The sequence below is a fragment of the Anas platyrhynchos genome, chromosome 14 (genome assembly GCF_047663525.1).
Source record: "Anas platyrhynchos isolate ZD024472 breed Pekin duck chromosome 14, IASCAAS_PekinDuck_T2T, whole genome shotgun sequence".
Taxonomy (NCBI): domain Eukaryota; kingdom Metazoa; phylum Chordata; class Aves; order Anseriformes; family Anatidae; genus Anas; species Anas platyrhynchos.
Genome location: NC_092600.1, coordinates 22448956 through 22512260, shown reverse-complemented (window position 1 = coordinate 22512260; position 63305 = coordinate 22448956). Strand labels below are relative to the sequence as shown.

The 63305-nt window shown below is 42.2% G+C and overlaps 1 long non-coding RNA gene and 1 pseudogene across 1 annotated transcript; one reads left to right on the top strand and one right to left on the bottom strand.

Moving 5' to 3' along the window:
* Nucleotides 1-5562: 5562 nt before the first annotated feature.
* Nucleotides 5563-10907, bottom strand: LOC139998646 (uncharacterized). The gene is made up of 2 exons (XR_011803329.1): nt 10795-10907; nt 5563-8052 (listed from the first exon to the last, which is right to left on the bottom strand). It is a non-coding gene; the product is annotated as an uncharacterized lncRNA (long non-coding RNA).
* A 645-nt stretch (nt 10908-11552) lies between these two features.
* Nucleotides 11553-52209, top strand: LOC139998695 (kinesin-like protein KIF27; annotated as a pseudogene).
* The last annotated feature ends 11096 nt before the right edge of the window (nt 52210-63305 follow it).

Below are 63305 nucleotides of genomic sequence, written 5' to 3'. Positions count from 1 at the left end.
CCCCCCCATATCAGACTTGACTATGGATGCACTTTTTAAACCTGGCCAAAACACTTTATTCTCTCTTTCTCTCTCATTTTACAAACTATCCCTTGTGAAATGTTCTGAAGTACCTTTCAGTAGATGGCACATAATAAACTGGCCTGATGCATCCCTTGAAACAGAGTTCAATGCAACTCACATCACGGAAATAAGAGTATTTAAATTTGAATTTATGATTTGAGTGGGGCTATGCATGGAACAAAGTGCTATTTAATTAGTAATTTCTTAGAAAATACATCCACAGATTTCATACAATGGAAAAAACCCTCTTCAACAGATCAAATGAAACAATAGTTAAATTCCATTGTTCTCAGTTTTCTTCACAGGTGAATGAGATCTCTTGATGTCATGCCCCCAAATCTGGTCCTACATAAACAATTTGATTGTAAAATTAGTATTTTGCTGGGTGTCATTTCAGTCTGAATCACCTAGTCAATCATTTAACATGCAAACAATGCTGGAACAATGTTAGATTTTTAGAAGGGAGTTTTATTTATTTATTTATTTAACATTCACTTCTAATCGTAATCGCCCGTGTGACCTGAGGCACACTGCAGAGACATTTATTTAATCTCCACTTCATTCTTTTGTCAACAGCTCTGTTAGAGTTAATAAAATCAGTCTCATACAGTCAACTGTTGCCTTCTAAACTTGCTGTAAAAGGAATAAAGACTTAAAGACATGGCTAGTGATGGACCTAGGGGAAAAACCCATGTACATCTGCATTAAACAACTCCACTTGCCAGATTCTTATGCTCATAGCCACACTGAAAAGTCAGAGGCTGACCCAGTAGTTCCCTGGGACTAAGTTGGATTTACTCTTGTAGAAGGATGTTACTCTTGTGTGAATGTAGCATAAGGATCTGTCCCAGAGCTTAGGAGTCTGACATCTGTTTCTCAGGCCACCCTGCAGGAGGTTTGTATGCTGCTGGGTAGGTTTGTATTACTGTTGCAGTCTTGGGACCTCGTGGAGCAGTCTGTGAATGTACACACATCACAGGAACAAAGAATTTGATCGGGGTGCAGTGTGGGGGGTGGGCTCGAGGAGAGGGGCATTCCCTTTCATAAGTTTCCACTGGTAACCAGTTCCTGCAGGTCTACTGACAAGGCTTTTATTGAAAGTGTATGTACAAGCTGCTTGGACAATGCATTTGTGACCACCCACAGATCTAAGGGAGGGAGAGATGATTAAATAGAAACAAAAGTGCGAGTGGATTCGAGTAGTTTTGTTTTTTTTTTTCTACTTTAGATTTTCTGAGGTATGAAAAGAATTTTGAAGGCATTCTAATATAAATTTAACCTATACAGGCTTGAAGTTGCTGTGAGTGTGTGCCACTAATTCTGACTGGTGACAGACATTCATAGTGCTTTGTCTGATGAGTCAGATGAGAATTTACATGCATTCTTTTTATCTTCAGCAAAAAGTCATCTTTAGATCTAGGTGGTGTCCATCTCTGACTTTTAATCAGATTTAAATACAGCAAGCAAGTATTAGACTAGAAAGAACATAGTGTCTCATGTTTCCCCATGGGACCACGTCCACATCTCTTACAAACGCATTACTTTCAGACCTTATTGGAAAGAACAAAGTAAGAATGAAGTCCATTCAGGATCTACTTTGTTGCAGCAGCATCTACCCTTTTCACAATGTGGTGTGACTCAGTATGTCAACAGGACTGAGTTTTGCTAGAGCAAGATGTCAGAGCAAGTCTGCTCATCACTGCTCAGCACCACATACACTTTTTGTTCCCATTCCAACCTAGAGGTCTTGGCTTGCACTGTCCCAACACTTTGTTCTGTTGGGAATGTCTCACAGAGGGCTTTCTTCAACAGCAGCAGGGAGAGACAAGATGTTCAAAAGTCCCTGCCCTCCTGGGTGCAGCTTGCAGGAGCAAATACAGTGAGTGGTGCTGTGCCTGCTGCAGCAGTGCTCCTTCTGGGCTAGCATCTGCCCAGCAGAGGCAGAGATGATGGGATTTGGGAAAGATGCAAGATCATGGCTGGGTGCCCTGGCAACAAGACAGCAGGGATAATTTGTTTCTCACAAGTTCCTCCCTGCCATGAGAATGCTTTATCCTTATAGTGGTAAACAATCTTTGGCAGAGAGCAGGGGTCTGAGCAAGGCCCCGTGGTGCAGGCCTGTCACCAGCCCACTGATGGGGGACGGGGAACAGTGGGCTGCAGAGGGGCTGGCAGCTCCAGCAAGAATGGGACAGGCAAAGACATGGAGGAGGAAGGCAAGAAGAAGGAGCCCAGTGCTCAACCCATGCTACTGCAGGAGTTGTGTTTGCTTTTTGGTGTGTGTGTTTCCCTGAACTGTGCGCTGTATGTAGCTTCCATCCCAGATAACATGATAAAAAGATAATGCTTTCTACCATGCAGACCTAATTAACCCCAGCACTGGTCTAATCCATATGCTGACCTTATTACGACTTCGTTTTCATATAAAAAAATATTATGGTATCAGGTAGGAGTTACGATAAAGCTTGGAAAAAAGCTAAGTACTTCCAGAAAGCCTTTTTAAGCCCTGACTTGAATTCATGGTTCCTAGATGGATTGCTACTTGGTTGGTTTGTGAACATTTAGCAAAGTGATTTTACATCAGCTGAACAGCACTGTGTCTCCATTTCTTTTTACTGGTAGCAACAAATCGCACATTTTCCTTTGCACGTTTTGCCAGCAAAGATTTCAGGTCAGCAATAGATGGACAGGTTAGACTGTAGAGTTTTTAATAAGAAAGTATGTTAACTTATGGGGATCTGCCCATAATTTTTGGTAGAATCAGCCCAGCTCACTTTTCTTCATTTAACATTGAAATAGATTTGTCAGTGGGTACCATACTAGCTCTCTGATACAAGCTTTTAAATTGAAGTGCACTATAGCCAGAGTAAGTCAGTTGCCTTGGAGAAATATTACAAGATTAAAAGTTTTATCAAACAAACAGTCTTTTCCTTTCTAGATTAATGTTATTATTACTATACTATTCCTATGCGAATCAGTTATACTTCTGGTTATCACAGGAGATTGACCAATTTATAATTCTTTATTGCTATATTCAGATGCTGAAATTATACCAAGGTTCTTATCATTTTCCCATGTAATGCTACATAAGAATGTAGACCAAGCCAAGCTGTTCGGCAATGATTAACAGTTGTCTTCAGACTATCAGCTTAAAAACACCTGACTTTAGTATGTCTACTCATTCTGTTCCAAGTGATAACCTGCTTACTCAATTCATAACACTGCAGGGATTGACTTTTTGCCTCAGTCCAACGGTGGTGTCAGTGAAACCCTCCCAGTCTCTACCCTTCCTTTCCCTAGCTGCATCTAAATCTGCTGTGACTACAAACATACCAATGGTTCACAAAGCCTACACCATTCTCTGAGCTGCTTGCCTCCAACATCTTCTTCTTTCTTCCTTTACTTGGTAACATGTTCAGAATGGCTCTTGAGGAGGCCATCCAGTTCATTTATTTAATTTTATTTTGTTCTTTTTCCAAATCCTTGAAGTCTAGGAACTGTCAGTCAGTGCTGGATTTAAGGTAGCCATTGCCAATTAAAGATGTTGCTTCTCACAAGTGGAATCTCACCCCACAATCAGATCTTCTTTTCCTGAAACAACATCTTGCTACTTTTTGTGCTTTTTAAGGGTTTTAGACAGAATCACCTAGTAGTCCACTGCTACATCAGCTCACTCATATAGCATCCAAATCCATCATGGAGAAGGAAAAATGCCCCTGAAGTCCTCTCAGCATATTGTTGGTGTCCCAGTACATGATACTTGATAATGTTTTTATATATATTTAACAATATACCTAATTTCATTAGGTTTAGTAAGGATATGGGGCTTTTTATTTTTGTACATATACATGGAGAACAGAATAGTATAGCATATGGACCAGAATATCCTAACAAAATCACTGCTAACATGCTAATACATAACATAATATATATGATAAATGCATAGTAAGATCATGGGAAAATTAATTGATATTGCCTACTCGCATTTGTACCTTTTTTTTCCTAAAGCTATTATTTATATGTTTAAAAATATGCAAAATAAATCAAAAGAGAAGCAATAAAACCTTCCCTCAAAACAGCTGGATCCCACTCCAGTTGCTGCCTTTTTTTTTTTTTTTTTTTTCTAGAGATTTAAACAGTATCTCTTTGCTAGCCTGAGCCCAATTTAACAGCTTCCCTAAGATGTATGCATTAAGTTACAAGCCTTAATAGGCTGCAGCTGGGGAAGGGTGCACTTGTAACTTATGAACTTTGTTTAAACGATATAGTTTTACTGATTATGTGCCATGGCTTGATTTAAGACATGTAAGGGAACTTTACTAGCCTCTCACTGAAGAATCTTCTTTAATAGATTTCATATTACATATTTCTTTCATTCAAAAAGCTTGTATTTTTCTTCTGCATTCACGTATTAAATTAAATCCACGAAGGCAGTTAAAAGGACTTTTAGAAACAGCTGTTTTAAGTTTTAAAATGACAAAGTAGGTGGTTATCTTGTGTGTGTGTTCTTTATACTCCACTCTCTCGGCAGTGAGACGTTGTCAAGTATATGACTCCATTCCACTTCAGTGGCAGAGTCACTTGGCTCCCACTCCGATTTGCCCTTCCAGTCTTGGCCAAAACACCCCCCTCCCAGTTGGCCAGCCTCCTGTTTATGGCATTGTTTGTTTGCCTTGGTTGAGGTGAATGCCTAGCCAGTATTTTTAGCAGTAATTCACAGAAACCTGGAGCTATTTTTTTTCTGGCATCAATGCAGTGCAAACTTACTGACATAATCCAAGTTGGAGAGTTCTGTTTCCCACTTAGAATGATATTTAATTTGACTCACAGACTTCCTTGAGCAGAGGCAAGACAGTTGCTACTGAAAGGTGAGAAATTGTCTGGAAAACAATGTTGTGTTATAATAAATGTGTTATCATTTAATCCTCTTTCAAACACAGTTCACATCAAACTGTATTTCTGAACTCTCAAAAGAGCTCAGGGTTCATTTAGGGTAAATGCAGCTGTATAACCCACATATTTGTTGTTCCACAGAACTCGCAGCCTGTCCTAAATTCAAATATATATATATATAAATAAATAAATAAATAATAAAAAGTCCTTAGAGTCTAGGAAAACTTCAAGAACTCTACCAGGATTTGCACTTGGGGACAGCTTCATTTGGTACAATGCTCAGCCCCTGGGCAAGAGGCTTTTCCAGCTGAGTAAAAAGCAAAGTAGAGAAGAAAAATCATCTTCTCACCTCGTAACTAGGCATTACAGCCAGCTTCAAATAGACTATTGTGGAACCATTAATATTCACAGATGGGAGAGTACTAAAGGAGGGTATATGGAATTCTTGCTCTTGAACTTGGTGATGCACGTACTACTATGAAACTCTAACTGAGAAAGATCTGAGGTATAAAGTGGATAAAATATTGTCTGAATGGGGTCTTGGCATTGCCTACAACAAAATCAATACTGTTAACTAATTCAGCAACTGACAGTGTACAAAATAAATTGTTTTAAAGCATGGATGATTTAATCCTGAAGAAAATTGTTTGTCATTGCATACAAATACTATAAGCATTATCTTAAAAACTCAACCACATCATAGGCATCTTTCAAAATACGAAAGTCAATTACAATGAGAATGTCCTTTCAAAATGAGACGTAAATTACAGTATTTTGCTGCATTAAACCATGAATCTTGTTGTTTCATTTATGTACTTCTGAAAATTCTCATTGTTTTCCATACTGCATTTTTAGACTTAAGCCAGTTGGATTCCAAATACTGATATACAGCATAGAGACTGAACAACATTCTGCCTGGAATGTTTAGAAATGAAGGCAAACAATGCATGTGATTGCAGGAAAAATGAATATTGAGAGATCTTAATACAACATTAGTAATCATCATATTAGTAATCATTAGTTACTATCTTAGAATAGTAACTTAGTATATTTGATTGTGCATCTGATCATATGTATACATTTTTCACATCTTCCTAAACTACTACAAATCCATGTGATACATAATGAAGGAAAAAAAAATAATAGTGGCTGTAGTGGCTGTTAGGCATAAATAAAATCTTTTTTTTTTTTTTTTAGTAGAGAACTGTTTTCACACACACCGAATTTTTACAAGTTTAGCTGAAATTGTTTTAATTATATATTTGAAATTGATATGCTGTTTTAATTTAATGATGATAAACATACTGATTCAAGCTAAACAGTTGAGTAAAATAAAATTAATTAAATCAAAACATAAAGAATTCTTGGGGAAAAAAAAGTTTGAGGCTTTGATATCATGGCTGCATTCTGTAGTTTAACCTGATGCATCTTCATGTTCATCACTGTTTTGAGGTGCTAGTTTTGGCTAGGATTGAAAAAATCACAGCAAAAACTGCAGTGATAATTTGATGCTGCCACTACATATATACCACCAAGTATTTCCTGCTACCATCCTCACAGCTAAGCCAGGTTTTATGTTTATCCAATTCAGTACAAACCCAGGCACTTTTAATTACTTAATTACAGAGATATCCAGCTGCACTGTGGGATAGGCACATAGCTTTCATTTGACAGAAATTCTAAACAGAATAAAAATGATGCTGCTCAGCTACTGTTTCTGTGTTAGTCATACACGTATTAGTTTAATCTGTAGCAGCTACTCACTGCTTACTAGTCCTCTGGTAAAATATTGCTTTATCTGTAAAATTTGAGACAGCTTAAAGCATGTTTCAGGATTTCAGGAAAAGAAGGGAAATATATTTCTGTTGGTGTATTGCAGTGAAAGTAGATACCTCTCTATAGCTCTAAAAAGTCTTTTGAATATTAGTTTTCAGAGTGGAAACTTTCAGCCAAGTGAGAGGCTGTCTAAATGCTGAATTACCATCGAAAGGACTCATGAACAAGAATGGAAATTAAAACAGAAATTTTACACTCTGAACTCTTAATTTCTGTAAAACTAACAACAGAAGAGAAGCAAGGATCAGACACACAGCAATTTAGGTCACTTATTGCTATCATTGGTACTAAACAGTTTAAATACCTGTTTCTTTTATAGACCACTATACCAGTATAATTTCCTCTTGGTAAGCAAAAGCACGCATGATATTTATGGGTAGTTTCCCCTCCATCAATGAGGGGCTTAGGATACTAAAATCTAGGGACTTGGACTGGACAAAAAATGATCATGCTTGGGATTTCCCTGTGCAGCTTTGCCAATTGCATTGTACATCTTCTTAGAAGACTCAGCAGTTTATTACCTACAGAATAATCGATCTCATCATGATGTGGGAGAAATCAAGCTTTATTAAAATTTATTTATTTATTGTTTTACCAAAAGTTGTATCATACAGGCTGAATGATGAGACCAGAAAGAGTACTGTGGGTTACCTACACCACCAAATTCATTATTCCTGTGGACTTTGCATTATTGTTTTTAAGGACTGCACTCTTGGACAACAGTTGTTTCAAAAACCAAAGCACTTTATGGAAACATCCTAAATCAGTGATATTCTTAAAGCTGATACTTTCTGTTGCTATCTATTTCAATACCAGTAAAGGACTGAATGTCACCAATACCATTCTCACACTGAAGCAACAGCTCCTACTGAATTGTCATGTTTAAACTTGGAAATTTTACATTCATGAATTTTATGTTCAAATATCAGTTTTCACTTAATGGGTTTAAAATTAGATTGTTACCCAATGTGTGCATGCTCTGTGGAGCAGAAGGTCTCATAAAAAAGAAAAAAAAAAGAAGAAAAAAAAACCACTCAGATGTTTACATCAGTGAGGTATTCAGCCAGAGACCAATTTCTGAAGGTGGATTACCATTTGGAGTCCGTACCGGTAGCAGTTTCCCTGGCTAGTAGACCAGTTTTTCTCCCACATTCATCATCATTTAGAAAAGCAGAAGTCAGTTTCTGTGGTTAAGAGTTCCTCAATATTTCAGTTTTTTCTCACAGCTGCACTGAGACAGTGGTTATCCCAACGTGTTTCCTGTTACAAATACAAAATTTATTCAGATAGCTTTCTTCTTTACGGTGAAGCAATATTCCAATGCCATGAGAGTTCTGCAGCTTTAAATGCCCAAAATGCCAGAACTGGTAGGAGCCAACACTGCTGCTGCATCCGTGACACCATCCAGTGGCAGACAGCAGTGTGCTCCAAACACCCTGCCTCGCCTCCCCAGAGCTCAGACCACGCCACCCACACTTCCTCATGGCTTGAGCACAGCAAAAAGGGAACTGGTGATGACCACACTCTGTGTGTCTGCCCTTGTCATGGCTAAATGCCAAGAAAAGCTGTTGTCTGTGAGAGCAGTGCAGCTGCCAGAAGTCAGGAAACAGGCGGTGACAATATTGGAGCTCACATTGCTCACCCTGCAGCAAACAGAGCAATGCCCTGTCCATAGATTGCATGTGAGCTACCACCAGGGTGACACTGTCTCAAAATGGATCACTTCTACATTATTCCACTACTAACAAGGTCAGACGAGATGAAGAAAGAGGAAAATTATACATGTATGAGGAAAATTATCTCTGCCACTGATTCCTGTATGCACTAATACTTGATACTGAACCAGTATCAGTACTCTGAAGGACCCATACTGCTGCCTAGGGCTTCCATATTTCCACTGGAAGGTCCAAATTAAGAAACATACTTCTTACCTTCTGAATTTAAATTTTCAAGTGAGAAATGATGAACATCATACACAGCTGTTTTTTTTTTTGTTTGTTTGTTCATTTGTTTGTTTTTGCATAGTGTTGTGGTTTAACCTATTAGGCAGCTAAGCACCACGCAGCCATTTGCTTACCCTCCTCCCTCCCTCTGTGGGATGGGGGAGAGAATCAGGAAAAAGAAAAAGAAAAAAAAAAAAAAAGGAAAGAAAGCCTGTAGGTTGAGATAAAGACAGTTTATTTGGAGAGAGGAAAAAAAAAAAAAAAAGAAGAAGAAAAAAAAGGAAAATAATAATAATGATGATAAGAGTATTAATACCACTAATGTGTACAAAACAAGTGATGCACAATGCAATTGCTCACCACCTGCTGAACGATGCCCAGAAAGAAAGAAAATTATCTCTAAGCTACACATGGCTCTGTAAAAGGAGTCTAGATAAACTATACTAAAATTCTTTTCGAGTCCAAGCCAAAAAGTGTTGAGAAAACCCCAACACAGAACGTAAAACTTTGGAGTACTGGCTCAATAGTCATGATGTCAATTGGATTTCTGGTTTTCACATTTCTATTTTCACATTAGCCTGCAACTATTATCATCATAATATACAACACCTTTTTTTCCAGCTACTTCATAAAGTTTTGCATTAAAAGTCAGCTGCTTTCCTTGCATGACCATGTGTTTTTGTTTTTGTTTTTGTTTTTGTTTTTGTTTTTGTTTTTTGAGAATGGAAAAGAGGAATCTGAGTATAACATTTTCTCATGTTTGAAAGTGAGCAGCTTAATGGCTGCTGTGATATCAAAGTTCCAACACATTGACTTAATAGTACAATATTGCTGACCTGCAATTTATGTACTACAGTAGCCTGCAATCCCAGAAAGTCCAAAATTGCCACAAAATCATATTTTTCACACCAGCAGAAATAATCACAGACATTTTATTATCAATAATAAATGTATCAAGCTCATATGTCTGCATTTCTTGTGTAACACAGAAAACACTAAGATCAAGGACATGTATGCATCCTACATTCAGCATTTTTATGTCTTTGACAGTGAATGTCGTAGCAATATTGCAGGAGTTCTGGGAAAGCAAACAGAAGCAGAAGGCCGTATTCCCAAGCGAAGGCATCATTGTGTATGAATCGCTGAGCTCCCTGGGCCCACCATTTGTGAGCTATGTTACCTTGCCGGGAGGAAGTTGCTTTGGTAACTTTCAGGTAAGTGTCAGCTTCCAATCTTTGCCAGGGGAATTTTATCTATTTATTTATATATTTATTCAGGAAAATTCTTTTGCCATAGAAGATACAGGACAACTACTTCTGTAACAATGAATACTACACTTGACTTTTCCAATCTCATTCTGTCCCAGCCCTCACCGACTTGAGAGACAAGGTACCTGAAGGAAAACAACACAGAGTTCTAGGAATGATTTTACCAGTCTTGTCTCTGGTTTCCAGTCATATCTACAATGAAGTGAAACATTATGAGTAACTCAAGTCAGGCCAGATATGTCCCTTCTACGTCAATAACCAAACCTGTCAAGTTAAGAACATGGAATTAATGAAAAGGAAATCCTTCTATTTTGATCTGAGTTCACTTTTTTTTTTTTTTTTTTTTTCTAGACCAAGAAGAACCAGCAAAAGTCGGGTGAAAAATGAAATGAAAAATGTTAAGGCCAGGCAGCTTGCTCACTGCAAGTGCTAATCTGAAAGCAGATGGAGTGCATCTTCATACACTCCATCCTGAGATACTCCACTCAACAGGCCAGACCAGCTGATGAAGTGCATTGCTGTCCTGAAGTTTCATGTGATGGGCTACTTTTAAGTCTCTTGTTTATGCTGTAGTACTTGAGGTCTATGGCAGGACCACAGCACACTCTTATTTGTCTACCCTTCTTTCTTGATCGTGTGTGGGAAAGAGAGAACGTGCAGAGGCCCTCAGCCACATGCTGCACCTGTCACTCTGTGCAGCTACATCCCTGAGCCAAAGTACCAAACTTCATGCTTGTGAAAGGACTTTACACAAATTACAGAAATCGAAAATGAAGCATCCAAACACTTACAGGAGGGTGGGCCCTCTCGATGCACCTCAACGTGGGATCCACAAGTCCTCACGTGGTTTCATCCAGCACACTTCTCTGTCCCTCCTCGCTAAACTTGCTCAGAGGCAGCTGTTACCAAGGTGTCACAGTGACATCATTCAATTCTGTTTCTGAAGTCATCACCGTAGGCCCCTGGCAGCGGCAACACAACACTCTCTCTTGCTAATGCGAATGTCTCAGAAACAAGTAGAGAAGTCCCACTCTCCCCAAGCTGACTTTAATTGGAGTAGTTCCAAAATTATTCTCTGCCCCCCTACATCTGGGGAAGGTGTGTGAGAAATCTTTTCCTTAAGAAAGGATTACAAGCCAAAAAAAGCTTGCTTCTGATACGTTCCCCTTCCTTTTAGAGCTGTTCACCTTTGATTTCCAAGGAAGAAAAAAGAAGGTGAAATCAACAATTCTCCTCCTCCGAGTTGGGAATATGAAATAAGCCCAATTATTTAGGAAGCCTGAAAAAGGAAACTATAAATTTCCTTGTTAAACACCTTGTTGCTTCTGAAAACTTTTCCAGTACTTTGCAGCTGCAGTGCTTTTCGGTGGGTGGGCAGCCGAGCTCCATCACGGCCACTCTCTCCCTCCCCCTCCTCAAAGAGAAAGGGAGAGAAAATACGAGGCAAAGGGCTCAAGGGTTGAGACAAGGACAGGGAGATCGCTCAACAAGGATCGTGATGGGCAAAGCAGACGCAGCATAGGGAGACAGTAAGATTTCCTGCCTAACTACTACTACTACCAGGCTAGACAAGTGAGAACCAAAGGAAAGAAACCAAAAACACCTTCCTTCCCCCCATCTGAGCTCTTCCAGCTCCTCCCCCCGTGCAGCGCAGGGGAACAGGGGGACTGGACTGGGGGTTGTGGTCAGTCTGTAGCACTTCATCTCCACCACTCCTTCTCGGTCCCTCTCTGACCCTGCTCCACGTGGGCTCCTGTCCACGGGCTGCAGCTCCGGCCCGGGGCCTGCTCCTGCAGGGGCTCTCCATGGGCCGCAGCCTCCTCCAGGCCACATCCACCTGCTCCACCGGGGGCTCCTCCACCCATGGGGGGGCTGCAGCGTGGAGATCTGCTCCATGGGGGACCCATGGGCTGCAGGGGGACAGCCTGCTCCACCAGGGGCCTCTCCCTGCACAGCCCGCAGGGGAACTGCTGCTGCCTGCCTGCAGCACCTCCTGCCCTCCTGCGGCGCTCACCTGGGAGCTGCAGGGCTGCTTCTCTCACGCTTTCACAATCCTCTCTCCCAGCTGCTGTTGCACAGCAGTATTTTCCCCCCTTCCTTAAATCTGCTCTCCCGAAGCCCACCCAGCAGCACTCCCTGCCTCGGCTCTGGCCAGCAGCAGCTCCTTTTTGGAGCCATCTGGAGCTGGCTCTGCTCTGATGCTGACAAGATGGGGCTGCATTCATTTCCAAACTGGCTGTCATAAAGGCCTTCACCTTTGCATTACATTGAGGCAGCGGTGATCTCAGCCTTATTGTATTGCTCTGCGTAATGTAGCTCCCAAAAGAGATCCCAAGGTCCAGAAAAGACATGGAAATAACTGGGGGGTTGTAAGGAAAACAATTGCATTCCATCTACATGCTTGGGTGTTATTAACAGAGCTTTGTATACTGAGCTGGTGCTTGGTAGGAGAAAAACCATAAATCTTCCCTAGGAAAGTAGGACCCCCTCAGCTACATACTGCTGTGAGGAAACTCAGATGTAAGAACACACTTAAATAACACATCAGCAGAGCGGTTGTGCTCCTGACCACCAAAGGCACCTTTTTCCAACACCGTCGTACTGGAAGTTGATGCAGCTGGTTCCATCCTTAACGTGGGACTGTACAGTGCTTTAAAAGAAATATTTTTTCACAGCTTTGGAGAAAGTGAAGCAGAGAAAACCCCACCTAACCACTGATACCTGGACCCCAAACTGCCACAGACTGACAGCGATGCCCACTGGATATCTCCTGCTGCCTTGTGACTGCTCCAGCAGAAGTCCCGTTTGAATTAGCCAGCAGGTCCCTCTGAGTGGCTTTGCTGAAACTCCTGCCGTAGGAAGTATCCTACGGGAGCCAAGTTGCTAAACTGATGTGTGGTTTTCCCTTAACCCCCTCAGCCCTGACTTTGCAGCTCCTGACGACACTGCCAACGTGTGCAGTGTCACCGTGTGCCAACTAGGTGCCAGCTGCCATGTTTTATAGATTGTAAAATGAGTGATTTGGGACTCGTGAGCACTGAGAACAGGTTAGCAATTGCTTAAGAGCTTTACTTGTGTCGCTCTGGGGCAGGGAGATGGGTGAAACATCTTAGGCTTGAAAGTGATTCCCTGCAGAGGGACGTGCTCAGATCTGTACAACAGATCTGTCGTTTTGGTCACCTTATCAGATCCCTGCTTGAGAGGTTGCTTGCAAGAATCGATTCCTCTTCACCTTGATGTGTCAAGCTAAAGACAAATCTGTGCCAAAGCACTGTCTGATCAGACGAGTGCCTCAGTTCAGGATTGTTCTTGGACAGCTCCAGAAACACCAGGACGATCAGCGCCTTCAGGAACAGATTAATTGGATCTCGAGGCTGTCATAAAACAGGTCCCTGAAGTTTGAAGACTCTTCCAATAGTTTGGGCCAGCAAGGAGCAGCTGTACCTGGCGGCTGCGGTAACTCGGGGCTCAGAGTCTCAGAGAGCGTGCTGAAAGGTGACCCCCAGCTGGCTGCTGGAGGAAGCTGAGGCAGCGTTCAGCTCTAACCTTTGCCTTCTTGGCTGTCATCTTTGCACTCCTGCTGTCAGTGGGTGTTGAGTGTCCTTCCCCCCAGCCTCAGCACGTGCCCTCAGATGTAGGCAGCGTTTAGCAGCTAGAATTCACTCCAATATAAAGAGTACAAATCATGCGTTTTCTGCTTTTGCTTTGGAACTCTTAGCTTGAGGTTTTCCTGCAGGCCATGAGGTTTCTTGCAGCAGCAGGGATGAGTTCTGTTAGCAAGAGGCTGTTCTGTGCTTCGAATGTGGGAAGATGAATGGTTACCTGTGCACCGTTAAATAGAACTTGACACCTAGCACACCGCACTTGCAGCCTGTGGGGTGCTTTAACAAGCAGGTAAATCAGCAGAGGCTGTTTTGCAGCCGGGGTGATGCTGGGTGATTAAAAAGCAGGGGCAGAACAAGGAGTTTCTAGTGTTTGTTCTTGCTTGTCATCCGACTCTCCACTTCCACTGTTCGTTAGAAAAAAAACAAAAACAAAAACAAAAAACAAAAAACAAGGGGTAAGCATCTTAATATCTTTATTATAAATGGAAGGCACAAAACAGACCAGCTACAGAGACTGTCCAAGAGAAATACTTGGTGCTTTATAAACAAACAAGGAAGTACCCTTAGGTGGGTGTGATAATCCTCCTCTAATGCGTTTTTGGAGTGCAAAAATAGATTTGTTCCTTTCTTGCTCTTCTCTCCAGGACAAAGGCAGAATAGGCAACTGCAAAGTTAGACCAGGGAGGTCAGTTTGTTCCATACTGAGAAAGACAAGCCTGTAAAACAAACTAGACAGATTTTCTTGGTACTATTTATCTTCCTTCAGCAAAGGCAAAGCTTATGACACTTGTTGGTGTGTATTTCCAGACCCCCAGCTACTGGCACTGTAGCGCATCTCTAATTCTTTGGTACAAAAGGTTCAAAATCTCTTAATGCAAACATTTTACCAGCACCCTGGAGCAAAAAAAAGAAATCTAAAAATCTTACCAACTTCTATTACAGACCTGCTGAGTGCACCAGAGTTACTCATTTTTATTCAGGCTTTCAGGGGCAACTTCAGTTGGTTTAGCGCCCGGATTGCCATGTTAGCAGGTGTCAGTTTAAAAAAAAAAAAGCTTTTGAGGTCCTTTTTAAAATGAGACTGCTTTTTTGGAATTTAGGGCTGCGAGGTATGCTTGGTTTTGCTTTCTTCCCATTCCTTAGACCAGATCCATTCAGATTCTGAACAGCGTTCCCGGTCTGTTCAGGAAACTGGAAGGCAACAAGCAAAATGATGAGCTCCTTGGGCAGTCAAAAGAGCTAAATCTGGAGAGTGTTTTGAGTCAAACTTCCATGCTAAGGAGCACCAGTAATTGTTAGAAGTAGATGCAGAGGAACCTGCATGGCACTGGGTGTGTTTCTGAAGGTGCTAAAGGTCCGAAGTGACGATTCCTATCCATAGTAAAGAAGAGAAGGAAAGCTTGCACTTAACTACTGTTTTTATTCCCTTTGCCCAGCAGTCAAAAGCAGTAACTAGTATGAGAAGCCAACTTTTCCTCTCTTTATTTTAGATTTGAAAAAATTCCCTGCCAAAAAAATATTTCCTGGAAAATTCACTAGTGTTTGTGTGAGTAAAAGGTTCCAACCTTTGATTATTAATTTGTAAGAACTATTTCATCCACTTTTGTCCAGAAGAGTCAGAAATAATTTGCACAGAAATGTGCAGCGTTTTAATGAAAGGTTTCAGAATCACTCTAATTTGAACTTTATCTGGTCTGGTTGCAGGTTTTGTGTTTAGTGTCTTTAAAAAAAATAATAATTAAAATTTCTGACTTCATCTCAGAAAAAAGAAAAAAAAAATGCTTGTGGCTAAATAAAATCTGTTGCAGCTCTGCTCATCGAAAAATCATTGGCTGTTAAATTGGACCTAAGTCGTCTTCTCTAACCTTTCATGATCCTGCAGCAATGGATGAGGATGGATATATGGATTAGGGAACAGCACGTGGTGGCAAACCTGTGGTATTTGCTACAGCGCAGAAAGAAAAACCCAATTGCTTCCAAAAAATCCAACTAATTCAAAATCCTTGGCATCATGCAGTCATGCCACTGGCAAAGTGAGCATTCCCCTGCCTCTCAAAGCTTGCTGTACCCTTGATCTGCTGTCTTCCTGCTGTTAATTGATTGCAACTCTACGTGTCTGATCAGGGCTACGAGTTGTTCTCGCTATGGAGATCATACAACATATACTGTGCACGCTTGTGTGTATAGATCTGTTTATCCTGTATGCATGTACATACGTCTGCATATTTGTGTGCTGGCCCCCAGATCACTCATCTTACAAAGCATCGGCCTCGAAGGCATACTCATCAAAATCTTTTGTAGAGCCTCCATTTTTTTCTAGTTCCCTCAAAATGAGAGAATTTTTACGCGCTCTCTGTGTCAAAAAGGCAAAAATTCTGATTTTCACTGTCGCTCTCGCTAACTTTCTCTCACTCCCTCCTCGTGTGTGTATAAACACAGATGTGTGTATGCGTATGCACATCTGTGGATTTATATGCACTGGTATGTTTTTTGCTGTACAGGTAATAAAGACGGGGAAAGGTTTTTGTGTTTTCTTAATAGGTGAAGAAATCTTGAAGACCAGAGATTGGAACATACTGAATTTTAAATTAAAAAAAAAAAAAAAAAGTTAAATTGTCTGGCTGTGGAAGATGGAGCCTCATTTTTGCAGCCACTTTGAATCACGAGTTCATCTCTAAATGCGCTGGGTTTTTTGTTTTTGTTTTGTTTTGTTTTTTGGTTTTTATTTTTTTGAAGAGCTAACTATCCCTGGCTGTCTCCAGTCTGAGAGAGCATTCAAATGGACTTGCTTCCTCTATTAGTTATAAGCCGTTTAAAAGCACATCCTATGTTTGAATTGTGGATGAGAGGTTCCCTTGGCAAAGTGAGGAGGAAAATTCTTCCTACCCCTTTATTTTTAATTCACGGATTCAGTCTTGGTTTGGCCTACAGGAGAAGTTAACTGGAAGTCTTTGAAGATCGATAACTTTGCTGAGGTTGTCCAGGTAGGTGAAATGGAAGACCCACAGTGCCTGGAACGTGCTGTTTAATGCGTCCTAACTGTGTTCTAGAGAAGTTATTTGTAGCCAGAGTTGATTATTGACTTGCATGTATGATCAGGTGGTTTTTTAAGGAGTGACTCCGTTTTCAGGCTTCCAGATGTGCTCCAAGTCATCTTATTGAGGATGTGGAAGAGAACGCTTGCTGACAAAGCTCCTGGCAGCTTTACGGAACTTTCATATTTAGTTAGTTCATGTAACAGCTGATTTCAAGGCTTTGCTCTCTTCGAGAGACTGATAACTTGATTTGATGAACTGAAGAAAGCTGGAAAAATGTTGGTTCCTCATTATTTTTCACTTGTTACTTTCTTTAGGGTTACTTTTCAAAAGAAGATTTCCCTGCTCACAAGCCAGTAGAAGACTTTCAGCCCAAGCAAGGGTGAAGACAGCTCTCTCCAAGAGCAGAGGAAGGCCCTGTGGAGAGAAGCCGAGCTTGTTAGCAGAACTCGTCGGCATGTCTAAACAAGGAGACGATTGCTACTTCTATTTCTATTCTACCTGTACCAAGGTATGGCTGGCTTTCCTTTGCTTTGCTTTTTTTTTCCCATTTTTTTTCAGGAAGGAGTAGATTAGGAGGAGGAAGCACGCTGGTCTTTGGTTAACTTGAGAACCAGATAGATTCTGAATTCAGTTGTAGCAACATTAGGCAGCAGCATGGCCATTTTTGAGGCTGTACTCTATTTTCCTCGTTGGTTTCCTTTTGGTTCCAGGGAGACAAATGTGCCTACCACCACTGCGAAGCTGCTCTGGGCAATGAGACGGTCTGCAAGCTGTGGCAGGAGGGTCGTTGTTTCAGGAACGTCTGCCGATTCAGACACATGGAAATTGACGTGAGTGCCTAACGATGTGTTCTCAAAATCAATCAACAAAAGCATTTTTCAGTGCCGTAGGTGTACTGATTGTGCTTTTGCAGGATAGATTTGTTTGCTTCAAAATCATACTTGTTTCTGTTACCAAGAGAGGGGGTGGGAGGAAGCAGAGGAAAATAAAATCAATGCCTTAGGTATGTCTTAGCAAGATATATATATATTTTTATTAGATGCTGACAGTTTTCTCAACAGATGCAGAATAGCTGTTAAATAGACTGCTAAAACCTGCTGGAGCAGGGGGGTAATAAACAGGCTGTTCTATCGTCATGGGAGCAGGCTTGATAATGAACTCTCAGGTCTCTTCTGACCCACAGTCCTTCCGATAACGCTGTTCTAGCTGCCTGGGGTAGGAAGTGGGGAAAGTTAAAGGTGCAGAAGAACTAAGTCTCCAAGAAGTAATTCTAGACAGGGTTAACCTAGGCAATTTCAGATGTTCTTTTTCCCTCTGAATAATGCTAGTATAATCCTAGGTGTATTAGTTTAACCCACCCTCATCTGGTGTCTGAGAGTGCCTGTCTTCTCAAACTGAATGATGACAAATCTAAATGTGCATAGTGGTTCCAGCTTATGCAAACTTTGTGAATATGCCCAGAAATACTCCACTGAACTGAGAAACTGACCTTTGGAATGATGTTTCAGCACTGTGTTGTGACAGCTGTCATGATCTGGAGCTGCGCATTTCTTTGCAAGCCTCAGGTGCATGTTATCACGAGCTTTTCTTTCTTTCTGTCTTCAGAAAAAGTGCAGTGAGATTCCTTGCTACTGGGAGAAGCAGCCGGGAGGCTGTCAGAAAGCCAACTGTGCTTTTCATCATGCAAAGGGACGTTACATCGATGGACAATTCTTCCCACCAAGCAAGAGTGAGTTTAGGTCCTTTTTCTTGAAGTGCTGAAGACTTAATTTGGAGTATTACTTAGTGGGTGCCAATCCTGTAGGGGGCATCAGGTAACTGTTCATTTGTGAGTACAGGAAAAGGTCTGCAGTCATAGGTGTACTGCACCGAGTGTACTGCTGGTGTTTGTTTTCTGCTTTCGTGCTCAGCTTCTCTTGGCTTTGTGTGATGTTTGCCTTGCAGTTTGCTTCCTGTTGTTTCATCTTTTGCTGGGTGGTAGGGAGATGTGTTGTTGTTCGAAGGGAAGTCTTTGTTGACGGTGTAAACAGTGATGGGATGGGCAAAAGGAGATGATGAATTCATTGTCTGTGCGGGTTATCTGCCTTTCCTACCACCTCTTTGCTAAATTGTGGTCAAAGTTTTAAACTGCCATATTACCGATGATCATCCTCTTCCTCTAGCTACACTGCCAAGTCCGCCTGAGTCCGCGGACGATGATTTGAAAGTGGCTCAGATGTCACTGCAGCAAAACAAACTTTCTGTCCAGTCAAATCCCTCTCCACAGCTAAGGGGGTGATGAAAGTGGAAAACTCTGAAAATGTCCCAAGCCCTACACACCCTTCAGTTGTAATCAAGGCTGCAGATGATGATGAAGATGATGATGGTGAGCATGTTTTGGTTCTTGGAAGGAATTTGTGCTGTAAATGATTGTGTAAATCTTTGGTTCTTGAAGGAATCTGTGCTGTAAAGGAATGTAGAAATCACAGATGACCTGAGGTCTGACTAGCGATAGGGCAGGCAGTGTGGCCAGGTCACTGGTGGCTTTGTCCGGCAGTCAGTGGACAGAACCTGAAATGTTGGAGGAAAGCTTAGAACCACTCCTGGCTTTAGCTGGTCTGTTGTGTAAAGTTCTATGTGAAACTAGGAAGGAAATTTCTTTTTTCTGTCTGAAGAGCAATGTGTTGTGTAGAAGTTAAAGCTGCAGAGAGAATCTAGAGTCCTAGATGTTTTGTCCTAGTGTATTCTACTTAGGAGTTCATCAGGTCAATGTAGCTCTTTAAAAAACAAAACAAAACAAAAGAGCAACAAAGTTTTTTATATGAAGCATGGGCTGAAGTGTCACTGCATGAGCTACGTAATCATGAACAATCTGGTCTATGCATAACTGAATAGATTTTTCCCCTTCAGACCAACTTTCTGAGGAAGAAGAAACTAAAACTCCTGTCCAGCAACCAGCTGTGGAAGGCAAAAATGGATTACGGGTGATTTCCACTCGCAAAGGCAGTTCTACTGCTACTAAACAAGGTATTCCAGCACCTTAGTAGGATAAATCAGAAGAACTTGACAGTTAACTCAAAAGCAGTGTGGTGTAAAAACACAACAAAATGTAGGGATGCTGAATGGACTCGGTTATTTCCATGATCTCATTTCTGCCATGAATACCATCATGTGCCAATTGGGTCAGAAAGGTGAACTCCTTTTCTTTATTTTTGGAGAACAAAACAGGGCCACAGCATGGAGTTGAAATGGCTGCACGTGCAGCCTTGCAACCACTGTTGATAAGCCATATCTAACGATAGAGGGATCTAATATCGTGTAAATGGATTAAAATTAAAACTACATTTTTAAGCCTGAAGGATGAAAGGAGGGGCAAAATGCCCTTGGTTCTCTGGCTCTTTCACTTGTGAGGAGTGTTGACAGGCTTTATTCTAAATACTTCAGAAAGTTGCTGAGCGCTAAGAAGCCTGAGGAGCTGTGGTCCTCAGTGAGTGCCTCTAAGCCAGTCTCATGAACTGTTTCCTATTTTCAGAGGGCAATCTGAATTTTGGAATAAAAACACTTGAGGAAATCAAATCTCAGAAGATGAAGGAAAAAAATAAGAGACACAGTGGTGAGTTAGTACAGTCAGTACTTTAGGTGTTAGCTGAGCACGTGTTTCGATGATAGATGGTGGCAAATAAGCATGTTAGTAATAGACACAAGGAGACAGCGTGTGGGAAGATGCTCTTTTCAAAGTTCTTGGAAATCTGTGGCTTTATTAGTTTAGTTGAAGATGGAAGTGGTTCAAGAGGAACTGAGTTGTGTTTTTGGGCTATTCAGCGTATTTTCCTTGAAACAGTAGATCACCGTATTTAAAGCTATGTGGTTATTCCACAAATGCTTGAAAGTCTGCTCCTAACGTCAGCCTAGAGTCCTAAATTGTGATGTGCTGCTCATTTCTTTGTGGTGTTTGAACATTTGCCAGTTAACTGTAAATTCATGCATGTATACAAAGCTGTACGCAGACCAGGAAGCTGCTGATGCTCCAACTGAGTTTCTGGGTGTGCATTACGCTCCTCTTAACATGTGTGTTGGGGGCTTACAGCAGTGCTTACAGTAGAGCTATTTGACCTGCAGTGTGGGTTAAGGTGGGTAACATAGAAAAGGGATTCGGTGTTACTGAAACACTGGATATGTTACTTTTATCATAGTTAGCTTTGTTACATCATGTCTAAAACTAGACTGAAGCTCTTCAGGGCATTGTCCTGTCTTCTGTTTCTGAGAAGTACTTAAATGCTTTAGGGAACTGAAGCTAGAAATACACCCTTTTGTTTCAGTCATTTCACAGTTTAGCTTTCTAAATGTCTCTTTGTTTATCAAGTCTTTAGGGTGGAGTAAGCTCTGTGTACTTACAAATTGCTGCATCAGACATGCTAAAGCAGTGTTCCATGTCATTAGTAGGACCGACTTGGTATTATCTGTTGTTTTAATATAAAAATCTGAAATAATCCATTCACGTATGCTGACATGGTTTGTAGAAAAGCATGACCTACAAATGAGTAAAGCACTAAATAAATAAATAAATAAATAAATAAATTACTACTTGCTAGAAATAACCATTGCTATAATGTTGCCTTAAAATTATATGGTACATGTATATAATGCTCATCTTCTGTTGGTGATGCATGAATCTGAGTAACAGGTACTTTTGGCTGCAGGAGCTGTGTTCACAACTCTTACTGCTTGGAGCAGACTGCACAGAGAGTTGCACTAACAGCCTGCTAGTGATATGCAGATCAGAACGTTTGGGAACTGGGTCATTTATGGGAGATGTCAATCCATGCCATGATGGTGTTGCAAGTTGGATTATTGAGGGCTCTTTTTGTAACGGGGTTACTTACTTCCTTGACACATTAGTGAAAGCCTTCTCTCAAGACTATGGCTCTTGCTAATACATAACACAAATGGAAACAATTTCAAATACTTGCCAGCAGGCTTTGCTTCCTTTTACCTTCATGCGGATTTTTCCTGTAGCCTATGTAGTAGGGAATATTGTGTTCAGATAAATAGGGTTTGGGCAACAGGCTGTTATTTACTTCCAATATTTTACCGCACTTCAAAACTCTTACTTGAAAACTACTGTAGAAGTTGAAATGATGCTTCAGGTCATAGTTTGATCTGTGGAATTATGAAACTCCTTGTGGTATTTGATTAAGGAGGCATTGGGGAGGCATTGGGGAGGCAAGGACAATCCCCAGACAAGGACTGTATATCTCGAAACAAGACGCTGCAACTCATGATAAGGAAGCGGTAGACAGACAGAGAAACAAATGGAAGGACTATAAATCTCAAAACTGGACATTGGAATTCATTATAAAGATACAACAAATGGAAGAATTAGCAACAACCAGCGCTTGCAATTAAGAAACATGCCAACTCGGCAGATTCCTGACCAAAGGTGAAAAGTACACTGTGAGGAAGACTCGGGGTCTTCCTCCCAAAGACCCCTGCCCACATCCCAAAGACCCCTGCCCACAATTCTTGGGAGGCTCTACGCAGGCGCAAGGTGCCAAAAGGCTAATTAGCATGAGAAGCGAGGGAAGGCGGGGATAGGTAAGGAATATGTATAGGCGCTTGTAGAATATTGATAGATTGATTGTATAAATTCAAGACTGCTTTCCGCCTTGGGTATGCACGATAGGTGGAGAGATCCCCTGTGCATCATCCAGCGCTGCAATAAAGACTATACCACTTCAAGGAATTTCGGCTTCGATCTTTGAATCATATTTGAACACTTTCTTTCTGTGATCAAAAAGCTTCCTTAAACACAGCCTCAAGCTCAATTACACCAGTGTGTTTTTAATTTTCTACGGCTGGTTATTTCTATAGCAATACAGAATAACACTGCTCATAATTCCTGAGGTGGGGGGAACTATACCAGCCTCTGAAAGGGTGCTAGCAAGCACTTCTAATTAGCTGAAAGCTTTTGAGGTATCAGCCCATTGTTTTTTTCAGGGAAGGGGGAATGGGAGCCATACTTTGAAACTGAAGTGCTAGGTGCTTAATAAAATGGGTCTGCCAGAATTGTAGGTGTGGTGCTAAAATATGAAGCCTGGCATGGTGGTAGGCCTTGGTGAATCACTGGATCCATCTTTAGGTGTTGCAGAAGTGGGATAATTTGATCCTGCTGTAATATGAATAGTATTGAAATGTCCTACCAACTGAATTAGCAATGTTAACAACTATCTGCGACTCAACTAGAAAATAACCTGCAATCTCATGTATTTGCAATTCACTTTATAAACTCATTGCCATCCATTATGATGATGATGATGTAGAAACACCGAATTCAGGAATAAGGTTTTGTAAATTGATATCATGTTGTCACTATAGTATTTCAGTGAATTGGAACAGCAGAATTCCATGGGTAGTACTTGTTAAATGTACTTGTCAGCTGGGCTCTTAATTGCATGCCAACTACGATAAGACAGCAAAGGTATACTTATTGGTGTGTTTATATTGGTGTATTTATAGACGAAAGAAGGGAGTTTGCAGCCACTTTATGTACCTGTGTAGAGGTTCAGCTATGTGTAATTATTTTCAGATTGTATGTGCAAAAAGAAGGATTTGGCAGCATTAGCCACTGCTGCCACTGTACAAGTAAAGACTGTTGTGCCGTTGTACTGTTTACATTAACTATAAATACACCACAGTAGAGAGAGACTAGAAATTCCAAGCTTTTACTGAAGAGTCATACTATAGTTCTTTTTTTTTTCTTAAGCCAAGCACAGCAGGGAGTCTGCAGACAAAACTTTGAGTGTTGTCTGCTTTAGAGCAACATCCAGCATCATAAGGTCTTGTGGAACATGACTGAGCACTTTTATCTGGTGCTTTTTCTTGCTGTAAAGATGCACCTGTAATCTTTTCTCTGAGCTTCAAGTTTCAACATATTTCGTGTCCAGCTAGTAAGAGCATGAAGTCTCTCAACTTTAACTAATTTCCTCAGCTGGTTAACTATATAGTTATTTAGCATTAAAATATTTGTCAATGTATGCACACGTGTGCATATGTGCACAGTCTTGTCTGCACAAAAATCCAAATGTATCCTGTTCTGTCATTTAAAGAGTGACAAATATGAATTACTTATGATGTAGATATGATTGACCTGTATTTTCTAGATACATAGTTGTGGTCTGATCAGCTAATCTGAATATCAGCATCAAGTAGATTCACAGCTCAATGGCCGTTTTCTCCTAAGATGACCAGCTTCATTTTCTCTTCTTTTGAGAGAAATGGAGTTGAGTAACTTTGTGTGATGAGAATGCTCTTTTCTGTAACCTTTTTGTCTCCTGTAAACTTAAGAGTAGAGCATGGTTCTTTCATCTCTGAAAAGTGAAATGACATATTCCTTTTAAATCATTATTTTGGGGAATGGTCTCTGCCATGCTATTGTTGCATGTTGACATACCTGAGTATATATGGAGCACCTATACAATTTTGGACTGGAGAAATTCTGGAGTTAAGTGGTAAAGAGAGCCTGTGGAAACTTCTGCAGAGTCTCATGTTCTTTTGTAATAGTACTTAATAAGGAACAGATTTGTAGGTTATCTAAGCAGATAACTCAAGAACTTGTTTCAAAATCTAAAGATCCCTTTTGAACAGTAATTTCAAGAAGTATGTATTATCTCACTACACCGCTGTCATAATATGTCAGCATATCTAGATGTCTGTTTTCTATGAAATTTGTAATCAGAGATGGATATCATCACTTTCAATACTCTGCTAATTGACCAAACTCTGCATGGAAAAATTGCAGTTGGACAAACATAGATATACCCAGGATCTATCTTTAATGCTAGGTAAATGATTTGATCTTTAGAATGGTGTCCCAGGGATGTACATGTTGCTTTTAGCTACAGGCAACAACAGAAGGCATAAGTGTTACTTAGTTCTGTCTCCTCCCAACGTATCCTCTGTGTCTTGCTCTAAGAACAGGTGAACTTGATGTTTGTGGACGGTACCAGCTGAAATGCTGGGTTCACCTCCCTGTGGAGAAAACTGCTTGCTGAATCTCCAGTGCATTGCAAACAAAATTAAACTTCTTGTAAAAGAAGAGATAAGGCTGCTTACCCCAAACTGGAGCTTGCGTATGTGTATTATCTACTTCATTTTTAAATTGTGTTTGTCAGGCTCTGGGGATGGCATCTGAAATAGTTTTTAAGCACTAAATTATTCTATTCTATTCTATTCTATTCTATTCTATTCTATTCTATTCTATTCTATTCTATTCTATTCTATTCTATTCTATTCTAATTGTGTCTATTTCCACCCAGAACATGAAGACCAGCTTCTTGTAGAGCCACCTTTTTTCCACGAAATCTCTCAAGAGCGAATGTATTAGCCTAAAATGTGTTTGGTAGATTGTTGTTTTTTTTTTTTTTTTTATGTAATTCTTCTTTAGTTACCTAAGGTAATACAGTGTAGTCGGTTAAAATATAAATAAATTATACTGTATCTTTTTGATTTCTCCCTCATTCCCCCAATTCCAGCCCTGTCTTATGCTTTCTGAGCCAAAAAAACCCACTTCTGTGGTTTAATGATATGAATTATTGCTTGTTTGATCAAACAATGTTTTCATTCTACCTTCTGTGCTACTTTCCCAGGAAACTGATAATTAAAAGAAGCCAGCTCCCTAGAATTTCAGACATGGCAATGGAATCTGCTCTAATCAGTTCAGTCCCTACCATTGCGTCTCGTTTTGCCTTACTACAACTGGAAAGTGATACTGATTCAGAGCCTGGAAAAGGCAGAAGTGGCCGACGTGCTGGTAAATCTCTAGCTTCAGGGTGTAGATCTATAAATGTGAAGAAAAGAGAGAAAAGAAGAAAAAGGAGAGAACAGCAGCAGAGTGAGGCCAATGATGTAAAGGGATTGTATTTTCAACAGTGAGTAAGGTTGTTGTCTCATCAAGAGTTTTTGCTGTCCCTGAAAAGTCATTGGTTTTGGTTTTCCCTGTGAAAGAAGAACTACTTAATCGCAGATTACATCTTTACATTGTCCTGTCTTATGTTTCTGAGAAGTACTTACACGCTTTAGGGAACTGAAGCTGGAAATACACCTTTTTGTTTCAGTCATTTCACAGCTTAGCTTTCTAAATGTCTCTTTGTTTATCAAGTCTTTAGGGTGGAGTAAGCTCTGTGCACTTACAAATTGCTAAAGCAGTGTTCCATGTCATGAATGGGACCGACTCGGTCTTATCTGTTGTTTTTCATATACAAATCGGACAGAATCCGTTCTTGTTTTGCTCCTTGAGCTCTGTCGTCATTGTGTCTACAGATGTGTCTGTGTGTGGACGTGTGCCTGGGCACTCCCGGCGGCTGCTGGGCCAGCAGCTGCGAGCAGTTGTGAGCGTGGCTCGCCTACTTGGAGACCGCTTGTGTTTGAGGGAAAACTCAGCCTTTACCGCTGAGCTCCACCGGAGCCGTAAGGAGACGCTCTCCTCCATGACGAGCGCGGCGATGGAAGCCGCATTTCGCACCCCTGCTTTGACCACAAGCAGACGACCCCCTCCACCCTCCCCAGGACTCGAGGGCGAGCTGTGCGCGTCCCTGGGGGCCGGGGGCTGCCCCCCGGTGTCCCCTCACACCCACCCCTCAACCCCCGCTCCGCCTGCGCCCTCCTGCCGCGGGGGGCCGCTGTGCGCGGCGGGGCGGCGCCGCCGAAGGTTGCGGCCGTTGCCTAGCGAGGCGCTGTCACCAGCAGCGCGGGCGGCGCAGGCGCGGCCCGCCGGCCCCTCAGCCCGCCCGGAGGCTGCCTCCCGCCGCCCGGAGCAGGTTTGGAGCGGGGAGCGACGGGGCCGGGGCTGGGGCTGGGGGGAGCCACCCCACAGCGCCGCTGAGCCGGCATTTTGCTTGGTGTTTGTTTGAGGAAGTAGGAAATGGGATCTCTCCCCTCCTCCGCCCCTCCCCTCCCGCGACTGGTTTGGGTGTCATTTTGGGAGGGGGGGGCGGGGGAGGGGGAGTCAGTAAGTTTTCAGTATGTGCTCGTGATTGCCGTGCCCTTTCTGAAATGAGCAGGATTTCAGGCTCTTGCTTCTCTTTCTTGGCTTCCCTTTGCTCTGTTCTGTACAACAAGGCTTTTTGTCAGCTTCCAAAGTTTCTCAGCTCTGAATGGACAAGCCCTCAATGCAAATGGGTGTGAGTGAAATGCCAAAACTCTTCTCTTTGCAACCACAGAAGACTTGTGTTTCAATCTGGTTGCATTTTCATGCAGGCTGAATTTGATGTGCTTAGCTGGTGAGTTCTGCCAGTTGGGTAACAGAGCAAAAAGGCTGCGTGGGAGTTGAGCAAGAAGGAAGTTCAGCAAACTGTCCTTTGCATGGCAAAGCCTCCTTGACTGAGAATCAGCAAGAGCAGAAGATGTGTTTGGGATCCGGCAGCATTTGATACCCATCGAGGCTTTGGAGTGTTTCTGGTAGACATTTGTAAAGAAATCCTATTCGATGCTTCTTCTTGTGCTTCAGAATTAATAGATGGGGGGCAGTATAAGGAACCATGGTTGCTGAAATATATAACTAATAAAAAATAGTTCCATATGGGCATAAAGAGACGGATTAAAATCAGAGGAATGCTTGGTGTGTAGTAATCACAACTATTTAAAATCATACCCCCCATGTAAGCAACACGACAGCTTTCTGTGCTTCTGAAATTCTAAATACTTGGCCCTTGTAAGCAGAAGATGGCTTTCAAGCACGTGTGTGTCTGTAGGTATAAATTCAGGATAAAAAGGTTTTGTTTGAATAATTTCTGTTGCCTATGCATCGGTACTGTAGCAGTGAGAAAATAAGGTTCATTGTAAGTCTATGCTTTATCAAGAGTTCATTAACAAGATCTTACAATATTGTTGCTTCATCCGGCAGTATAACATCCAAACAGAAAGTCTGACCACTTTCAGACCAAAGGTTAAGTCTGCTAGCTTAGAAGGTAATAGAAGCAAAATTAGTTTCTGCACTGGTTTAACAGTTGTTAACATATCTGCTTTTTTATCACAGTTCCTTTCCAGGGTGTAATGATGCTTATGTATTCTTTGGGAAACTCTTCAACATTCTGTTTCAGCAGGGAGTTAATTCTTTATTATTTAACTCGGAGAACATTTTTTCTTAGGTGCAGAAAATTGCAAATGAGGTGAACAGAGGAATTGTAACAGATCTCGTAATGACTTCCTGAATACTGAGTGGGGAGCACAGAGATGGAGGCCGGCATGGAGGAGATCCTGGTTAAAGTTGCAGTAAGGGTCAGACCTCTGCTTTCCAAGGAAGTACTTCATAACCACCAAGTATGCGTGAGATTAGTCCCAAATACACAACAAATAATCATTGGGAAAGACCGTGTCTTCACTTTTGATGTTGTATTTGGCAAAAACTCAACCCAAGAAGAAGTTTATCCAGTTTGCATTAAACCTCTTCTAGTGTCTTTGGCTGAGGGATATAATGCTACAGTATTTGCATACGGACAGACAGGTTCTGGGAAGACTTACACCATTGGAGGAGGTCACATTGGTACGTTGTAAAAAGTCTTTTTTTGTGTGTGTGTGAACAATGTAGTTCTGCAAATTAAGTATTTAATACATAACAGATGATGCTTGAGAATTTTTAAGAGATAATGAAAAAATGTATAGCAAAAAAAGACATATATATTCCAAAGTTTATGTGATGGTTGTGTTCTAAACACAAATTCTGTGTCCGTTAGGCTATACCAAAAGTATGAGAGAAAAAAAAAATAAAAAAAAATTAAAGTGCTCTTTCCCATTCTCTATTCTAACAGGCAACTTACCCTACTTTCTGAAACACAGTGCTTTAGAAATTTTGGCTCCATTTATCCTACTTAGAAAGTATCTGCTTTAGGTAATTGTATGAAGCAAACTCACTCTTGGACTTTTTTCAGAGTCTGACAAAGAGATTTCATAGATAAATTTCATGGAATAGAATCCTAGAATGGTTTGGGTTGGAAGGGACCTTAAAGATCACCCAGTTGCAACCCCCCGCCACGGGCAAAGATGTCACCCACTAGACCGGGTTGCCCAGGGCCCCATCCAGCCTGGCCTTGAACACCCCCAGGGATGGGGCATCCACAGCTTCTTTGGGCAACCTGTGCCAGTGCCTTGCCACCCTCTGAGTAAAGAATTTCTTCTGAATATCTAATCCAAATCAACCCTCTTTTAGTTGGAAAGCCATTCCTCCTTGTCCTATCATTACACCACCTGCCAAAGAGTCCCTCCAGAGTCCCTCCCCAGCTTTCCTGTAGGCCCCCTTTAGGCACTGGCAGGCTGCTGTGCCTAAAGCCTCTTCTCCAGGCTGCACAACTCCAACTCCCTCAGCCTGTCTTCGTAAGAGAGGTGCTCCATCTCTCTAAGTATCCCTGTGGCCCTCCTGGACTCTCTCAAATACTTCCACGTCCTCGTGCTGGGGGACCCAGAGCTCCAGGTGGGGTCTCACGAGAGCAGAGCAGAGGGGGACAATCACTTCCCTCCCCCTGCTGGCCATGCTGCTTTTGATGCAGCCCAGGATATGGTTGGCTTTCTGGGCTGGAAGCACACATTGCTGGCTCAGGTGGAGATTCTGATCATCCAACACCGCCAGGTCCTTCTCCTCAAGGCTGCTCTCAATCTGTTTTCTGTCCAGACTGTAGTTGTGGTTGGAACTGTTCCAGCACAAGTGCAGAACCTTGCATATTGGCCTTGTTGAACTTTATGTGGAATTCAAATTTTGCTTTTTTAAAGGCAGATATCTGAAACTCTACTATTCGACTTACTTGGTATTTCCAAGTCAGTGTTTCTCAAACACCTGAGACTGGAAACTACTATTTTTCTGTATTTGTTCGCAGAAGAATTCTTCAGCTTCTGCATGTATACAATTTTGCTTTCTGACTTTCCCTGAAACCGTGTATCACCAGCTCTGGTTATCTTCCCTTCCGTATCGAGAAGTCACAATTTGTTTGTCTGTTCTGCTGAATAAGAGAGAAGAAGTGGAGTAGCAGGAATTAGAAGACTATCTGGATTTTTCTTGGTCCTTGATTCTGAATTTGAAACCCTGAAAATTATGTATTCGTTCTTTTTGCATAAAGGATTTGAAGTTTTATCATTAATTCATTAGCAAGTTCAAAATATTTTTTTCTTCTAGCGTGATTTTTTACTAATTTAATTTTCTTGTAGTCTCGTACCCGCAGAAAGTAGTAAAGTTCTGTATCATTTCCATGCATTTCTGATCAACAGAAAAGCAAATCTTTACATGAAAACTTGGGAAAACTGAGCTCTTCCTATTCCTTATTATATTGAGTGATAAACCTCGCAGACTTCTCTTTAGTTTTAGTCTTTGTAATTTGTGTGACAGAATGACTGCAAGTGTCTGTGACATCTGTGTTTCTATTTTAGCATCATTTTCAGAGGATGAAAAAGGCATAATCCCACGGGCTATTCAGGAGTTATTTCAGCATATTTCTGAAAACCATAACATCAATTTCCGAGTGAAGGTATCTTATATAGAGGTTTACGAGGAAGAACTTTGAGATTTATTGGAGTTGGAGACCTCTGTGAAAGATTTACATATCTGAGAAGATGAAAACGGAAATACAGGTAGGATTTCAGCTCTAGAACTTCGTGCATTTGATTTCTGTTGTGTGCACAAATTATTGTTTCCATCTCTTGAAAAGAGAGCTTACCGATGACTAATACTAGACGAAGTCACGTTTTCAAAATATCAATTCAGTTTAGCTGATCTGAAGCAGCCTTCATTTGAGATTCCTATGAACAATATCAATGTTCCTCCAGAAGCAGCATCAGGTGGTAAGGTAGTACTGTTACTGTTTCTGCAAATTCAGCATAGAAACACAATTGTGCATGATTATTCAGTTGAATGAATGCTTTAAGATTAAGCCTTTGCTTCTCACTTCAAAGTTATATTTGTTAAGCTACTTATGCTGTAAATATCTGCTTCCATTCCACTAAGAACTATGTTCTTAACATAGGGTGGGAGTCACTTTTACTACAAACTTTCAAAATTTCTGTCTTTTTTTTTTTTTTTAACTGACAAAGTAAGCTTTGAGCTAGGTTTGCTCATACTTTTTTTCTAGATAGCACTAGGTTGCAAATTGCATAAGACGATGTGTAAACACCTAAGTGTATTCTGTGTATTCTGTTTACAATACTGTTTCAAATGGTGTGACAAAATACACCCATATATTCTATTTCTGCAGGTTTCAGATGTGCTGTACTTCATGCTTTCCACATACTGTTTTATTTTATTTAGCTATGTGCTACGACCTTATAATAATGCAGGCTTGTATGCTTCTGTGATTTGTGTTTATAGATTGACTTTTCATAATTGCAGTAAACTTTTACTGAAAAGTTTAAAATTAATGTAATTATTCTGATTTTCTTTTGGTGTTTGAAGTGATTGTTGGTGCTAAGGAATTCCAAGTAGAATGTGCAGATGAAGTGATGAGCCTGTTGGAAAGTGGCAATGCAGCTCGTCACGCAGGCACAACACAAATGAACGAACACTCTAGTCGATCACATGCCATTTTTACTATCAGTATTTGTCAGAAACAATCTGCAGAGTCTCAAAAAAAATAGTGATCCACAGGATTCATCTTGGAAATCAGTCCAGATGATTGCTTCAAAGTTCCATTTTGTGGATTTGGCAGGATCAGAGAGGGTGACAAAGACTGGAAATACCAGTGAAGGATTCAAAGAATCAATTCAAATCAATAGTGGTTTGTTGGCCTTGGGAAATGTCATCAGTGCTCTTGGAGACCCAAAAAGGAAAAGCGTACATATTCCATACAGGGATGCTAAAATCACTCGCATTCTGAAAGACTCCCTAGGAGGGAACACCAAGACTGTCATGATAAGATGTATAAGTCCATCCTCATCAGACTTTGATGAATCTTTAAATTCGCTCAAATATGCAAACAGAGCCAAAAACATTAGAAATAAACCAGTTGTCAACTACAACCCTGATCAAGACCGGATTGATGAAATGGAACTTGAAATCAGATTGCTCCGAGAAGCTTTGCAGAACCAACAAGTTGGTAATCAGTGTTGACATGACTTAAATCAAGAAAGAACCCGAATCAGTTTGCTAGAAGAACAGCTCACCCAGCTTCAAGTTCAGTGCTTCAGCTACAGAAACTGTTTGGACGAAGCCTTCCCATTCCTGGTTGATTTGAATGATGATGTTAGCTTAAAAAGCAGGAAGCTCTCACCGTGCAGCAAATTGACACTGGAACTGGCACCATGCAAGAGCCCCATCATATCACAATTCTTCAGCTGAGGAGAGAACTAAAGAACTGCCAGGTATTTCATTCTAAGTTGATTGTTTAGGTACCTATGAACAAATCAGGAAAGCTAATGTGTCTGTCTTGTAGGAGGAGGAGATAGAGTTCCAACAAGTTAGAATTTTATAAAATCAACCTATTTTCATTTTTCACACTGAATTCTGGTAAGCCTGTAGATTGTTACCTCGCAATCGCATACACAAATTCTGGCTTTTCTTGGTTCTCATCATCCTAAATTACAGCTCTGTTATTTATTCTTCATTTTTTTTCTCTGGCTTATTGTAAAGCTCTGCTTCCCAGGTTCAAAACAGTGTAAGAGCTGGGTTTAAACTGAAAGATACCCAGGTAAGCATGCCATCCACAGCTCGGAGGAGATGGTTAGGGAGATGCTAAAATAAACAGGGCAATAAAGGCTCTTGAGCAGCTCTTAAGAGTTGTATTTACTTGAAAGATATAGGTTGTACAGAAAAGATACAGTTGTACAGAAGTATCTGTCTTTAGAATGGTAAGACATAGTGTGTCTATACTTTGCATTTGGCTCCTAAAGGTTTTCTGGAAGGCCAACTACATTTGGAAGTAACCTTCAATCACTATTGGATCACTTACCCAGAAAAACATCTGAAAAAAAATAACATTATAATTTCTTTAATCTTTAGGCTCTTCTTTGAGATGAAAAATGAGGAGGGCTATCCTTATTTTTTTGTTTGAGAAGTGTATTAATATTATGATTGATGCTGAGATTTTACAGCCAAATCTCACAGCACACCGAAGAAAGTAATTGGATTTAAATACCCACTTTGTAAGGTAGTGTTGGTTATGGGTCCATTATTTCCTTTGGGAGAAAGAAACTTGTCAAAACAAAATCAATAGATGAGAAACAGAAGTAAAGAAACGACTGGTGGAAACCACTTTTGAAGGGAGCAGCTGATTCCCCAGAGGGCCATGCTGCCATAGCCACAGGGACCTTGACAGCCTAGAAAGGTGGGCTGACAAGAACCTCATGAAGTTCAGCAAGGGCAAGTTCAGAGTCCTGCACCTGAAGAGGAACAACTGCAGGCACTAGTGCATGCCGGGGGCCACCCTGCTGGAAAGCAGCCCTGCAGAAAAGGAGCTGGGCGTCCTGGTGGCCACCAAGTTGAACATGAGTCAGCCATGTGCCCTTCCTCCTAAGAAGGCTAGTGGTTTTGTTGGCTGCACTAGGCAAAGTGTCACTAACAGGTCAACAGATGTGATCCTTCCGCTCAGTGAGGCCACAGCTGGAGTAGTGTGTCCAGTTGCAGTTGCAAACTGTATTTTGTGGTGCGTTATACACAGCATAGGCAGCCAGTCAAAAGAGGAGTCTCCCACCATATTTAGCATTGATGTGGCCTCACCTTGAGTATCGTGTGCTCAGGGGCACCCCAGTTGAAAAAGGATGTGAAGATAATTGAAAGTGTGAAGAGGAAGGCAACAAAGCTGGTAGAAGGGCTGGAAGGCAGGTCCTATGAGGAGAGACTGAGAACACTTGTGTTGTCCAGTCTGAAGAATAGGAGGCCAAGAGGCGACCTCATGGCTCTCAGCAACTTGCTGAGGAGGGAAGGTGCTGGTCTGTGCTGCTGGTAACTGAGGGAAGAATGCATGGGAATGGCACAAAGCTGTGGGGGATGTCCAGTTCACGCTGGACATCAGGGAAAATTTCTGTACCATGAGGATGGTCAGACACTGGCACCGGCTTCCTAGCGAGCTGTTTGGTGCCCCATGCCTGTCAGTATTCAGGAGGCGTTTGGGCACTGCCCGCAATAACATGCTGTAACTTTAGGTTAGTCCTGAAGTGGTCAGCCAGTTGGACTTGATGATCTTTGTAGGTCCTTTCCAACTTCTCTACTGCATTCTGCTTGATTCTGTTCAGTTCCGGGCTCCCCCATGCAAGAGATTCAGGGACATAATGGAAAAAGTGCAGCAGAGGGCCACAAAGATGCTTAAGGGACTGGAGCACCTCTCCAATGAGGAAAGGCTGAGAGAGATGGGACTGTTCAGTTTGGAGAAGAGGAGGCTCAGTGGGGGATTTTAGCAATGTCTTACAAATACCTGAAGGGAAGGTGCAGTGAACGTGCAGCCAGGACAAAAGGCAGTGGGCACAAGAGCTTCTAGGCTAACATCTGGAAGCACTTGTGTACTGTGTGGTGGCCGTGGCTGTGCACTGGAACAAGTTGCCCAAAGAGGTGGAGTCATCCTCTGAGACCATCAAAAGCCACCTGGACATGGTCCTGGGCATCCTGCTCAAGGTGGCCTTGCTTGAGCCAGGGGTTAAACCAGGTGACCTCCAGAGGTCCTTTCCAGCCTCAGCTGTTCTGTGATTCTATGGTGGGAGAATTTGCCATATATACGTCCCAACTTTGCAGTTCCAATCACATCTTTGAACAACAAATAAATATATGTATGTATTTAATTTTCCAACTTCAAGAATAACAATGCCTGCTTTTCCACTGGCTGAATTTTCCTTTTATTATCTAGCAGGCTCTAGCTATGGATGAGGAAGTATTCATCCAGAAGGATCATGAATTGAAGATATTGCAGAATCAGATAAAGACATTAATACAGGAAAATGAAGAGCAACTGGAATCTTTAAAGAAGGCTGAAGAAACACATAGATTACAGGTATTTTTCCTCTGGCATATATTACATGTATCTATATCGAACCATCCATCCACTATAGGAATGTACTCATGATTTCAAGACAGATCCTTCAGAATTTTTTTGGATGTAAACACCTACCAGTCTTACAAGCACCTTGTTTGAATTAGAGCTGTATTCCCTAATGAGCTGAGATCATCTAGTGGGTGAATCACAGTACTGTGATTCCTGAAGTTTGTGTATCAGCCTAACCGCCACAGCCTTCCTGTATGATATTAAGTGATTCATTCACCCTCTCTTTGCTTCCTGCCTTCCTCCAGATCTGTGTTGTTGCTAAGTTGTTTCAGGACGATTCATGATTTAGGACTTGAAAGGCTTTAAAAGCTTGTTTAGAATCTCAAAAAGACCATCAAGTTCCTACAGAATGCTTTAATTGAAAGGCTGTGTAGAAACATGCTTTGTTATATCTTTATTCAGTGTGAGAGTAAAGTATTGTTGCCTTTTGACTTTTTAAGACAGAATTTCATCCTAGTATTCTGAGAGTTTACTATTACAAGAAGCTGAGTGACACAGTGGAAACACTGCTTGCCTCCTTCCCTCTCTAGATCTTGTATATGCTAATGAAATTGTAATGGGTAGTAAGTGAATAGCATTTCAAGATCCAGGAGACCATATATAGGATAGTTGATAGATCTGACTTTATAGGATGATAGATCTGACCTTTTTTAAAGGGAACAGCATAAACATGGCTAGTTAGTACTCTTCTCCTTTTTCTCCTTTTTTTCCTTATTCTCCTTATTCTCCTTATTCTCCTTTTCCTCCTTATTCTCCTTTTCCTCCTTTTCCTCCTTTTTCCTCTTCTTTGCTGATGGCTTGGGGAGAGTCAATGAATGAAAGGTAAGTACACTGGTCACCATCTTTTCCTTCCCTCTGTAACTTTTTTTCTGTTCTGTCATCTCTGGATAGGCTTTTTTTGTGTGTTTTCCTTTTTTAACCCATACTGCATATTGTCAGCTTATTAGACTGAAATAATCCATGCTTCTAATACACATAGATGCTTATATACGATTATGCTTATAATTGTATCCTATGGAGGATACGAGGCAGATGTTATGAACAGAAACAGTTGTACTGTAGGCAAAAGATCGCAGCTCTCACTTTTACTTAAAAACAGAAAAATCAGTATAATAATTAAATCAAATGCTTGTGTCAAATGGCTTAAAGTTGTATGCACAGGAAAGTGTCGTTTCAATGATACATGACAGAATAAGAACTGTAAAAGTAGCATGTAAATGTTTGTACCCATGTATTTATGTAACAGGTTATGCACTATGGGGTTGTATGTACAAGGGCATAAGGGACAGAGTCTTATAGGGATTAAAAAAAAAAAAAAGTTGCAAGGTGGAGTTGCCCATTACTACTTCCACAATCATAAAATGTATGGTATTGACATATATATTCTTTTTGCTATGACACAGAAATATTATGTATTGTATTCCAACAAAATGTCAATTTGTGGGGCATTGTCTATGTATGGGGAAAGGACTTGCAGTCTAAGAAGATGAGAAAAAAAGAATAAATAAAAAATATATGATTCAAAGTAGGAGAATGCATACTTTAGTTAACTATCTCTAGCTGTTATTCAAATTTCCTGTTGGTAGGCAAGATTTTCGATGTATTCTGAAAGGAACAGAGAAGACTGAAAATTGTATGGTCTTGGCCTTATGGATAAATCAGTTCAGTGAAGATATGTAATTTTGAACAATGCACAGAGATTGCTGTAGGAAAGGCAAGTAAGTTCTTCAAACTAGCATTACCGACAAATTTGAGGCTGGGTAGAAAAGAAAGTAACGGTTGATACAGGGGATCCTGGGGTCACGTCCAATTTTATGAATGTTAATTAATAAAAATAATCTTTCAAGTTGGACCACTCCAAGAGGAAGAGGAAGCCTACATGTATGTACATTTCATTCTTTAAACTCAGACCATGTGCTTCATTTGAACATTTTTCTTGAATTACCGTTTTATTTATCCATGAACACACAAATAAGGCAAGCAAGGGCTGATAAATATGTCATCTACTTCTCACTAGATGTCTAAATCTAGCTGACATAATTTATATAGGACAGGTCCTTTAGAGACAAAAATGTCTCAAAAAAATGATTGGAGTTTGGGGAGAGGTAAGATTCTACCTGTCATGCCAGAGAATTTTCAGTTTGTTGCAGAATTTGCCTGTGCACTGCAGAAGAATTTAGAGTTAGTGAATGATATACAAGAAGACTGACCTTTATAATGAATTTAGAAAGGTATGATGCAAATCTGATGATCAGCAACCGTTTTTGTTTTTGTTTTTTTCATATGAGAATGAAAAAATGGTGGAACAGCAAATCTTTATTGATCAGCTAAAAGAAAAATTAGAGAAGTTTATGGTTGTGAAAACTTGGGACTTCTCAAGTGCTTGTGGAGATGGGCCTGCTGTTACGGCATCTGCAAGAAGGCCATACAGTGTCCCACTCACAAAGAGTCTGCTACACTCGCTTTACCCATCTTCAGGGACAGAGACACGAAAGGTAAGGTCTACCTAAGCATTATATTTTTTTTAACAGTTATTGTTCAATAATTCTATTGGGCGTGACAAATTATGGTGACCTCTTGTCAGCTGCTGTTTAGCTTTGAAGCATTTTAGCATTGAAGACTGAAAAAGTACTTTTGAATGTCTTGCAACACACGCTATGTCCCAGTTGTCCAAAATCTATGGGCTTACATTTTGAATCCCAGAATGGCTGGAGTTTGAAGGGACCTTTAAAAATCATCTAGTCCAACTCTGCCATGGACAGAGACACCTTTCACTAGATCAGGTTGCTCAAAGCCCCATACAAATTGACTTAAAACACAGAATTTATCACAGTCATAAAGCTGTAGTCTTTAGTGATCTTTTTGTGCAATGTTTAACAGTTCAGATAGGAAGCATTCCCAAAATGAATGATTATTCTGTACTGATAAACTGAACATTTTGGGTAATAAGTTGGTAACAGTACCTTCTTTTGCACTTGGGACAAGTGTTCTAAGCAGAACCTTCTCTTGCAAAACCTTCTGGTACACAGGTACTCAGAAATATTATTTAAACACCTGCAATTCTGCATACAAGGTCAGGTAGTGATAGACTTTTAAACTGAAATACTATTGGAATATCAATGAAGAATTACTGAACTATTCCAAGTGTTTTTTTGGTGCTTTTTGGCAGGTGTATACCAGTCCCCCTGCTTTTTCCCTGGCTCGGATGATGGCAGGATTCCGTGCTCGTAGCCAGATGATACTGAGCTACATAGAAGATCAAGATGAAGTCCTTCACTGCCACCTCTCTATCAGAGTGATGAAGAGAAAGAAAATACAGACAGTCAAAAGTAATTTATTTTTTTTTTCTCATTTAGGTAATTTTTTCTTTAACTTTTGTTACAGATAAATATATAGCAAATATAATATTACTGCCTAATCCTACTGTAATGTGAGGCCATTTGTGATACTACTTAAAATAAATTTGCAGGACCAACTAGGCATATTATGAAACTAGTTTAAAAACCACATTTTTTTGATGCGATAAAGATTGCATGATCTTTGTTTTGGGGACATCATCCAACAAGATCAAGCATGGGAAGAAGAAGGTGCAAATGCTTATGTAAGCTTTCTCAGTTTGGCACTCTTCTCTTTAATATCATGTACTTTATATAAAGTTAAAAGAAAAAAAAATCCCTTTGTGTTTAGAATGTATCATGTTTTCCATTCTTTCTTAGGCATTCAATAAACAAAAAATGGACACGAAAACAGGCTTCTCTGTGCTTTCCCTTTGAGCAAAGTGACATGAAATGTCAAGTTGACAAGTCCAGCTTATGTGACAAATCTGTGCCACAGACTGATACAGCCACAGGTAAAATGGAAGTCATGAGAGTAAATTGTGTTAGATATAATACTAGAATATGCAATAATGTCTTTATCACATGTAATTATTTTTCTCATCAAAATGTCTTTATTTGCTACAAATACTTTTTTCATTATAGCTCAACATAAATTTATTTTTTAATTATTTTCCTTTTCCCTTTTCTGAAATTGACATCAGTGACCTTAATGTTTGAGTACTACTTACTAGCGAGAAAGCACTTGACCTACAAATCTAGTACTAGTTCAAGAAAAGGAAACATGCTATTATTTCATCAGAGATGCACTGAAAATGCTTAAATTAAATATGTTTTTTCTCTCTCAGATTAGCATTCATTAGCATTCTTGAAATGCTAATGCATGCTGTCATTTCCATATTTAGACGGCAGGGAAAAGACTCTTTGCAATACTCTCTCTTTTTGGCTCTTTCGCTTCATTTGTAAGAATTCTATACATACTATATTTCAGATCACTGTCTTTTGGCTAAAGAGTGTATTCCTTTTATTCCTTTTTTATTCCTTTTTTTTTTGGTCTCCACATTGTTTTGTTTTCTTTCAAGGTGAAGAAATCAACTGCCTCCAGAAAAGTCATGTTTTTAACATGCAGAAGTTAAAGAATTCAGAGTTGAGACTCACTGAGGCCAAGCAAAAAATGGGAGAACTTGCACTTAACATCAAAATGAAAGAAGAACTTATTAAGGAATTAGTAAGAACAGGTAAGTGACTGAAAAATTGAAATGAAGACATTCAGAAATAAGCAAGAAAAAAGACACAAAACTTCTGAAGACCTGCATATCTTAGTTTTTGGGTAATTTTCTTCTGCGGGAATACTTCTGGTAACTTACAGTTTCCTAACTTCTATGAATTACTTGCTATGAGTGCATTGAAGGCTGCAAATTTTTATTGTGTCCTACTCAGCTGTGATCTGCAGATTTGTTTGTTAAATATTTTTTTGTGTTTTGTAGCTTATTGTGTTTGTCCACCTATAGTGTAATTTTTCATGTATGCTTAGTGCAACTGATCTCTTCATGGACATGTGTTTGTCACCCAGTGTCTGGGATAGGAGAGAAGATACGACACTGTGCTGGGAATGCTTGCATTGCCATCATAGCAGTAGAGAAGCAGGAGTCAGAAGTGGATGAGGGAAAAGGTCAGTGTCCCTGTTAGCCTATATCATTACACACCTGTCCTGATATATATATGCTTGCCAGAAACTTATCATTGTGATGACCCTAAAGATCTGTGCTTACCTGTTTCAATCACACTCTTCTAGTGTGTACATATTCTCCTGAGGCAGTCTTTTGGCATTGAGAAACATTGTGCGCCCCCAGTAACAGTACTTACGGAATCCCAAACAGAGCAAATCAGATTGCCCGAACAGGGCAAATCAGTAGAAACACAATCGAGAGTTTTTTGCTGATTACCAAGTTGAAAGCTGAGAAATATGTAGCATATTCTTCTGGGGAACAAACAAACAAACATACAAACAAACAACAAAAAACATAATAATACAGGCAAGCTATTTTGTCAAGGACTGCAGTAGGCAGAAAATTTTCACTTGATGTGGCACTCAGGTGTTACTTTTTTTGGTGACATCAGATGATTTATGAAGAGTTCAGATTTAAGATTCCTTTGTTCATCTATATTTCAGTGTTATAAGGGAGCTGTTTGTTTAGGTTTGGAAAATGTCTCAGAAATTTTTGGTTTAATCAGGATGAAGTAAGTAACGATTCAATTACAGGTTTAAGTGATACATTGCAAATTATTAGCTTGCTGTTTTAAAACTATTTGGATATGATGTCTTTAAGGTAAGGATGCAGAGTGTGTAAGCAGGCAATATTCTTTGAAGATAACTAAACCAGAGCAAGAATCCGAGCAGGCCAAAATGGAACTGGCCGAAACTCAAAAGCAGCTTCAGGAGCTGGAGAATAAGGAGCTGAGAAAGCCAAGCTGCAAAGAGAGTTCCGAAAGAAGATGGATGCAGCTAAGCTGAAAGTGCAGGTATTTCCAATATGACCATTAGGATTTGCAAATTCCTGTCTCAGCATCACCTTTGAAATCCGTACACTCTGCTTGTGAAACTCTCACCAGCTTCACACAATTGAAGCTAGTTGGATTGAAGTAGCCAATGAGAACCTTCACACAGTTATACCCACTACTATTTAACAACTAAGTAGTTAGATAGTTCTGTCTTTGATGATTTTACGAAGGCTCAGAGACCTTAGAGATAATGTGTGATTGTTGTGGCAAAATGTAGCAAGTCTTGCTCACTGTCCTAACTCAGTGAAATAGAGAATTAACCTGAGTCGGGTTTTAGTTTTAAGTTTTCCTGTTGTTAAGCTGAAATTTTCCATGAACATTCAGGCCTTACAGAAGAAGAAGCAAGACACTAAGAATCTGGCTTCTCTATCTAACCAAAGTGAAAAACGAGCAATAGAACTTGAACAGAACGTGGCTCAGATGAAGCATCAGCAGACCCTGCTAGAGAAAAGACTGCGTGAGGAGAGTGAAAAAAAAGAAGCAACTAGAAGCAGAGCTTCAGCGGGACCAGCTACAAATTAAAGTAGGATTCTTTCTGTTTCCTTATGACAAAGAATAAGATCAACCAGTTTGACCTTTGTTTTCCCAAAGGCAATGTACTATACTACCAGATTTTGTCCTTTTAAGTAATTGCTTACTTGACACTGAAGAAATTGTGTATAAGTATTTTCACAGAAATCTTCATTCTTCCTTTCTCTTCAGCTATTTTTTTGAATGTTATTATGTGATGTCTAGCCCTGAGTTGCAATTTTGCATGTAAATTAGTTCAATATTTCTGATTTCATGATTGTGTACATTCTGTCATTAAATGTGTTTGAAAAACACACTGACTGAGGCAGAAAGAAAGTTTTGTTTGTTTGTTTTTGTTTAGAGGAACTTCAGCTTAAGATGGAACAGCAACAGAAGATTCTTAAAGACAGAGAGATTGCTGCATTTAAAAAGAAGAAAAATAACTCGGTGTGGACTTTACAGAAATCAGAGGTAGCTAATCTATTCCAAATCTGTGTGGACACTGAAAAGAAAGGTGTCTTTATTCACCCCGTGTCATCTTTGTAAAGCGTTTGGAAGAAGAGTATTCCATCCTCCCTCCCCTGTTTTTTTTTTAATTTTTTTTTTTTTTTTTTTTTTTTTTTTGTAGCAAAAACTGAGACAAGTCAAGAAGCTCTTTAACTGGTTTTGAATGAACGAAAGGAGAGGGCTGTAATGTCTTTGTTTTTTCTATGACTTGTCAAAGGTAGTAATTCAGATAGCTGGAAATTCAACGAGTTTGGTTGTCTGGTAGGCTTGAAGGTGATTCTGATGAGCTCTGTTATAAATGTTGCACGGTTTGTTTGTTTATTTCTTTTCCCATCTGACAAATATGACAGACGGCTATGGTTTTGGTTGTTCATGACAGTGTTAGAATAGTAGGTTTCCTGTGCAACAGTGCTACCTGCATGATTTCAGAACTAGACATTGGAACATGAGAGTTTCATGAGTTAACCAAAGTCTTTAGAGGTGAAAATCAATTTAAAAAACGAAATAAAAGCAACTTCTTAGCCATACCAGCAATATGCCCACTGATAAACCATTGCTTCAGAAGAGACTTATAATAGACTCTGCTAGCAGGATCAGAACTCCCATTTTTTCTTTCTTTCAGCATCGCAGTTTCTCATCACGATGTGTTTTTCCACAAATCTTGGTCTTGGGCAAGAATCATGCAATGAGGATGGGCTAGCTGATTTCTTGTGGTACCTTTCAAACTTAGTTGTTGTCATTCTATATATGACATCTATTTCTATAACTGTTTTTAGGAAAATAATACATTTCCTTAAAAGCATCTGATAAAATTGTTTGCATAAGATGTAGTAATATAACATTGCTGAGCCTCTCCTTAAGTCAGTCCTATTTCTGTATTATCCTGAATCAGGATTCTGTTGATCACTTAATGTTAAGAATTGAAATGTTGATTTCTCACGTTTTATCAGTTACTCTAAAAGAGGAAAAACATAGTCATAAAATTCTGACCCAAATAGTCCTCGTTAATGCTCTCTGGATCTCTGTTTAAATTGTAGAAGTTAGAAGAGCAAAAGAAATGGCTGGATGAAGAAATGGAAAGAATTCTTCAACAGCACCAACAGTTAGCGGAACTAGAAGAAGATTTAAAGAAAAGAGAAGCCATTGTAGCTAAAAAAGAAGCATTATTGCAAGAGAAGAGCCTCCTAGAAATCAAGAAACTGAGATCTAGCCAGGTGATTTAAGAAAAAAAAAAAAGAAAGAAAGAAAGAAATTTAACACAATTGTAGAGCTGCCTGAAAAGACTATGGGAGGAGGGCAGCCGGATAACAGAAGAGGTTTAAGCCATGCGACTTGTATCTCTAGCGCTGCCATTACATTATTGTGTGGCTTGATCAAATGAACATTTTAAACATGAATAATAGAATGTAATAACCTTTATTTACATGATATCCCCGAAATTCTAACAACAAAACAAAATCTGACTTCCAAAGTTCTGTTATTGCAGCACATTAAATAACGATATCTAAAAAATTGCTCAATGCCTGCAAAGTAGAGAACATGGCAGAGAAACATTCTGTATTATTTACTTTGGCTACTGAGAAACAGAAATTGAAATGTCATTGTCACCGTAATGACTAACTCATGTAAGATATGTAGAAAACTGCACATTGCTTTTCTTTGTTTTCTTTCATCTTTTGATTAAATAGTAAATTTTATGGTAGCTGTCTACTTAGCCTAAATGGCATCCCTTTACAAGAAGTAGACAGGTCTTCCACTTTAGGATGCGACAGTCTCATGTACATGTTTATGGGGAAGGAGTTTTATATTTACGGTTTCTTTCATTCTTCCTCTTATTTCTTTCTCTCTCTCTCTCTCTTTTTTTTCTTTTTTTAAAGGCTTTAAACAAAGATAGTATGAAATTGTCTACTCGCTTAAGTATGCTGGACCAGGAATTGTGTGATAAAGGTATGCAGCTTCAGGACAGCACTACTGAAGATAAGACAGACATTCTGGAAAAAATTCAGGTTCTTCAGAAGGAAAGGGATCAGCTACTCAGAAGAAGAAATAGTGTGGATGAGAAACTGAAAGAGGGTAACTGAAAAGTGTTGTCAGCTGAAGTAAGTAACTATCTCTGAGATACATCAAAGTTTTAGGCAATGTTGTATAATAAAGTATTCCAATCATGACCTAAAATGTCTCCCAGTATTAGACAGTAGAGAATCAAGGAACTGAGGTTGGGTGTTTTTGTTAACAGCCGACATGAAAATACTGCTATAATGGCACTACTTCCATAACAGTGAACAACATATACTTTCAGAGGAACTTACTTACTTTAGCTAGAGTCCGGACAAATGTCGCTGGCCTAACAATTCTATAATTAGAAATAATGAAACAGGATGTCCATCAATTTATCTTAGGCAGCTATTTTCCTATCAGGACATAGAACAAGGTGAAGTACTCTAATAGTGATGTCCCTTGATTTTTTTTTTCATAGGCTTTTGTGAAAGACCAAACCTCACCTGAAGGCCTCCATATAGTTACAATGAAAATAAGCCATATTGTGGATGTTACACACTTGAATTGATCAGTATAATTAAGTTGAAGATTGAATAAATTGATGTAAAATACACAGATTTGTTTTAGGTCTTGAGAAGCAGCAGTTGGGGCCTATTACTGAGCTGATAGCATGCCAGAAAGAATCCTATTTGCTTCACTCCACAGAATCTTCTGCAATACTTCAGGGCATGAATTTCTGCCACCTTCCTGCACAGATAATGGTCACCAAACTGCTTACAGATCTGATTGGTTCATTAATCGCTAATTAGAAAACTAGTTCAACTGAAAAAGTAATAGAAGTCATCAAATTGTGGGGAGGGGAAAATGGAGGAAGAATAGAATGTAGGCTTTTGTGGTGATGAACCATTTGTTTGAACTCTGGTCTGTGGAAGGGATATCAAGACATTTCCTGCTTGCTCCAAGCAGGTTCTAGATTTGTACTCTTCCTCTTATTTTTCCCATTCCATTCTCTGTACTACTACTAGTTAGTCTTGCTCTTCAATTTAGATTCACCTTTGAGAATGAAGTTAATGTCTTATGCACACAAAGGTTTGTTTTGTACTTTTTTTACAATCTCACTCCTGTGTTTCTGTGTAGGAAGAACATGTCCTTTTGCAGCTGGAAGAAGGAATTGAAGCCCTGGAGGCTGCTATTAATTACAAGAATGAAAGTATTCAGAGTCGCCAGTACTTGCTTAGATCCTCTTCACAGATCCTTTCACAGAGTGAGGATAATGCAATAGGAAAACTAGTTTCCTTGTCTGCTGATGAGCTCAGAGCTATCCTCTTCAAATACTTTAACAAGGTTTGCTTTGGCTAATGATCAATATTTTATCCTATTACCTGTTATTGCACTAAATAGTTAAATGAAATAGTGTCAAGAAGTAAAGTCAATTTAATCCACTTTCCTTGAAAGCCTGCTTAGGTTACTCACATCTGTTGTTAATTTGGATATTTTGCATCTTGACATCAACATAAAAAAGGATGCTTTTCTATTACTTGTTTGTATCTTGTTTTGGTGTCATTAGCTTAAAAGGTGTTGCAACTCTGGAAATTTCCTTGCTCCTTTCCACTGCTTTATGCTGCTAACTTCTCAAGTAGCAACATATTTAAACAGTGGTGTCGTATCGAAATTCTTCCCACCTGCAGTCTTTATTAACCTCAGGATAGTATTTCTTTTTTCCAAATCCATTATAAAATCTTTCTGCAAACAAGCGCTTACCACCATATACTGAAGAATCGTAATGACACCTGGAAACATAAAAAAGAAATGCATTAGGACTTGGTGTCTCTCTTTGCCCATGGGTGAACCTTGGGTGATTTTGTGAACAAGTTGTCTGTGGTACACAAATTGGCAGTTTTCCAGAAACAGGAAAAAAACTCTTGTATCAGTTTAAGTTCTGCACAGGGCATTAAAAAATCCACTAGTCCATGTGATCAAAATCTACAGAGCTCAATTCTGAAGTGTGAACTCGTGTCAGCAGGCAAATCTGTTTCCAGTATAAGCTTACAGCTTATACAGACAATTGCTTTTGTATCCATTCATCTATTAAGCAGAACTGTAAAAGCATTTGTTGAAATGGTTTGATAGAAGTGTATTAGATTGTCTTAGATTGTTGGCCTGCGAGAGTCTGAACGTAAATTACAACTGCAGACTGAAGAACAGGAGATGAAGGTCATAGACCAGGAAAATATAAAACGTGAATTGGAATCTGCACTTGAGCACATCAAGTTGCAGTGTGACAGGCAGCTGATGCTACAACACAGAGAACATGAGAAAAAACTACAGTTGATACTGCATCATTTCAAGGGTGCTTGTTTGTTTTCCAAGGGGAATTGTACAGCAGATATTATCTTTAGTCACTGTTGAGAAATACTGTGTTTCATATGAAAGAAAAAAGAAGATATGAGGTAGAAAGATAACATTTTGGCTGTTACTAATTCTGATGTCGTGTAGGAAGCTGATGAACAGACACAAGGTGCTTGTATAAAAGAAAAAAGCTGACCATTTTTAAAAAACGGTCAGAATTGTCACATTTTTATATTCAATTTGTTGACATTGGAAAGGTGAAAGATAGCAATCCCCTTGATCTTTATCCTCTAAATGCTCCTATTAAAATGGAGAATTGGGGTTGGCATGGGCTTTTTGCTCCTCTGTCATACTAGTTTAAATGTACACCATGAAAGCAGAGTGTCAGCAAAATACAGGACATTCTCTAGCTGGGCATCTTGATTTTGGCACAGAGAAGTGAAGTGAAGATTTGATTCTCATACTAGTTTTACTTGCCCTAGAACAAGATGGTGAAGGTATTGCAGAAACCTTGAAAGAGTATGAAGTAAAAGTCCAGCAACTGGAAAAAGACTTCTTTTATTCTAGAGAAAACCAGCAGAGAGCTGAAGAAGAAATTGAAGGGCTTTTTTGGAGAGTCACCCCATCAACTAATGGCACCTACTAAATGTAAGTACATGATCTTAAAATGCTTTTGTGTTTGTCAGTAGATCATTTGAGGGGTAGCAAACAGACAGAAGTATATCAGATAGACATAAAACTCATATTTTTACTGAACTAACTCTTATCCAGGAAGGTACTACATCTCCCCACACTTGCAAAGGAGAGACAACATCAGTTTGTAATAGAGGCAGTGGTATAACACTGTTCTAAATTCGTGTTTGGTTTTCTGTGGATTCGAGCATAATTTCAGAAGCTACAGTCTCACACTGTTGTGGTTGAGAAAACGGTATTTTATGATCTGAAAGACTCTGAATGGCATTATAATTAACAAATGTGTAATATGCTATGCTTTTAGATGCCAGTATTTTAAACAATCAACTTGATTTTGCTGCCAGCACTTGATTTCATAGAAGTTATTTCTTGGAAGATTGTCAATGAGGAGGTCCATACTTCCAGTTAACTAAAATCATTCTTTATTAAGGTTAAAAGACCTAGATATTTGTAGTAAGAAGATAAGCTTCCTAATGTGATCTATGCTTTGACCAAAAAAAAAAAAAAAAAAAAAAAAGGACCAACAAACAACTATGAAAAGTTTTTTTGATTGTTCCAGGTCCTACTAACCACAACTCAAACTTAAAATGAAGTAGTTCTAGTGTAGAAGCAAAAATGGTTTAATCATTGTCATTATCTTGGTTGTCTTACACCTCACACTGCCACCACCACCACTTCACACGCACAGTGCAGCCTTCTTGGCCCCGTGTTTCATCTTAAGGCTCAGTGTGACTCATTCTTCCTCTTAACTGATGGTTCTATTTCGTCACACTTGAGGTAGTGCCATGTCTTTGTAACACGTAGATGCTGGTCACATATGCATCTGTTGCTACCAGAGTGAATTGAGGTTTAGCTCTCCAGGCAGGATAATAAGCCTAGAGGTTCATTACTCGAAAGTATGCTGTGACGGTGTGAACATGAATATTGCACAGGTTGGACTGTAAATGAGCATGGGGAAGATTATTCTGTGTCTAATACACAAAGAAGCATGTAGTCCAGGACATGTTTTGCTGTGAGGAAACATCCATCGCAGCCAAACTGTAGCGAAATGTAGAAGGATGAATGTCCCTGTGAATTTCTAACTTTTTCAAATCCATATGTTTGTAACGTTTGTAAGAAGCGCTCAGTATTTTTGTATAATTACCTTTAGTTATCTTTCCTCTGAATATATTTTGGGGCATAATACAATGCAATAAAAAAGTGATGAGCTTTAAAAATAACAAAAATCCCTGTGTACATTAAAGTCACATTCAAAGACTATGTTTTGTGTGTTCTGCTACTGAAATTGCAGACTACTTTTGAAAATACGAAGAATTTCATATTTTACTGTCATGGTTCAGTTGTTTTAAGATTGCCTAAATTGCAAGTTAGAATGGTGAAGCTTGTATTACAAGCAAAGAGCCAGCGGAAAGTAAAAGACACAGTCTTTTACTTCCTTGTCTTTCGGGTCCTTAACATACAATGGTGCTAGCTCAGACCTAGGAATCACCAGTCTTTATCTTGTTCCCTGTCTCAAGTCCCCCCTTTTCTTGAGCCTAAGCAAATTCTTTGGCTTATTACAATCCTTCTTGATTAAAAGTTTTCATTAAATTCTTACCAGTTTTGACTTGGTGCTTGTTTCAGTTACACTTCCAGGTATCATAATCTAGTCCTTCATACAGCACCAAAATGCACATTGTACCACTACACAAGTCAAGACTACTACTCTTAAAAAGAAGATCAGGATTCCTCTAAACGATTGCTTAAGCCAAGAAAAGTTGGGTAACCAAAAAGGTGATTTTGTTGCATAATTCTCGAAAACCCCAGGAGGTGTCATCTTGAATTACCTTATGTAATCACCTTAGACTAATCACCTTATTACCGTAGTCTTTCCCCAAATGTTTTCGTGCTCAGTCTCAATTCCTCCTGCCTCATTTACACACATACAGCAACTAATATTGATTAAAGTGCATCCTTCCCCTTGGGAGGCAAATAAAAGGTCTAGTGCCTAAAACATTGATTTGTTCTAGTTGCTTGCACCAAACTGTAAGATGTTGTTGCAAATATTGGTTTCCGAAATGGGTTAGATCTTCTCCTTTGTCCGGCATTTGGTAAGGCCTGCCATCCAATATCTCCAAAGGGGCTTAGTTTGACCAAGTTTGCTCCTGGGGGATGGATGGAGCCCGTGGTAGGGAGCCATGTGGGAGCAGTGCTTGAGGAGCTGCTGCCTTTGGCAGCCCCTGCAGGCTCACTTCGGGAATCCCGTGTGAGGGATGAAGTTCTGTGTTTTTTGTTTTGTTTTTGTTTTGTTTTGTTTTGTTTTGTTTTGTTTTTCTGAAGAAACCGGGTGTTTAAGAAGGAAATGCAGAGTTGCCTTTGTTTGGCACTCGATGGTCTTGAGGTCTCTTCCAACGTAGACATTCTGTGATTCTGTGAAGTCACAAACGCCAAGGCATCACACTGGCTGGCTCTGCAGCACAGATGCCAGGAGTGCTGCTTGGCATGGCGGCGGCGGCGCGGTGCCCCAGCCCCAGGCCCATCCCAGCCCCAGCGCACGTCGCCCTCCGCTCCCCCATGGAGCCCCCCGCCGCCTCAGCAGCCCCGTGGCGGACGCCCCATGGCAGAGCCGCCCCCGAGGAGAAGGAGCCCGCAGCCCTCTGCCCGCAACGCACCGCACTGCACCAAGCGCCGCGCAACGGCTGCCACCACCGCGGGGGCTCCTGGTGTGAGTGGCAAGCGGTGGCAAGGGGGGGCTGTGCTTCCTGAGTCAAGCTGCTGGACTCCGGCTTGCCTGGGCAATTGCCCATGTTGCTGAGGAGGCAACAGAGCCAAAGCCCTTCGGGCTGAAGATCCAGCACAGCTGGGGAGGCTTTGGCATTTCTGCACAATGCTGCTCAATCCTGCTTGGGAGCCCAGCCTCAGGTGCGGAATGAAGCCAAGCAAGCTCGAGGGAAACTGTGTGCTGGTAAGTTGTCAGTTCTTGCTTTCTTTTTCATTCCTCACGCCTAAGAAAACCTAACTCTTTCAAGCACCTGTTTGAAGACACGGTTTGATGGACTTGATTCTGGGTGTGCTCCTTAAGCTTGTTCGGCAGCTGTTGAACCCCGCTACACTTGCAGGAGACCTATGCTCGAGTTGATGCTTGCTGTGATCAAGCGGTGTTCTTTTGCTCTTCTTTGCTTTGGGGATGGTGGGTGAGGTTGCAAAGAGTTTTCAGGAGGATTCTTCTTTTCCTTTGCAGAATCCCAGACTGCGTATTAGAGCTGCTCTTCATCTCTGCTCGGAAAAGCTTCACGGGCCAAAAGAGAATGGAGATGAGGAAGGCAATGGAGAATGATGAGGACTATTTGCAGTCAGCACGCGTAAGCTTTGTGAAAGAATCAGGTGCATTTCTGTAGTGGTAGAAAGCGTAGCTGGAAAGACTTCCTAAGAACGTCAAGTCCAATTCATTGTTCTCAGTTAGAGCAATCCCGTAGTTTAGACTCCTGATAAGGTATTTGTCTGTAGGCAGCTGCCAACTTGTCCAGCTAATCCAATTCAGCCTGGAAAACAAGCAAGCAAGCAAGCAATCAAAAAGCACAGAAACCTGCAGTTTATGGAGTGCAACTGTCTCCTTTCTAATCTCATGGGTTTCACCAAGTTTTGGGTGACTCCAGGGCTGGCTTGCCAGGGAGACTTTCTTGAATTGCTGGCAGATCAGCCAGAAGGGCAATACAAGGCCCTGGCTAAACACAATCTGTAGGCTGCTTCTAGATCAACAGTTTCCTTGGTTACTCCACAACCTCCACAATCTCCACTTGCTTCGAAGCTGTGAAGATTGCAAGTCCACTTTGTGTTTTTCAGCCACTCTGTGTCAAACGCTAAGAGTTTTCACTGGCTGTTAAAACAGAAAGGACAAAGAGCCCCTCCTCTGGGTCTTCAGAAAGCTCCTAAGATCCCCCAGACTGGCTAAGTAGCGACGCTCTAGTATAGATGCATCTAGATGCAGTAGAGCTAGATGGTGGGAGAGAGGCTCTAGCATGGACGTGACACGCTTTGACAGCATCTTTTCTCTGACAGCAACTTCTGCCTTGCCTCTTCCCATCAAGCCAGAGCAGTTTCTTGGCCTGCACAACCTGCAGACTGACCTCTCGTGTGTATCCGTGCTGGACTGAGGGTAATGTTTGGAACACACACTGATGCTGTATTCACTAGAACTTTGAGAAGAGAGCACAAGAAGCTAACCTGCATACGAGTTTCTTAGGTTTCTGTAGAGAGAGAGAGATGTACATGCATACATATTTACTTCTGTCTTTACTTCTTTCAAGATATCTTTTGTTCTCCAAAATGAATCCTCTGACTGTTACTAACGTATGGGACACACCTTGACACTCTAATGGCATAGAAATACTTTTCAGCTCATCCTTGCTATTGTTTCTGGATTGAAAAAATAATTGTGAATATGATTACCTGCTTGGAATCTTTTTTTTTTTTTTTTTTTTTTTTTAGTATATATCTATTCTATTATGAAATCCTATAAAAAGGAGTGAACTCAAGAGGAAAAAAAAAAAAAGAAAACAATTTTATATCCACTTCTAAATTAGCTCAACAAATGAAACAGTAAAAAATGCACATAATATTTCTTCTATCCCAAGATTTCATGGTACAATAGTTCTTTGCCTAACCCTGCAATAGCCCCATAGGCATTGCAATTGCTTACTTGTGTTCTTCTCCTTTGCTTGTGTTTAGTGTTTGCTTTTCTAATGTTACAACATTGGATTGATTTACCTCTTTAGGTGTCAAGAGAAGAAGGCATTTGCTTCAGAGGACAGTACTTTGATGCTTTCCAGGGCTAATGGCCAAAGTTCTCAAAGCACTTTTTTTTCTTTTTTTTTTTTTCCCCATCAGTGATTTATACATTTGTCAATCTTTCCATCTTCATTTACAACTCCGAATTTAGGTTTTAGGTGAACAAGAACCCTGAAACCAGCTGAAGCCATATCAGACATGAAGCCATATCAGACATAGTAAGGACATGTGTCTGTGAGGAAGTAATTCAGAGTGATTCTCTGGTGTCCTTTGGACAGCTTTCCTCTGGTCCTCTGCACTAAGCATCCCCAAGGGATATTTCAAAGCTCTCGGAATGATCTGTCATTCTCTCTTCCACTAGAGTCTCCATTAGAAAAGCGTGACTATTCCTTGCCCATGTGGAAAAGAAGTCCTCCTTGCGTTGTTTCTAAGCAAAACCTCTTTCTTGTGTTCTATGGACAGAAACCACTTGGCTAGATAAACTCAATCATTGCAAATGGAAGGAGTGGAACTACTTCAGCACCGTGCTTCGGCTTCTAAACAGAACTGTAATGTAGGTGGGGACGTAGCAAGAGGACATGGCCAAGCCAGGGTGGACTTGAAAGTGCCGTGTCCGAGCCACAGCAAGAAGTCCGTGATTGCCCCTTGGAGACTGCTGCTCACCTAGTAGCACAGCAGCTGGAACGCTTCTGGATACTGCTGATGGATTGCCACGAATCAGGCAGTGACACAAGCTACGAGAACGACGGAAGTGACTGGAAGTGATGCTTCTCCCTGTTCTCCATTGCAATTTGTGAAAGAAAGGAGAAGAGAGGAGAAGAAGAAAGGAGAAGACGGGAGGGAAGGGGAGGGAATGAAGAGAACGGGAGGGAGGGGAGGGAAGGGTAAAAACGAGAATGGGAGGGGAGGGAAGGGCAGGGGAGGGCACGGGAGGGCAGGGGAGGGCAGGGGAGCAGAGTGTAGTGGAGTGTAGGGTAGTGTATGGTAGTGTAGGGTAGTGTAGGGGAGGGGATTGTTTGGTGAGGAGAGTGTAGGGGAGCGTAGGGGAGGAGAGTATAGGGGAGTGTAGGAGAGGAGAGTGGAGGGGAGTGTAGGGAAGGGGAGTGTAGGGGAACAGAGTGAAGGGGAAGGTAGGGGAGGTGTGTGTAGGGGAGTGTAGGGGAACTGAGTGAAGAAGAGGGTAGGGGAGCAGAATGTAGGGGAGGGTAGGGGAGCAGAGTGTAGGAGAGTGTAGGGGAACTGAGTGAAGAAGAGGGTAGGGGAGCAGAGTGTAGGGGAGTGTAGGGGAACTGGGTGAAGAAGAGGGTAGGGGAGCAGAGTGTAGAGGAGTGTAGGGGAGCAGTGTGTAGGGGAGGTGTGTGTAGGGGAGTGTAGGTGAGGAGAGTGTAGGGGAGTGTGTGTGGGGGGAATGTACGGGAGTATAGGGGAGGAGAGAGTCGGGGAAGGAAGTGGAGGGGAGGAGAGGGAAGGGGAAGGAGGGAATATTGCCTTATTTGTTACCTTTTTACTGTCTTCGTGTAGAGCCGTGACAGGCAAAATAAACTATGTTGGTGAAAAGGACGTCTTTGTCTGGTGTGATTCCCGCTCCCCCAGTTTAAATTAATCAAGAATAATCTGCTCCTGATTGAGGTCTTCCCTTACTAGTGCAGTGCTAGGACCTACGTGCTCAATGTGCTGAGGATGTGCAAGAGTCTTAGAAAACAGTCAAGTTTTCCTCCCTCCTTGCTTCTTTATGAAATAAACATGATATCATACAGCACCGGGCTGTTTTTCATGACGGAAATTCACTTCTACCCTGCACAACAAAGCTTATGATATATCCAGACCAGAGCTAAGCCGTCAGCTTGGGCAGCCACTGTCAGGCGTTCGCTTCTGTCCAGTCGCCCCTTGGGGAAGCCACTTGCACTGGTTGCTTTCCTCACAAGTTTACCAAGTTTGCGTAAAGCTCCAAAGCTCAGGCCTATGCAGACACAGACCTGCTGCTCCTTTAACACACAAGAGGGGGCTATTGTTCACAACAGCTTTTCCAGTGCTTCTCTCCGTTTTTTGTTGGAAATCCAGTCCTTGCTTGCAGATTGGCTTTTTCAATTCAGTGATTAGTGGGTACTGGAAGGTTCAAAAACAACACCTGACAATCTTGTCCATACGTAGGTAAGGAGAGATCTAAGGAAGGAACAGGTTGCAATACCTAAGGCTTATGCATCGCTCAAGCTTCCAGTTGAGCTGTGAAATCCACGCCTCAGGTCACTTGAGGTACCAGGAGTCCCTGTAGAACATACAGGGGTCTCCAGCAGTGAGGTTCCCTGAGCAGAGGGCTTCAAGAGCTCCACAGGGAATGAAAAGAAGACTTGTGATATCCATGAGGAATGTGGCTTGCTCTCGGCAATAGAGACAAATTCCTTTCTGATTAATGCTCCACCCTGCTCCACTCCAGGGACAGATGCCTATGGCAACCTGGTCCCAGTACGTAGTACTAGGATGAGGTGGCAGGGACTGTCCCCATTCATTTTCTTTCTTCAGGGTGGCCATGCCTCCTCTCTGGCTGAAGGTGGGCTTCATGGACCGTGTGAAGGGGAGAGGTCTGGGGAAGGACTGAAAAACTTGAGAAATACTCCGAGGATAAATCAAAAGTTGGTTGCACTGAAGTAGATAGGAAGTGCAAATGATAGCCTGGGTAGATTTGCTGCAAAGAATCTGAAGAATCTGGGTCTGCTTGCCAGAGCACTCATCCCAGTGGCTCATGATTTCTTTTGCACAGTTTTGGTTTGTTGTTCCCCAAGTCAGGACGGAATTTTGGGAATGCTCTTACACTTACCTCATGAAAGAAAGACATGTTCTTTACTAGGTATGATTTTACCTGCTTAGATTTAGGGTACTTAGGCTATGCTATACAACTCTTCTTCACAAGAATAGTCTTCTCTATACAACTCTGTATAGTTGGTCTAATGAAATGAAAGGAACAGTGTCAATTTACAGGAACAGTGTCAATTCCAGCATTTGAAGCAGTGCTGTGGCTTCATAATTAATAGACAGCTTTTAGAAGAACAGACAAAAATGATTCTATCTATCTTTATTTCCTGTGTAGATTTACTTAAGTGGTTCTTTCCCATTCATACTAATCCAGCTATTCACATACAGACCGGAGTTATGCACTAAAAAATTATGTCACTCTGTCACTTTCTGTCATGATGTAATTATTGCTTACAAGCAGCAGTCAATTGAACAAAGCCTTTCACATGACTGGCTGTCTAACAACTATGCTGCTGTTGTATTTCCCAGGTGAACCACTTCAGAATTTCATAGAAGTGAAGAAGGATGCCTATATGGTATGCTATCTGGCTACCCAGGTGTAGTCTGTTGGTTCCAAAACTGCCTGTCTTCACCTTGGGCAAAAGAACACAAGGTACTCAATATTGAAAAGATACCAGATAAGCATTAGTATCTTGAGTGTCGTAAGTACTCCAAGCCCGAAGGGAATTGCCACATTTCCTCTTGGCCAGCACAGCCGTGGTGTTTTTAATATCTTGGAAAACAAAATGATCAGGTATGCTGTGAATCAGCTGGCAATTTGCTTTGTGGCTTTTCTCATGAATTCTGCATGCTTCCTTTCTTTGGAGATACTTGACTTGTACATCCAGGTCTTTCTTCTTTAAGAAAGTAGAAGCATCTCAAAAAGCAAAAAGTTACCAAGGTGTTTGAAAACAGGAGTCCAAATCTAACAGATGTAGGGATTTATAACAGAGGAAGTGGAGACAAAGATCAGCCATGAAATAGATCTGAGAAAAACACAGGTAGCAGTGTCACGTGCGGATAAAGGAAAAGAGATAACCAAATGTCTTTCTTGAAGTGGAAAAATAATGGGGAAAACAAGACTCATGGGAAAAGCAAGCATCTTAGCTGTGTGTGAAAAGCAAGCATCTTAGCTGGGATTGACAATAAGTAAAAAGCTACTACGCAGAAGTCTGTAGCTGTTGTAAAGTTGCCATGCCATTTTGCAGAGCAGAACGCAAACACATCAACGTGCATTCTGGGCTTAGAGGAAGAAGCTCGTGAATTCTTGGTAGTTCTCATTCTGAAGTGAAGGGTCTGTAATGTGCATATTGAAGCAAAAGTCACACTTGTACAATATGTATAGAATTCCCTGGAGCATTTAACAAAAATGCCTGACTGGTAAGGTAGGACTGGTTAGAAATGCTCGCAAGTTGGGTGACAGCTGATGACTAGGTTACAGTGCAGAGTAACCTTGGATTTCAGATGACAACGTTGCGGTTGTGCCAGAAGATAAGCTGTAGATCACCTTACATGAGCATGACATTTATTTCACCCATTCTTGTAGAAAAAGGGAAGGATTCATTCATTAGGAGGAAAGAGGCACAAGAATACAGTGTGCCTCTTTGATTTGTTCCGTACCTAGTTGACATCAAGAAATACAGACCTAGAAACCCAATGACAATCTTATCTACAACTATGTCCAAAACCTAATTTGATGGAAATCTCAGAGAATGTGCTACTACAAGACTAACAATGAAGATCCTCTGCCCAGAAGAGTCTTTCAGAAAATGCTTCTCTCTACTCCAAATCGTCTCAGAGCAGAAGCCACTGAAAGAAAAAAGAGCCTTGCTGCAGAAACACATAGCTTTCCTAGTGAAGATTGCTCAAGACTTAGTGCTGGAAGCCTGTTGTCCGAACTGAGCAAATGACTGCTTGAACAAGAATTTGTTTCCAGCAGCCTCTGCTCCACAGTGGCAACATCTGGCCAGAGGAAGACAGGAAGCCAAGAGGAGACTTGCCTTTGTATGTGTGCCAGCCTCAGTCAATCCTTCTGCACACAATTCAGCTGTCACCCCCATGGAAGACAAACACCTGCGAGGAAGTACAGAAACTGCTGGGATTGGAGGTGGTGGTATTGCAACCAGCTTTGGCTGCATTCTTCGACAAGTCCGGCTGTTCTACTGGATGGAAATGGGAATGCAAATTCTGGCATGACAACTAACACCCTGGGATGAAAGAGGACATCCAACAGGAGACTGCAAGACAAACTTTCTTTCAAAGGAGGAAAAAACAAGGACAAGATCATATTTTTACAGATTTGTTGTTGCATTGCTTCACTCTCTCCAGCACGATAAAATGGTGACACTGATGGACAGATTTTCAGTCTTCTTCCATGCCGGTAAGGGCTATATTTAGGCTTGTTGTGAAAGAGTGAACCCGGAAGGTCCAGTTGCATGTGGGGCTGCCTAAAGGCTCTCCTGGGGAGTTCACTTGTACACAATGCCTTTATTTGAAGCACATTTGGATGGGCAAAAGGGGCTCGCAACGCGTTTCCTGGGGCCCGATTTTTCAGTCGTCTTCTATGCCGGCTAGGGCTATATTAAGGCTTGCTCGGAAACAACGAACCCGGAGGGTCCAGTTGCATGTGGGGCTGTGTAAAGGCTCCCCTGGGGAGTTCACTTGTACCCAAAGACTTCCTTTGGGGGCACTTTTGGATGGGCGAAAGGGGCTCGCAACGCGTTTCCTGGGGCCCGATTTTTCAGTCGTCTTCTATGCCGGCTAGGGCTATATTAAGGCTTGCTCAGAAACAACGAACCCGGAGGGTCCAGTTGAATGTGGGGCTGCGTAAAGGCCCCCCTGGGGAGGTAACTTGTACCCAAAGCCTTCCTTTGGGGGCACTTTTTGGTGGGTGAAAGGGGCTCGCAACGCGTTTTCTGGGGCGCGATTTTTCAGTCGTCTTCGATGCCTGCTAGGGATATATTTTGGGTTGCTCAGAAAGAGAGAACCCGGAGGATCCTGTTGCATGTGGGGCTGCGTAAAGGCTCCCCTGGGGAGTTCACTTGTACCCAAATCCTTCCTTTGGGGGCACTTTTGGATGGGCGAAAGGGGCTCGGAATGCGTTTTCTGGGGCCCGATTTTTCAGTCGTCTTCTATGCCGGCTATGGATATATTCAGGCTTGCTGTGAAAGAGTGAACCCGGAGGGTCCAGTTGCATGTGGGGCTGCGTAAAGGTTCCCCTGGGGAGTTCACTTGTACCCAAAGCCTTCCTTTGCGGGCACTTTTGGATGGGCGAAAGGGGCTCACAACGATTTTTCTGTGGCCTGATTTTTCAGTCGTCTCTGATGACGGCTAGAGATATATTTAGGGTTGATTGGAATGAGTGAACTCAGAGGGTCCAGTTGCATGTGGGGCTGCGTAAAGCCTCCTCTGGGGAGTTCACTTGTACACAAAGCCTTCCTTTGCGGACACTTCTGGATGGGCGACAGGGGCTCGCAATGCGTTTCCTGGGGTCCGGATTTTCAGTCTTGACCCATGACGGCTAGGGAAATATTTAGGTTTGCTCGGAAAGAGCGAACCCGGAGGGTCCCGTTGCATGTGGGGCTGCGTAAAGGCCACCCCGGGGAGTTCACTTGTACCCAAAGCCGTCGTTTGCAGGCAATTTTAGGTGGGCGAAAGTGGCATGAAACGCGTTTCCTGGGGCCCGATTTTTCAGTCGTCTTCTATGCCGGTAAGGGATATATTAACTCTTGCTCGGAAACAGAGAACCCGGAGGGTCCAGTTGCATGTGGGGCTGCGTAAAGGCCCCCCTGGGGAGTTCACTTGTACACAAAGCCTTCGTTTGGGGGCTCTTTTGGATGGGCGAAATGGGCTCACAACGATTTTTCTGTGGCCTGATTTTTCAGTCGTCTCTGATGACGGCTAGAGATATATTTAGGGTTGCTTGGAATGAGTGAACTCTGAGGGTCCGGTTGCATGTGGGGCTGCGTAAAGGCTCCCCTGGGGAGTTCACTTGTACCCAAAGCCTTCCTTTGGGGGCACTTTTGGATGGGCGAAAGGGGCTCACAACGCGTATACTGGGGCCCAGATTTTCAGTCTTCTCCCACGCCGGCTAGGGCTATATTTAGGGTTGCTCGGAAACAACGAACCCGGAGGGTCCAGTTGCATGTAGGGCTGCGTAAAGGCTCCCCTGGGGAGTTCAGTTGTACTCAAAGCCTTCCTTTGCGGGCACTTTTGGATGGGCGAAAGGGGCTCGCAACGTGTTTCCTGGGGCCCGGTTTTTCAGTTTTCCCCCAATCCGGCTAGGGTTGTATTTAGCTTTGCTCGGAAAGAGCAAACCTGGAGGGTCCCGTTGCATGTGGGTCTGCGTAAAGTCTCCCCTGGGGAGTTCACTTGTACCCAAAACCTTTCTTTGGGGGCACTTCTGGATGGGTGTAAGGGCCTCGCAACGCGTTTTCTGGGGCCCAATTTTTCAGTCATCTCTGATGCCGGCCAGGGATAGGTTTCGGGTTGCTCGGGATGAGTGAACTTAGAGGGTCCAGTTGCATGTGGGGCTGTGTAAAGGCTCCCCTGGGGAGTTCACTTGTACCCAAAGCCTTCCTATGGGGGCACTTTTGGATGGGCGAAAGCGGCTCGCAATTCTTTTTCTGGGGCCCGGTTTTTCAGTTTTCTCCCAATCCGGCTAGGGCTGTATTTAGGTTTGCTCGGAAAGAGCGAACCCGGAGGGTCCCGTTGCATGTGGGGCTGCGTAAAGCCTCCCCTGGGGAGTTCAGTTGTACCCAAAGCCTTCCTTTGGGGGCACTTTTGGATGGGTGTAATGGCCTCGCAACGCGTTTTCTGCTGCTGAATTTTTCAGTCTTCTCCAAACCCTGTAAGGCATATATTTAGGCTTGTTGTGAAAAAGTGAACTCGGAGGGTCCAGTTGCATGTGGGGCTGCGTAAAGGCTCCCCTGGGGAGTTCACTTGTACCCAAAGCCTTCCTTTGCGGGCACTTTTGGATGGGCGAAAGGGGCTCGCAACGATTTTTCTGTGGCCTGATTTTTCAATCGTCTCTGATGACGGCAAGGGTTATGTTTTTGGGTTGCTCGTAATGAGCGACCCCGGAGGGTCCAGTTGCATGTGGGGCTGCGTGAAGACTCCCCTGGGGAGTCCACTTGTACCCAAAACCTCCCTTTGCGGGCACTTTTGGATGGGTGAAAGGGGCTCGCAATGCGTTTCCTGGGGCCCAGATTTTCAGTCTTCTCCCATGCCGGTAAGGGATATATTTAGGCTTGTTGTGAAAGAGTGAACCCGGAGGGTCCAGTTGCATGTGGGGCTGCGTAAAGGCTCCCCTGGGGAGTTCACTTGTACCCAAAGCCTTCCTTTGCGGACACTTTTGGATGGGCGAAAGGGGCTCGAAACGCGTTTCCTGGGGCCCGATTTTTCAATCGTCTTCTATGCCGGCTAGGGCTATATAAAGGCTTGCTCGGAAACAGTGAACTCTGAGGGTCCAGTTGCATGTGGGGCTGCATAAAGGCTCCCCTGGGGAGTTCCGTTGTACTCAAAGCCTTCCTTTGGGGGCACTTTTGGATTGGCGAAAGGGGCTCGCAACGCGTTTTCTGGGGCCCAATTTTTCAGTCGTCTTCGATGCCATCTAGGGCTATATTTAGGGTTGCTCGGAGTGAGGGAACCCGGAGGGTCCAGTTGCATGTGGGGCTGCGTAAAGGCTCCCCTGGGGAGTTCCGTTGTACTCAAAGCCTTCCTTTGGGGGCACTTTTGGATGGGCGAAAGGGGCTTGCAACGCGTTTCCTGGGGCTGAATTTTAAGTCTTCTTCGATGTTAGCTTGGGCTATATTTAGGGTTGCTCGGAGTGAGGGAACCCGGAGGGTCCAGTTGCATGTGGGGCTGCGTAAAGGCTCCCCTGGGGAGTTCCGTTGTACTCAAAGCCTTCCTTTGGGGGCACTTTTGGATTGGCGAAAGGGGCTCGCAACGCGTTTTCTGGGGCCCAATTTTTCAGTCGTCTTCGATGCCATCTAGGGCTATATTTAGGGTTGCTCGGAAACAGTGAACCCGGAGGGTCCAATTGCATGTGGGGTTGCGTAAAGGCTCCCCTAGGGAGTTCAGATACACGCATAGCCTTCCTTTAGGGGCACTTTTGTATGGGGAAAAGGGTTCGCAACGCATTTTCTGGGGCCCGGTTTTTCAGTCTTGAGCCAAGACGGCTAAGGATATATTTAGGTTTGCTCGGAAAGTGCGAACCCAGAGGGTCCCGTTGCATGTGGGGCTGCGTAAAGGCTCCCCTGGGGAGTTCACTTGTACCCAAAGCCTTCCTTTGCGGGCAATATTAGATGGGCGAAAGTGGCACGAAACGCGTTTCCTGGGGCCCGATTTTTCAGTCGTCTTCTATGCCGGTAAGGGATATATTAACCCTTGCTCGGAAACAGCGAACCCGGAGGGTCCAGTTGCATGTGGGGCTGCGTGAAGGCTCCCCTGGGGAGTTCACTTGTACCCAAAGCCTTCCTTTGGGGGCAATTTTGTATGGGCGAAAGGGGCACACAACGAGTTTTCTCGGGCTTGGTTTTTCAGTCTTCTCCCACCCCAGCTTGGGATATATTTAGGCTTGCTGTGAAAGAGTGAACCTGGAGATTCGAGTTGCATGTGGGGCTGCGTAAAGCCTCCCCTGGGGAGTTCACTTGTACCCAAAGCCTTCCTTTGCGGGCACTTTTGGATGGGCGAAAGGGGCTCGCAACGCTTTTCCTGGGGCCTGATTTTTCAGTCGTCTTCTATGCCGGCCAGGGATATTAATTCTTGCTCGGAAACAACGAACCCGGAGGGTCCAGTTGCATGTGGGGCTGCGTAAAGGCTCCCCTGGGGAGTTCACTTGTACCCAAAGCCTTCCTTTGGGGGCACTTTTGGATGGGCGAAAGGAGCTCTAAACGCGTTAATGGGGCCCGATTTTTCAGTCGTCTTCGATGCCAGCTAGGGATATATTTAGGCTTGTTGTGAAAGAGTGAACCCGGAAGGTCCAGTTGCATGTGGGGCTGCGTAAAGGCTCCCCTGGGGAGTTCACTTGTACCCAAAGCCTTCCTTTGCGGGCACTTTTGGATGGGCGAAAGGGGCTCGCAACGATTTTTCTGTGGCCTGATTTTTCAATCGTCTCTGATGACGGCAAGGGTTATGTTTTTGGGTTGCTCGTAATGAGCGACCCCGGAGGGTCCAGTTGTATGTGGGGCTGCGTGAAGACTCCCCTGGGGAGTCCACTTGTACCCAAAACCTTCCTTTGTGGGCACTTTTGGATGGGTGAATGGGGCTCGCAATGCGTTTCCTGGGGCCCAGGTTTTCAGTCTTCTCCCATGCCGGTAAGGGATATATTTAGGCTTGTTGTGAAAGAGTGAACCCGGAGGGTCCAGTTGCATGTGGGGCTGCGTAACGGCTCCCCTGGGGAGGTCACTTGTACCCAAAGCCTTCCTTTGTGGGCACTTTTGGATGGGCGAAAGGGGCTCGCAACGCGTTTCCTGGGGCCCGATTTTTCAGTCGTCTTCTATGCCGGCTATGGATTTATTTAGGCTGGCTGTGAAAGAGTGAACCTGGAGGTTCGAGTTGCATGTGGGGCTGCGTAAAGGCTCCCCTAGGGAGTTCACTTGTACCCAAAGCCTTCCTTTGCGGGATCTTTTGGATGGGCGAAAGGGGCTCGCAACGCATTTCCTCGGGCCCAGATTTTCAGTCTTCTCCCACGCCAGCTAGGGCTATATTTAGGGTTGCTCGGAAACAGTGAATCCAAAGGGTCCAGCTGCATGTGGGGCTGCGTGAAGGCTCCCCTGGGGAGTTCACTTGTACCCAAAGCCTTCCTTTGCGGGCACTTTTGGATGGGTGAAAGTGGCTCGCAACGCATTTTCTAGTGCCAAATTTTTCAGTTGTCTTCGATGCCAGCTAGGGGTATATTTAGGCTTGCTCGGAAACAGTGAACTCTGAGGGTCCAGTTGCATGTGGGGCTGCGTAAAGGCTCCCCTGGGGAGATCACTTATACCCAAAGCCTTCCTTTGGGGGCACTTTTGGATGGGCGAAAGGGGCTAGCAACGCGTTTTCTGGGGCCAGATTTTTCAGTCGTCTCTGTTGCCGGCCAGGGATATATCTTTGGGTTGCTCGGAATGAGTGACCCCGGAGGGTCCAGTTGCATGTGGGGCTGCGTGAAGGCTCCCCTGGGGAGTTCACTTGTACCCAAAGCCTTCCTTTGCGGGCACTTTTGGATGGGCGAAAGGGGCTCGGAACGCATTTCCTGGGGCCAGATTTTTCAATCGTCTTCTATGCCGGCTAGGGTTATATAAAGGCTTGCTCGGAAACAACGAACTCGGAGGGGCCAGTTGCATGTGGGGCTGCGTAAAGCCTCCCCTGGGGAGTTCACTTGTACCCAAAGCCTTCCTTTGCGGGCACTTTTGGATGGGCGAAAGGAGCTCGCAACGCGTTTCCTGGGGCCCAGTTTTTCAGACGTCTTCTATGACGGCTAGGGTTATATTAAGCCTTGCTGTGAAAGAGTGAACCCGGAGGGTCCCGTTGCATGTGGGGCTGCGTAAAGGCTCCCCTGGGGAGTTCACTTGTACCCAAAGCCTTTCTTTGCGGGCACTTTTGGATGGGCGAAAGGGGCTCGCAACGCGTTTCCTGGGGCCCGATTTTTCAGTCGTCTTCTATGTCGGCTAGGGCTGTATTACGGCTTGCTCGGAAACAACGAACACGGAGGGTCCAGTTGCATGTGGGGCTGGGTAAAGGCTCCCCTGGGGAGGTCACTTGTACCCAAAGCCTTCCTTTGGGGGCACTTTTGGATGGGCGAATGGGGCTCGCAACGCTTTTTCTAGGGCCTGAATTTTCAGTCTTCTCCCATTAGGTAAGGCATATATTTAGGCTTGTTGTGAAAAAGTGAACCCGGAGGGTCCAGTTGCATGTGGCGCTGCGTAAAGGCTCCCCTGGGGAGTTCAGTTATACCCAAAGCCTTCCTTTGGGGGCACTTTTGAGTGGGCGAAAGGAGCTCTCAACGCGTTTCTGGGGCCCGATTTTTCAGTCGTCTTCGATGCCAGCTAGGGATATATTTAGGCTTGTTGTGAAAGAGTGAACCCGGAAGGTCCAGTTGCATGTGGGGCTGCGTAAAGGCTCCCCTGGGGAGTTCACTTGTACCCAAAGCCTTCCTTTGCGGGCACTTTTGGATGGGCGAAAGGGGC